Here is a 67123-nt window from a genome sequence, read left to right on the forward strand (position 1 = left end):
AGAATGCAATGTGGAATTATTAGAGGACTGAAATTGTACAACCAAGTCAAGCCAAGCTTTCCATCTCCCTTTAAATAAGCGCAAACTACATGGCTTCTTGGTATAACGGTGTATTGAAGTATTGATAGCTCTATTTCTACTTTCAAACGTTGGGCACGCGCGATGTTCCTACAACCCCTAGGATTTAAAACAGAATCTTCGAAATTTCATCCGCAAAACAAAATAAAAATGTTAGAAAACACGAACCAATATTAAAACAAATTCAATATATGTTTTGAATTATGTTTTTACAGCTCTTGATCATCTCCTAGAAAGTAATATCTAGTATATTTGAGGATTAAGAAAAGAAAGCTATGTGAAAAAAACGGATGTCCCCATCCAACGTTACATTTATAAAAAAACTGTTTTAACTCTTATGTATAGTGATCCTATTTCATATTCTCTGATCTTCTTGATTCTTGACAGGAACAACGACATGTGTCGGTTCTTTGTGGCGTTAAAGCCGTTATTTTACCAAATTTCATTTGACTCGACTGCATATTATAGTAGAAAATGAATAAAAATAGTAAGACAATAATAATATCTAACAAAAGTACAAATATTTGCCTCATGTGAGTTCAAATATTGCTGTATCAATAAACTCTTCTCTACACAGTCGTTTTCAAACGGAAGCCATTTTGTTCAAGTTGATATTTCATTTTTCAAAGCAGTTAAGGCGTATTTTTTCATAATTGATCAAAACAAAAGTTAGATATACAAAGAGTAAAAAATGCCAAGATTCTTTCCTTATTAACTACATATTTGGGTCTTAAAGGAATAAAATGCTTCCATACATTACAAAACGGTAGCCAATTTTTTCAAATGTCTAAAAACGTCTAAAATCCTAAAGACGCTAATTTCCGACGTTAATTAAATGTGCTAAAGTTTCAATTAAATGTTTATGATAATTAAAACAAATCGTGTTATGAAATTTGGAGAAAGATGTTAATGATTGCTGCCGAAAAAAAGATAGTACATGTTGCTAAAGACTCCGCCCGGGGAAATAGGTTCGACACAGGTTAAATTTTGTAATTTTTATTAATTGTATAGCTTTTAACGATTTATTTAAAAGAATTTGGAAATGGGGGAAAAAATCCCATTTTATAAAATAAATTGAAATTTATGTTACGGAAGTACTCCGAAATATATCATTTAAAGTCGTCACTTCAGTTAGGTGCAATCACCAATATCAAAACACTTAATACCAGTTCACGGAATGTTTTACTTCGCGATTTGTCCTGCTATTTCGTGATGAAAGTAATTCCTGTACTATCGAAGCCGGAATTTTTTGTCAATATAAACTTGTGCATGAAATGGAGGTAATTGAAAGACGAATCCCAAACAGCAACGAAAACCGTTTTATCGAATTAAAAAAAAAACCGGGATTATATTTTTGTTTGCCGTTTTCGCGGACGACCCAGGAGTAGATTACTATATTTTAAAATGTATATATCTGAAGATGACTTGGGAAATAATTCTCAAGCCAAGGTTCAAGTATTGAAGGGGTGTATTTCGACAACTTATGTGTCAGGGAAAATACAATTCTATTCAAATTTAACCAAGGGTAAACATGTTCGATTTACTGGCAGAGTGTCAGATATATTTGTATTGGGGATGAATTAAGATATAGAAATTGTACAATGACAGATGATATGCAACTTGAAAGTTCAACATCCTATGATAAAAAAAAATATGAAAACCGTATACATGTACTTCCGTCCCATCTTTCATTCCTACATTACTTGCGACAGTATTGCATTTTAAGTTGAAATAACTTAAAGGGTAAACATTATTATATCGATTTCCGCAACTCGAGGTATTTTTTTTATAAAATGACATCACAAAACGAACAGAACCAGAATCAACCAACAATATGAAAAAAACGAATAAAACTTGCAAAAATTAATCACAGTCAAAGACCCTCCTCGACGTCGCATTTTAAGTGTAACGTGTTGTAGGAATATCGTGCCCAACGTTTGAAAGTAGCATTAGAGCAATTGATACTTTAATTCACCTTTATTACAAGAAGCCATGTAGTATGCGCTTATTTTGAGGGAGTTGGGATGCTTAGCTGGCAAGTTAGGCTCGCATATTCTCATAGTATTATCTATCTAATCTGACGTTAATTGACCCCCAGGGGTACACATGTGCATTTCAGTAATAGGTAAAGGAATACATAAATAATTGGAGTTTATTGAATAACCTAGATTGTTTTTTATAAAATATATAAGTTTCTCACTGAAGGTATTCAAAGAAGGTATCCAAAGATTTTGCGACGATGCAAATATTAAACTTTACAATATAAATAAATATCTTTAACCAATGAATTCAAATAGCAAAAGCTATGCAATTAACAAATATATACGTATTAAGCTTCATTTAAATTATTTAACAATAAAATGAATTAAATATCGAATGTTTACCAAGGGACCTAATAATTGAATAATAACACTGTCTGCAACAAAGCATTTCGGGGACTCTCCCTCTGGTATCTTAAACTTTCCTCCCTCTTTTATAGCTGACTATGCGGGGGCTTTTCTAATTATTGGGGGCATTATGATGACGTATAGTTGTTAATATCTGTGTCATTTAGTCTCATGGCAATCATAATACATATTCTTTTATATATATAGCGATGTCGTTATTACGACATAGCGATGTCGTTATAACGACATAGTGATGTCGTTATTACGACATAGCGATGTCGAAATTACGACATAGCGATGTCGTTATAACGACATGTTATGTCGAAATTACGACATAGCGATGTCGTAATAACGACATGTTATGTCGAAATTACGACATGTTATGTCGTAATTACGACATAATTTTTTTTTTTGAATGGCCCTTATCGGCTTCCGTAGGAATCTGAGATATTGTTATGCTTTAACAATTCATGATAAAAATCAACATAAAAACTTGTGAACTATACTTTTTTGTCGATCATCTTCGTAACCTTGTTTGAATTGTTTTCATACAATATCTAAAAATGGACTTGTACCGACTCCAATACATGTATGTTGTCACAATAAACTGAAATGAAAAGCTGGCGGACTTTAAACCGGAGACATGTTTTTTTTTTTTTTTTTTTTTTTTTTTTTTTTTTTTTTTTTTTTTTTTTTTTTTAACAAATCATGACCTATATCCATTTCATTGCTTATCATGCCCCCCCCCCCCCCCCGTACTATTTTTAAAAGATAAAATCAATACATGAATTTCCTCAAACATCGCGGAATTTTGACATCCCACGAATGTAAAACAATTCAAACGAGAAAACTAACAGCCTTGTTTATATAAAAAGATAAACCAAAAAATATGTAACACATAAACAAACGACAACCACTGAATTACAGGCTCGTTACTTGGGTCAGACACATACATAAGTAATGTGGCGGGGTTAAACATGTTAGCGAGATCCCAACCCTCTCCTAACCTTGGACAGTGGTATAAAAGCGAATAAGAACGAACTATAAAAATCAGTTGAAAAAGGCTTAACTCATCAGATGGACAAAAATACAAGTGGACGTGGCTAGTTACTTATACATCCCGACACAAAAAGACACAATGAACAGATCTGACAGTACTCGCAATTATTTGACAGCTAGTTTAAATTAAAGCCACTAACAACTAATAAAAAAAAATCATGCATCTAAGACTAAGCTATCAATCCGTACACATCCAACATTCAATGAATTTAGTGTAAAGACGTCATAAACAGCCAGAGAAAAACATGACCTTGTGCAATGTCAAGTTGCATGTATCGACAGATTGTAGATCCTTGAATATGTATATGTATATACATATTAGTAATACTTAGTTAGCTTTTAATTTACTGATAACAAAATCAATATTTATACCAATAAAAACAATATTCAATAATCTAATAACAGTGTTGAATAGGTAACCTTTTAGAATAAGTTTATTTAAAGGAGCGACAAGTTTACATGGATCATTTCTAAATTTCCGGGCACGGTTAACAACATTTCCGTATAAATGAGAATGTGCTATCCCGTTTGAAACGAGTTTTCTACAACCAAACTTCAAAACCAAATCTTTATATCTATGGAAGAATTTAGTAAAGGTTTTAAGTAATTTATGGTAACGATATCCCTGGTTTAATAATTTACCAGTTATATCTAGATTGCGTTCGTTAAAATCATAAAACGTCACAACAGACACGGGCATAGCGAACGAGTTGTGAAACACCGTAATATGGTGCCAAAGGATTATCACCATCTAAAAATGGAAAATTAACAAAAGGAATCGAAAAATTGTCTCTTTTATCGTAATTTTTATCGTGGAGTTTCCCGTTTAAATAGAAATATCTAAATCCAGGTTATGAAGGGTTATGTCATTAGAAATTTATAATTCATGTCATTAGAAATTTATAATTCATGTCATTAGAAATTTATAATTCATGTCATTAGAAATTTATAATTCATGTCATTGGAAATTTATAATTCATGTCGTTAGAAATTTATAATTCATGTCATTAGAAATTTATAATTCATGTCATTAGAAATTTATAATTCATGTCATTAGAAATTTATAATTTAAAAAAAAGATCGAGTGTTTCTAAGTCTGTCAGTATTTTATGATTCAATCCGCAATGCACAGTCGGAAAGCTGACCCTGGTTTGACCCCATTTCTTAAAGCAACAATGGACGTCATGTGATTACCATACATGGGCATTTTTTTACCAAAAAAAGTAAAGCTCGTTTTTTGGAATTTGTAGTTTTTTGCATGATTTAAAACTAATTTCCTTTTAAGTGAACATTCTTGAGTATATAAGAAATATATTACTCAACTCAATTATGTATTAAACTCATGTTTTTTTCTCTCAAAATTGGTCTTCAAAGTCAAGGTGTTGACGAAAAAAATGGTCATAGAAAGTTAAAATCGTAATTTTCTATCTAAACTTCTCGGGAAGCTATGATGAATTTAAATTATGTTATGTAACATAACTTGGACTATGATATGTCAAATTTGTGCCAGTTGATATGCTAAGATACGCAAATGTGCCAGTTAGTTGTGTCGATATTTCTGACGAAGCGGGGCCGACGGTAATTCACGAGTTACGTCCCTTTGTTTGACACTATCAGGAACAAACAATTGTGTATCTAGCACCATATGCAGTTATTTACAAGAGAATATTATTAAAAATAATTTTATTAAATATATTTTGATACTGTAAACATGTGTCCAAAAAATAGAGAAACACATTTTATCACTTTTCAGAACTCAGTCCCAGAGCTTATATAATATTCATGTTTTGGTAAGTATTTTTACTACTGTAACAAAATTATTTTAACACAGAAATAAATGTCTACTCAATTTGTACAAGGGGTAGTCTAAATATTCATAAATAATGGATCAAGACAGTATTTAATAAAATGATAAAAAACAGGATTTCCTTTTCATTACTGACACTTGCAAGTTGGTTCTACCTTTTCATTTAAACCTAAAATTGATCTAGTTCAATAATAGCCTTTCAAGACGTCATTATTTATCCAGATGAGTGGAATAAATCATATATAATACCTATTTTTAAACAGGGAGACTTACTCGATCCAGCTAATTATAGGGGTATTTCCCTAATGAATTGTGTAAGTAAGATATTTAATTCTGTCATAAATAATAGGTTAATAATAATTTTTGAAAATAACATGAATCCATCACAGTTTGAATTCCGAAAGAATAATAGAACTTCAGATAGTTTGTTTATTTTAAACAGTTATTAATAAATATATAAATAATAAAAAATGGATGTTTTGTAGATTTGAAGAAGGCAATTGACTCAGTTTGGAGACTAGGCCTTCAATATAAACTGATCAAAACTGATAATATTAAACCTAAATTATATAAAGTGTTAAAAAATATATATGAATGCACCGAAGCTTCAGTAAAATATAAAGAAAACATATCTGAATCAGTATTTATAGATAGAGGCTTGAAACAGGGTGACAGCATCAGTCCTAATCTTTTTAATATTTATATAAATGATCTTCCTGAAATTTTTGATATTGACTGTAAACCAGTTAATCTCAATAACATTTCATTAAGTTGTCTTTTGTTTGCCGATGATTTACTTTTATTGTCTGAAAGTGCAGAGGGTTTACAGAAGTCATTAGAGAAATTAAGCAACTATTGTTAAAAATGGCAGTTGTCAATCAACATAAATAAAACTAAAGTGATAGTATTTCAACAATCAAAGCGCTGTAAGCACTGTAGGCAGTTAACCAAAAAACAAGGCAAACATAATTATGAGAGCTGTGGCAACGTTTTTTTTTAAGATTTAAAAGAACAAACATTAAACATTCATATATAATTGTACATTTATGTTCATTTAATGAATTAAACATTAAGGCAAATAATTCATATTTTATCAAGGTTTTCAATAGCAACGCACATGACCACGAATGGTCATGAGTCTTTAATGAGTCAGCAGTGGTACAAATTTGCAATGATTGCAGTTCTTCTACTTGATCGTAATTGTTCGTATTAGTTGACTGTTAGTAGTTCAAGTTGACTTTAGTACAAGCTTGTAAAAGTATGAATGGACTTGCTTCCCTGGAAAAAAAAACTACTACAGGGATCAATGGTGAGGTCTGACTGATAAATGTAAATGACTCCCACTTCACCCCAAGTCCATGATGTCTAAGTTTGTAATAAAATGACAGGTGTTATTGTCTAGCAAAGTTAGGTAGGGTGACCACAGGGACTTCCCCTATATTTCATTTTGGTCTGTTGTGGATACAACTTCCAGCTATTTTAACTAACCTATCAAAACTGAGAAGAAAAAAATACCCCTTGAAATTGCAGTAATATGTTTAACTTGAAAAACATTTAACATGCATTACCAACATTTATCACTGATAAAAAAAATTTAAACTGTTAGATAAACTGTTACCACTGTCACATTGTATTGGATTTTGACACTATAATTGATGTACAAAATATTTTCTGCTTTTTCATCTATTATATATATATATCTGAGACTACTTTGTTATAGTAGTCTCAGCATATATCTTTTGGTTTTCAATTCTAGTGTTTATATTTATTAACCATGCATAGATGTATTTTGTCACCTGTCTGCATTTTCTAGTTTAAAATAGCCAAAACCCGGGATTATCCTTATCCGCTTTCGGAATCCGATCCGATATTGTAATCTCGCGGTAGCCATTTTATTTTCAATGTCATGAATGTTGTTTTTGACAGAGAGTGAGATACGATTTTACTCGGATTTACACATTATTAATCGGCGATTTTCTGTATAAAGCTAGCGGTTGAACAAATTGAACATCGCTCTCATGAATGGTAATGATAAAAATAAGTTTGAGATCTTTTATTGATTTTTATTAAGAATTTTTGGTAAAAATGTTTGCAAAGTTTTTTTTTTTTTTTCAAGGTCCGTCGGGCATGTAGGGCGTAGCTAGTAACCAAGTAGAAAGTCCGACTGCAAAATTGGAAGGTCGCAGACCTCGGACCACCGCTAATTATTTGAATCCTTGCGTCCAAATTGAAAAGATACGAAATTGTCGTTTTCTGATTTCAAAATTGCCGCCAACAGCGTGATCAGTTGAACTTATATACTAGACTACTGACGTATACATACGTAGTTGACTACGTATTGACGACAAACAATATTCCTACGACTTTTGCAATTTGGGAAATCTTAACTACTTACCTTAAGAGATTTTCGGCGATTAAATAGTTCATACATTTGTTCTTTGACATCTTAGCCAAAAGCTTAGGGGAGAATAAACTACATAAGGATTTCTAATGTGCTCTACTTCCTATGTGCAACTTCAAACTTTTGGGAAAATCGACGATCATTTTAGGTGTTTCTGGTCATATTTTTTGTAATCCAGAATGAAAAGTATGAAAAAACTGTCCAATAAGTTATAAATAATATAGTAGCCAGCTAGATGATTACAATAATGGCACATATTTCAGCATTTATTGGGTAGCACACAACTCCAGGGTGCTCGCATGAGGCAGCTTAACTGCCTAAAAAAACCTACCATACACTAAAGCAGAGTTTACTTTGGATGGTTATAACTCCGACACTGCGACTTCTATCGAGAAGAAAGACGATATCTGCTGGATCGTTCACACACCCTGGAAAACAGAGTTAAGAGACATTGAACCTATAAAAATCGAGTACACGGAGATCAAATATCATTTTTGGTTCGGGAAGTTCCCATGGAGGACATTTGCAAATTTTAACTTGAGCAACAGATTTTAAATCAAAAGAAGCTAAATGTGGTTTCAAACGTATTCCTAACGGAGGAATTTTAGTTTCATGTTTTGCAAAAATATCTTCATAAATAGGATTAAAAACACAGCTGTAGGCAGGATTATCTTAATAGGCTTTTAGTTTGACAGCATATTGAAGTCCAAGCTTCAAACGTCTGCCAGAGAGTGAGTGCTCATCAGCCTCTACATACAGACTCTCAACTGGTGAGATTTTAAATGCGCCAAGACAGAGACGCAAACCTTGGTGATGCACAGCATCGAGAATCTGTATGTAGGACTTCCTTGCAAAGCCATACACTATAGAGCCATAATCTAGTTTAGATCTAACAAGAGATCTATATAAATTAAGTAAAATGTTGCGATCAGCACCCCATTCAGTGCTGCCGACAACTTTTAAAATATCTAAAGCTTTTGAACATCTCGATTTTAACATTTTGATATGGGGTAGAAAGGTTAACTTTTTATCGAAAATTAACCCAAGAAATTTGGTTTCATCAACCATTTTAATTGGGTTGCCGTACAAAGTGAGTTCTGGATCAAGATGCAATTTCCTTTTGTTACAAAAATGCATCCCGACCGTTTTTGACGTGGAAAATTTAAAACCATTTTCCGAGGCCCATTTTTCAATTCTTCCAAGACATAATTGTAGTTGTCTTTCTATGTTATTCATATTTTTGCCTCTGTAACATATTTAAAAATCATCAACGTACAATGAACCTTCAATATTATTTTTAAAAACTTCAACAAGGCTGTTGATTTTAAGACTAAATAATGTAACAGATAAAATACTGCCCTGAGGGACACCCATCTCTTGATCATACAGATCAGACATGGTCGAATTAACTCTAACATTAAATTGTCTGTTAGAGAGAAAATTAGAAATAAAATTAGGCATATTGCCTTTCAACCCCATATCAAATAGATCTTTTAAAATACCATATTTCCATGCAGTATCATAGGCCTTCTCAAGGCCGAAAAAGACCGACACCACATGTTCATTTTTCGCAAAACCATTACGGACAAATGATTCGAATCGAACAAGATGATAAAGAGTACTGCGGCCTTGTCGGAATCCACACTGGATATTGGCTAATAGCCCATTGAATTCCAGGAACCAAACAAGGCGATCGTTGACCATCCGTTCGAGTGTTTTACAGACACAACTGGTAAGAGCAATTGGTCGATAATTAATAGGATCCGTATGATCTTTAATTGGTTTTGGAATAGGCACGACGGTTGCAAGCTTCCAGATTGATGGTAAATCACCAGATTCCCAGATGTTATTCATGAGCTGCAAGAGAGCTTCTAGTGAGGAATCTGGCAAGTGTTTTAAGAGTTGGTAGTGAATATTTTCAGGCCCACAAGCTGTATCATGGGCTTTCGACAGAGATGTTTTAAGTTCTTCAAGAGAAAATAGTTTATTATAATTTTCACCATTTTTTGATTTAAAGTTTAATTTATTTTTTTATTTTTGTTTTTTTTACTTTTTTAAAGTCTTCTCTGTAGTTGTTACACGAAGAAGATTTCGCAAAAGTTTCACCAAGCTTGTTGGCAATATCCTTTTCAGATGTTAATAAATCATTTCCGTCTTTCAAATGTTTTACAGTGGCTTTAGAATTTTTACCTTTTATTTTATTTACCATATTCCAAACTTTTGTCATCGGAGTGCAAGATGTAATCCCCGAGACAAATTTTTTCCAGGATGTTCGTCGGGCTTGCCTACAAGTCCGCCGTGCTTTAGCGCGAAAAATACGGAAATTACTAAAGTTTTCCGTCGTTGGTTGTTGATTGAACCGTCTTTCAGATTTTTTACGGTCACCTATGGCTTGATCACAAGCGTCATCAAACCATGGTTTGCTGGGATGTTTCGGATTTGCCGAGGTCTTAGAAATAGTTCTGTCAGCAATTGACGTTAAAACTGTATTAAAAGTTAAAATTGGATCATGTACAGTCTCAAACATCTTTGACTGAAGTTCCGCTTGACAGAGATTCTCAAACAAGGACCAGTCCGCCTTGTCAAGTTTCCAACGTGGTACTCTCTGTTGGGCAGAAGTAAAAAGATGTTGAAGTACTATTGGAAAGTGATCACTTCCACATAGATCATCATGAACACGCCATGAATAATCCAGGAGCAGAGAGGGATCGCATATAGTGATATTAATAGAAGAATAAGACCCGTTTCCAGGATGAAGATACGTATTAGATCCATCATTAAAAATGCATAATCCTTCTTGGGAGACAAAGTCCTCAATGATCTTACTTTTGGCATTATGAGTCTTGCTACCCCATAATGGATTGTGAGCATTGAAGTCGCCCGTAAAATCTAGCAGGCCTCAAGTAATTTTACAGATAAATATTTTTCCAAATCTAGCCTTTCACAATTACAGAAAGCCACATGACTACAGTACAGATTAACCTGTGAACTCGGAAATAAATGGTGAGGGTAATTGATCAGTGAGGTTTTTGAGTTTTGCTTTATCTATAATTGAATTGGGTGGAATATATATCGAACATAATGTAATTGTTTTGTCTAATGATAAACGAATTGCAACTGCTTGCAGATCCGTTGTGAGTTGGACTGTGCTATGAATGACGTTGTCCTTCACAAAAATGGATGATCCGCCTGCAGCACGTTCATCTACCTTAGAAAATGTGCTATACATGTTGTATCCTTTTAAAGATACATTGTCACTTTCTTTTAGATGAGTTTCTTGAAGACAAAATGCAATAGGTAAAAAAGACTGAACTAGAAGTGTTAACTCGAGAAGATTTATTTTAAGACCTCGGCAATTCCATTGGATTATATTTGTCATTATTTAATAAAAGAAGGACGAATGTTATCGAGTTTGCCAGCATTCTTATTTCGCTCACCCTGAGATCGTGATCTTTCGGGTGGCGGAACACTTTCGGTTTCCATTTCAGTTTCGTCGACAAGTGTTGAAAATCTGTTGTGCGAGGGGAGTCGTCGATCTCCAGGACTACGCGCAGCTGGTGTTACTCCGCCTCGACCCCTACCCCGCGACCTCGAATCAGAAGACTTCTGAGAGGATGTATTTACTGGCTTCTTATGGACATCCTTCTTTTCTTGAGAACAAAGAGGAGATGGGGCTCTGGTAGACTTTGTACTGGACGAAGAAGATACCTTCTTGGATGTAGATGAAGGACGACTATTGTAGGTGGAAGAATCATCTATATCTCTGGGAAGATCCCAGACAGATTCACCGCTCCAACAAATATTTTTTTCTCATTTTTTTTTGGGTGATGATAGTGAGCTCTGTAGGGAAGATTGAATTGACTGAGTACTGGTTTTGGAAGATATTGGTTTTCTTGGAATTAATATTTTATCGGTAGGTTCTGTTTCAACAGGCAGCATTTTAAAATTATCCGCATCAATTGGCCAAGTCATGCGAGTTTGTGTATTCTTGTGACTGAATGAGCGGACAACTTTGCTGGCGTACGATGGTCTGTTTGAAACAAGGAGATCATTCGAAATAGAAGCTATAAGTTTAGCTTCTGGGTAACTAATGTTTCTTTCTGTTTAAATTTTAATAATATTTTTTTCTTTAAGGTAAACAGGGCAGTCCCTAGACGATGAAAAATGGGATTCACCACAGTTTACACATTTAGAAGATTCAGAGTGACAGTTTGTTCCCTCAGGTCCTTCGTCAGAACACTTGAAGCATCTCTACTTACCACGACATTGTTTGCTTCCATGACCAAACTTTTGACAAGTAAAGCATCGAATTGGGTTAGGAATAAACATGTCAACTCTGATTCCGAAGCAACCTAAAGTAATAGATGGAGGAGGAGTTGGAGTTCTAAAGGTCAAAAGATAAGTATTTAATTTGATTATATTTCCATTCTTTTTAATTTAAAATCTAATAACATCAGTTACACCTTGGCTTGAAAGTTCCTCACCGATTTCTTCCACGGTAAGGTCACCAAGGTATTGACTTCTGTCTCGAATGATCCCCTTAGAACTCTTCAACCTGTTATGAGGAGAGACAGAAACAGGAAAGTTTGATATTGTAGACATTGTAAGTAAATTTGTTGATTGACTTTTGTTGGAACATTCAACCAACAAATTGCCAGATCTCATTTTCGAAACTTTTTTAACAGTACCAGCAACGCTTTGAATTTGTTTTTGAATTACAAAGGGCGATATTTTTGAAATTAGTTTTTCTTCTGTTCCTTTTATTACAATAAATCTGGGCCAACTGTCATCTTCCCGACAGGGCTCTGAATCATCACATTTTCTTTTCTTATTTATTAAAGCTGATTTAGAGGGTTTGTTTTGTTGTGCCATATGAAAGGAGAAAGATTCACCATTCTTGTCATCCACCCACCTCGGAGTGCCTACAAGGGCGATGCTGTGTTTCCGTGGCGAACCGGGAGCAAGTTCTCATGCTGAAAACGAGCTCCAAATATAATGCAGCTGGTCGTCAAAATCAGCACCTAAGATCCACTACGGAAAGCACCAGATGTTCCAAGAATAGTATACTCAAGCAGAGCGTATCCATCAAGCGAAAAAGAAAGTGTACCACTTGATTGACCCATGAGCCATCGCCTTCTTCAATTATCCAAAATATAGATAGCTTAATTTAAAACACATGTGTATATTATGAAAATTGTTACAAGAAAGCTTATTGTTGAGGATTAACTGAAGGGCTCGACATGACCAGCCGATTGATTGAACCGGGTCCATCCGACCTCCCGTTTAGATGATATCGAAGCCAAAGCAGCTTGTTGAACTATAGTCTCGTCCGTCCGGGTATTTTCTGACCGTAAGGAGTCTGGCTATAGCCCACATCCACAAGGATCTCGTCAACCACCGACACGGGTAGCAACCCACGGCAAACGGGTTGGAGAGCCTATTTTATTTAAAACATCGGGCCCTCCGACCACGGCAAGGATAGCGATCCACCGGAGGGTACAGCAGAAGAAAGATAATGAACATCGCTTTTATAGTTTACTTAATATCGAAGTCACAAAGTGGTATTTGAAAAAATGATGTTTTAAATTCATAAAGGAAACAGTAAACAAATAGTTCGAATATTTATATCGGAAAAAGTAACGGTGTGTAAATCATAACAATTATTTTATTCATTTGAAAATCAAACTGTTGAATTTTTCCGCTGCGAGCAAATTTTTACTTTTGGTCGCATTTGAAATTCAATAAATCTTGCATTCTTGTTAAACGTTGGAAGTTGCACTGTGTAGTTTATACTCTTGTATTTTTTAATGCCACACAAATCCAAGACAGACAAAAAAATTGGTAGGTTTAAGAAATAATTAATACAAACTATACTTTAGTTTTAACATGAGTAGGCATTATATTCATGATTATTTTTGCCAGAGCGATATCAAAAAACTATTATAAAAAGTGTACTAGTTCAGTGAAAATGTACGTCATACTTAACTCCTAAACAAATAAATGAACAATAATTAATAATCATACAAGACTTCCAAAGGCCAGAGGCTCCTTACTTGGGATAGGAGTAACAAATATGTCCTGTATGATTTTGTAAAAAAAATGCATTTTTTAAAAATAGTCGAAAACAAAATTGTCTGTCCAATGGAAAGGTCGAGGCCAAAAAAAGATGAACGGTGCATTATAGAAACATAGGAGCTGGTTGCAAATAGTTGACGACAAGATCTATTTACAACTTGAGTATGGCCTAAAACTATTAACCTGAAATAAATATAGTTATAGCAATTCCCTTAATACGAAAGATCTACATGTTGTCTTTGGCTTGTTTTGCTCTTTGGTTGGGTTGTTGTCTCTATGACAATTCAATTCTTATTCTTTTCATAGATATAACTGCATTTAAATAAAGAATATGTGGTGTGAAAGAAAGCAAATAAGGATACCGCATGAAAATTGGAAAATGGTCCGCAATATTACTTTAGTCAACTCACCAAGTTGAATTAAAGACCTGGCGAATTTTATCCTTTTCAATGGATGTGATTTATGTTTAAAAATCATGGTTTGTTTGGACATTTAATTCAAGTCTTGGTTTTAAATTATTTGCAAGTAAGTTTAAAGTCATTTAAAACAAATAATCACTCACAGAAAGACGTCAAATCCATCACCAAAGAAAAAAAATGAATAGACGACTTATAACGCACAGAATATCACGTATGTGCTCGGACCTTAAGAGTTTTTGGACCATACGCGTATGGTCCGGAACATATTTTATTTGCGATCTCAAAATGTACGAAGTCGTCCATTTCTATGTAAATTGGTTCGATTTGAATATAAATAAGATGAATGCGTTTTTGTTGCCAAGTGTTTTTCACAAGTATAGTAGCAGTATAGCAGGACAGTTTTACCAATAAAAAACCGTAAATGCATGCAACTTTCACAAGGTTTAGTCTAAATAGCTTTCTTACTATCCAATAACTTTCAAGTACGAAAAAGACAGGGCAGAAGTATATTTTGTCTATATGTTATGTATTTGCACAACTTTTGAAAGTGGATTATGCATTGCGTTCTAAAATAAATGTTTATACCAGATAAAAGTTAAAAGATGACATTATTCGACAATCGCAATTTTTAAATCGCTTTGACGTCCGAAAAAGATAATCAATCAACACATGCATTGCAACTTTTAAAGCCAGTAAGTCTTTTTTTTTCAAAACACAAATTCCTGATTAGTATTTCGAATTATTTTATTTAGGCGTAGAGAACCTTTGGTGACCCCCACAGTTTAAATGTCTATACGTCGTGAGTAATGGGCGTTATAGACGAGCGTTCACCGAATCTGTCCTAGTCAATGGGATATTCAAGTGCGCCAATCAATGTCCACAGCCACACTGTTATGAATTCGATTCTATGCAATTATAATGAAAGATAAATGATTTAAGTCAGTGCTAATGTGCTGTAGTAAAAGTATAACGGATTATTTCTTTAATTGATTTTTGAATTTCACATTTGGAATGGTGAAATAAACTCATCATAGATACCAGGGGCCGGTAACAAGAAATTTTATGAAGACCGATCGTAAGTATTGAATTAAGGGGAAGATAAGATCGTTCTAAGAACACCCAAAGAGTGTAAATCAAAGCTCCCTCAGGTTGTTCGTAGATCGCTCTTATTTCTCCCTTAAGTTGCATCGTAATAGTTTTCAATTTACGAGTTCTTAATAATTTTCTGGTGTCTCCGTTTTTGGTTCCTCTCAAATAAATTAGAACCATCTTGAATGAATCATAGTAACGTTTTGAATTTTCCTCGGAGTTAAGTAATTTTGTGATTTTATTTTTTGAAAGAAGGCTTTTAAAATGTGAAAAAAATATTGTTTAAAGTGACAAAATATAAGAAGATGTGTTATGCGTGCCAATGAGACAACTCTCCATCTATATTACAAATTATAAAAGTAAACCATTCTAGTAGTTATTTGACCGAAATGAACGGTAGGATAGAAAAATAAGCCTACGTCATTTGAGACTCGTCATTTATACTCGATTCAAATCCCACCATTTGCCTGGTGAATATAAGGCCCTCAAAAGGATTGTCCTGAGACAAGCATATTTTTATCAAAATAATAATGTTCTTTAAGCAGTTAAAATAATTTCATGTTTTAAGCGGTGCACATTTTTAAATTAAATTTTACTTTTATCAAAAAAGGGCCGGAATCATATGCAGGTATGTCAAAAACAGAAACCACTGCAAAAAAAAATATCCAGTTTTAGCTACTTCACTTGACATGTTTGAAATGGTTTAATCTGACAGAGCTAATAGCAATAAATTAAAGGTTTTGGGTAATCGTCAAACCGGCAGCAACCAAACAATTGGAATAAATAACCGTAATCGTGTCAGCTTCAAAGACTTCGAGGGTTCGCTTTGTCATTTTCAACGACTTCTAGCGGTCACAATACAATCTTAAACGTTATCTAACGGTTGTCTTATTATATTCAACAGTCTCCAGCGGTTGTCGAATTCCTTCTACAGCATCTCTTAATTGCATAATACCATCATCAATGTCCCTTTACAATATTTAATGACATCAAGAGGTAACTTTCCAATTTTTAACGACATCTTGAGGTCGCTATATACTGTTATGCGACATCACAAGACCAGCAACGGTCAACACTATGCCAAATAGTAGTCTTTTTAATTGTTAGTGTCATGATTATAAAATTGTCGTTTGAGAAACAAAATATGTAAGTCTTTTTTGTACTGTACTCCTAAACTTTAGTTGCTGTCAATGTTTATCCAAGAGTGTTGCTATAAACAATAGTTCGTCAAGATGACATTTCGTTTTCACAATCTTTCCGTACCCCCTACAGTCATTAAGATTATTAAAAAATGTTCATTTGTTAAATTAAAAATTCATTTAACGTTTTTATTCTTTTAAATTATCAAATTATCAATTTCAGCTATAAATGCATAATAACAGAAAAAATGTGTTGTCGATTACTGGTATTTGCTCAAAAGTTAGCGGACTCATGTATATTTCACTTTGTGAAATTTGTGCGCCTCAAAAGGTAAAAACTAAAAACAACACGTTATATGCGTCCAAAAGTGTTTTTTTTTCCTTTAGATTTACCTTCATAAGGAACGCTAAAAGCAAATCGTTTGAATACAAAGTATTTATAAAAACCGAAACAATTGAAGAGCTACTAGTATATGATCGAAATAACTTAATAGAAACCAATCTTAGGCCAACTCTGTCTGGGGGAGTTGAAACTTAAGTTAGTTCTTTTTAATTTCAAAATCAATTATAGACAGAATTGTTTTAAAGCATGTCAGTATCAAAGTACTGAACACTGAGCTGATGATACACTGATGATACACTTGGGAACTGATAGGCCATCAGAAGGGTTATCCAACAATTAACAGTATTGCAGACACTTTCCATTCAGTGTGGATAGAAACAAAATGTACAATAAGTATTTTCCCGCTGTTGATAATTAGAAAATCCGTTTTGAATATGCAGTAAAAAAAACCACTTAAGATTAAGGCAATCGTTTGAACTTCACACGAATACGTCGGCAGGTAAATGTCTCCAGCTAATTCAGAAACAGTATAAAAAAGACACGGTAGGGAATAAATACATAGATCGTTCACTATTGTAGAAAGACGACCCTTATAAACCAGTTGTTGTTGGGCTTTAATTTTTAAATTTAATAATTTTTCATTTTTAACCCCTTTTCAACAAAGTCAGAAATCAGTCTCATAGTGCTTATCTTGTCCGCCATTACTGTATTTGTTTTTGAGGTTCCCGTAAAGTTTTGATTTAACAACAGAAAATATCTCCCACCACAAAGTAAAAGTGATTGTTGTATAATGTCAAACGTTCAAGTTTTGCAAATCCTCAATTTGTGCAGACCCCCAAATAGCGAAAAGGTCTATTGTCATGGTATAGACATTCAGATTTGGTAGAACTTATTGTCGAACATGTATTGCGGAAGACAAGCCTATAAAACTGCAACATATTACGTTCTGTATTTATCATTGTATCAATTTCTGTATTGTAGTATACGCATTATCATATAATTACATGTGTAAAGATATACTTATTGGTGTATTTTTTGTTGTTTAGTTTATTTGTATTAAGTTTTGGTTTCATCGAGGCATGTAACATTCAGCACTTAATCTTCTTAACGATAACTTAATTATTGTTTGCTTTAAGATAAATGAAAACACAATTACACGATTATTGAAAACATTACAAACTGCACAACTGTCAATGTTTGTCAATCTGGACACGTAAGATTGATAACATGATACGTCTAAATCAACAAATATGTTCTTTTAAATTGTTTTGTCAACTTTGTTATAACTCAAAATGTATGAAACAATGGTTTTAAACGGTGAGAAACAGGATTTTTGAATGTTATTTTTCTAATAATAATTTTAAATCAACAGAATAGAGGTTTCTCCTCAAGCGACCGAAATGTAGCCGATCAATCTGACAAACTCATTGATTTAAACTTAGTTGTCTTCCTTTTCACATTATTCCATTAAATGTATTGGTTGATTTGGTTACAGCGTTGATCTAAAGGCCGTTTTTGAGACATTACGCATCGGTCTGAGACCATGTTTAAAGTTGAATGTATTGAGAAAAAGTTAAACAATTTAAATTCAAAGCATACGCTCTCAACCGTCTGTTTAAAAAGAAAAAGGACATTATCAATCAACTCATCATAGATACCAGGACTAAATTTAGTATACACGCCAGACACGCGTTTCGTCTATATATATATATATATAAAGGAAACCAAATTAAGTAAACCAAAATTGAAGCATGGAAACATGTATTTCAATAATAACCTTTGATTCTGAACCCATCAATAATCTTATTGTACGTAACCCTTAAAAAACTGCGGTTATACTGTTTTACCTCTGTCTGTCCATCCGTCCATCCACCGAAAGTTACGTCACATTTTTTAATAGGAACAACATTACAAGGATTTCTGAAATTTGGTTTCAGAGTATATATAAGTCAGTTATACCGTGTGATGCATTGTTTAAATTCATTCATCAACAGCTTCCTGTTAACCCAAACACTTGTATCATTTTACACATGACATCGGAGTTGAAAATATTTGTCTTAATCTTCTCAGAAATTGCATTACAAGGACGTATGAAATTTGATATCAGGATTCATTTTGGTCTCTTACTCACGGTTTCTGTTGAAAGTGAAGATGAAAGAGAGAACCAACTTTAATAAGAAAAAGTGCACAGAAATAAAAGTTGTACAATGTTTCAAATTGTATGATTCATTCTTCGAAACCTTATTAAAATCATTGCCCTTCATCGACGATATGGATGTTTTGGCAATACTCCTTATGAACATTTATCATGTTTAGATATATTATAAAAAGGCAGGAAGCTTAAACAGCAAAAATTAAATATAAAAATGGAATCAATTTTACTCGAATAGGGTGTGTCAGATGCACATAAAAGGCTACCATCACCGTAATGTATGCATACTGTTTCATCTTTTGAAGTGTTTCACATTCATCATGTCGGAGAATTTCGTGGCTCACTACGCGGTATCGTTTTTGTTCATTTTCGAAGGTCGTACTGTGACCTGTAGTAAAACTTCTTTTGCATTTGGCTCATAGGCAATCTTACAACATCTAATTTTGTTTCATCCATTGCACATTTCAAAAGTAACATCAACATGATAAAATTAAAATTGTCAAAGCCAAAACAATCACGAAGTCGGCAATAATGTCAGCTTAGCATAATGGCAAAAGTAACTGACAAAATGACATGACAAAAACAATTGTGACTTGTGCGTTAGAAAGAGGAAATAATATTATCTTTCATGTGAACCAGAATTGCCATTGCGAGCAACAACGGATGTCGCCGCAAATTGCAAATAATCGGCAGCCAACTTGATAAACGGCAGCCAATTTGAAATTTTTGAACATTGATTGCACATACATGCATTTAAACACATCATTCTGTTAATTTGCAAGAGGTTATCGTATTTTGAAAGTTTTTTCATTTTCCTTTTGTCATAAACGGCCATTTTTAACATTCCGAAGATGAATGGCAGATCTTCACCTTAAAAGTAATATTTTCATAATGATTCATTCAAATTGGATGACTATCCGTTTTGAATTGTCCTTGGAGTTCAGTCTTTCTCTGATTTCACTTTATTTTTTACATTCTTTCTTTTTCTATGACAATGTTGGCCATCTAAGAAATGGCAACTCCCAATTGCACATCTGCACATGGAAGTTAACATACAATTTTATGAAATAGGCATAATCGTGTGAAATAATAATACTTATTATAAATAACAAAAGAATAAAACATAACAATATATAACCCGACCTCCGTGACATAGCAAATTACGTTTGACAAAAATCCTTAAGTTAAGATTATCAATAAACATGAACAAACCTTCGTTTAAACTTAATTACAATTATATCAATATAAAGTCGTTACAGTACAGTGATCGTCAATGCATTTATATAATGATAAAAGGAAATATTCATTGAAAGCAAATCATATTTCTGAATCGCACATCAAATGTTTTGATTGATTTTTTTGGTGCGATGATTGAAATCATTTCATCTTTTTTTAAATACATGTTTGAACATAAGTTCTCCTGTATATGAAAATAACCATTTTAAAAAAGCATTGAGAATGGAAACGATGAATCTGAAAACAAAAAAAGAGAACAATGTTACCAAGGTGCAGAAAACAGCACAATGACTTTAAAGTGTTATCATCGCAGCGAGAATTCGAGGACGTGATGGTGGTCTTAAGTTTACCCCTCAACAATGATGTGACCTTGTTAAGAGACTATGACGCAACGCTAAACTCCAAAACATATCTGTGTGAATGTACTAAAACTAAAAAAAAAAACAGAACTACCCTACTTCATATCATTATTTTCGTATTGAGAGTTTGAGTGACGAAAGGTTTAGCATTCTGTAGCGACAACCTTATGACAAGCTTTTTTTAGTTATTTAATATTTACAAACGCAGTCTATAAGTTAGTCCGAACAACTCACAATTATGTCAAAATAGTAAAAGGGATGCTTTTGTTTTGGATTTTGTTCTTTGATAAAGGCATTTAGTTTATAAGAAATAACTCTTTGTATCAGGGGGCACGAAAACAGAACATCAATCCTTTTCTGGATTAATAAAATAAAATAACAGATTATACAACTTTAAATAAAGTTTTGAATTTTGATACATAATTATATTAAATATGCTATCAGTTTAAATCGTGTACTATTCAATAGAAGAACTGCAATAAAAGGTGGATGCCGCATGCAATCTCAGGGTATCGTGTTAGTTTTTAAAACGTTCGACCATGGTGTTATAAGTTTTTATATTATACTATAGAATTATAACTTTCCCAAACCATTGATAACTATTCACCAATGATGAAAGAGTAATCGTAGAAGAAACATACATGATTGTCTATATTTTCACATTACGTCAATCCCTTCATCGTTCACAAGACCAGTCTGCGTTTGTAAAATGTACAAATACACAGCTACGCCCAGTTAGTTTATTGCGTCTTATATAATGTTCGTGATTGTGTGGAATGTGTCACGCTTTTTACACGTTATAGCACCCTTGTTCATGATGGTTGTACTTGAATATTGGTAAGATAAAATGCCGGTCCTCTTATTCTATCCTCTACTTCAGGTGGTTTCAACATTTCCTGCCATTTATCACAACATATCAAATTTTTGAACGTACCTTATCGATTTTTATTGTTGAATTTGTTCTTGTCTAGAATATATATATGAGACAATTTCAGCAAATAACAATCGATAAGACAGCGATGTTTCTATTCGGCTTTTTAATGTACATATCATGTTAAAAAAAGGAAGAAAATATGAATAGCAAAAAATGACTTTACAGTTCACCTACAGTTCGACCCAATAATTTTCCGGAAATATATCACCGCTTTTTTCCTCTTATACTTCAATAATATTTGCTTTTCGTTAATGTAAAACAGTCAGTAAATACAATACATTTCTATTTGACTTAAGATCAACTAAAATAAAAGTTACACTGTATTAACAAGCCTTTAGCCATGAGGACAAGATTACAGGCAAAATACATTACCACTGCGTGATATTAACTATTGAACCAGTGTGTACTGTATATTTTACAACTGTTGGTTGACTTTATTTATTGACATCGTGTTTTAATTAAGTAAAAGTCATTGCATTGATGAATAATTATGGTAAAAAAAAATAACATTAAATGAGATTTGATAATAAATGTTTAAATCAAACCATAGTTTTCGATTTCACTATAACAATTTTATTAACAGGATTCAATTATTTTTTTTTACTTTATTATTTCAAATAAATGAGCTAGTATTGAACCATTGATTCTAAATCAGGAATTTAGTTTAAAAGATTATTTTTCATTGTTTTTATTTTTTATTTTCATTTATTCTACCGTTATCAATCGTCACTTAAACATGAATAAAGGGACACATAGACTAAACGTCAACGAAACATCAACAAAAAGAAGACATAACTAAACGACAGTTAGAGGCAAACATGTATAATATTTAAAAAATTTAAAGTAGATTAAAAATTGTCGGAGGACTGTCATCAACTTCATATTTTATATCTGGAAATAATAAGGATTTCTTCATTGTTAATGTCTCACATATCAATGTTACTTCTTTATGTCTAGCTTATGAAATGATAATGATAAACAGGTAGAAAGATCAACTCTAAAGCTTTAAATATATAGAAATGTGTTGCTTGATTTTCAGCAATGACGATCATTTTCTATATTTATCAAAAGGGAGGCGAAAATCAGCAACAAAAAAAGTAACAAATTGAATGAAAAAAAAATACAAGAACAATGTATATTTATTAATGTAAATTACAGAATAGGCAACCAGAAGTTAAAATCAGTTGTAATGTGAAGGCTCGGCCTTCGTGCATTTTATAAAATAACCTTCAATAGGCCAGGTACATACGAGACCAACCGAACCAGAAATTTATGATATAATTTAAGTTTACTCTTTTCAAAGAGTGTAGTCATTGAGATCACTGTTATTTAGTACCGTTAATTTTATTTACTACCACTGGGTCGATGCCTCTGCTGGTGGACTATTAGTCCCCGAGGGTATCACCAGCCCAGTAGCCAGTACTTCGGTACTGGCATGAAAATTCGGATTTTTTGTGTTATTAAAATTTGCTGTTACAAAATGATAGAAATTATTAGAAAATTAAGGAATGTATCTCCCTCGTGCAAAGCTCTGATTTCTTTCATGGATTTGGCTATACTTTTTGGACCTTTTGGATTATAGCTCTTCATCTTTTATATAAGCTTTGGATTTCAAATATTTTGGCCACGAGCATCACTGAAGAGACATGTATTGTCGAAATGCGTATCTGGTGCAAGAAAATTAGTACCGTTAATTATATTTACTACCACTGGGTCGATGCCTCTGCTGGTGGACTATTAGTCCCCAAGGGTATCACCAGCCCAGTAGCCAGTACTTCGGTACTGGCATGAAAATACGGATTTTTTGTGTTATTAAAATTTGCTGTTACAAAATGATAGAAATTATTATAAATTAAGGAATGTATCTCCCTCGTGCAAAGCTCAGATTTCTTTCATGGATTTGGCTGTACTTTTTGGACCTTTTGGATTATAGCTCTTCATCTTTTATATAAGCTTTGGATTTCAAATATTTTAGCCACGAGCATCACTGAAGAGACATGTATTGTCGAAATGCGCATCTGGTGCAAGAAAATTAGTACCGTTAATTTTATTTACTACCACTGGGTCGATGCCTCTGCTGGTGGACTATTAGTCCCCGAGGGTATCACCAGCCCAGTAGCCAGTACTTCGGTACTGGCATGATAATACGGATTTTTTGTGTTATTAAAATTTGCTGTTACAAAATGATAGAAATTATTATAAATTAAGGAATGTATCTCCCTCGTGCAAAGCTCTGATTTCTTTCATGGATTTGGCTATACTTTTTGGACCTTTTGGATTATAGCTCTTCATCTTTTATATAAGCTTTGGATTTCAAATATTTTGGCCACGAGCATCACTGAAGAGACATGTAATGTCGAAATGCGCATCTGGTGCAAGAAAATTAGTACCGTTAATTATATTTACTACCACTGGGTCGATGCCTCTGCTAGTGGACTATTAGTCCCCGAGGGTATCACCAGCCCAGTAGCCAGTACTTCGGTACTGGCATGAAAATACGGATTTTTTGTGTTATTAAAATTTGCTGTTACAAAATGATAGAAATTATTATAAATTAAGGAATGTATCTCCCTCGTGCAAAGCTCTGATTTCTTTCATGGATTTGGCTATACTTTTTGGACCTTTTGGATTATAGCTCTTCATCTTTTATATAAGCTTTGGATTTCAAATATTTTGGCCACGAGCATCACTGAAGAGACATGTATTGTCGAAATGCGCATCTGGTGCAAGAAAATTAGTACCGTTAATCTTTTTTTATTTAGGAACTTTCAGTATTTTTGTGATTTTACTTTTTATTTGTACTGGTTTGGTATAGTCAATATTTTTGACTGTCGATTTAAATTAATGAGATATGTAATTGTACTTCTTAACTGGACTATTTGAATATCAGATCTTAAGATCACTCAATTGTAGTAACTTATTCAAGAAATTGATTGTTCCCCCGTCTTGTTCATGGTCAATGATCTAGTATATGTTATTCTCGTAAAGCTTATGGCGGTAATCTGTCCTTGTCAGGAAACTTGTGACATGTTAACATATTTGGTTATCAGCCATTAATTATGAAACAAGGATATTAGGATTATGACTACAACATAATTTATGCCCTGATGATCTATAACTTTATAAGAAAAAATCTTGATAACAGAAATCATGAAATGAATGTGAAACTTTACATTATTAACATTTTTTAAATTTTCTGAAAAATAAAAATCGTTTTCTAATAGATAAAATATTACAATAATCCTTTATCTAACTATTTGGCCATCACATATAACCGATATTATCAAGATGCTTGATTTCTTGATTGACAACATATTTGTTACGTTCGGAGGACGTGTTTTTCAACAGACTGTCGGCATCCCAATGGGAACAAACTGTGCCCCTCTACTTGCTGACTTGTTTCTTTATTATTATGAGGCTGACTTCATGCAGGAACTTCTTAGGAAGAAAGATAAGAAGTTAGCAATATCCTTTAACTCTACTTTCCGCTATATATAGATGACGTTCTTTCACTAAACAATTCAAAATTTGGTGACTATGTGGATCGCATCTATCCCATCGAATTGGAGATAAAGGATACTACAGATACAGTTAAGTCGGCTTCATATCCATCTAGAAATTGACAATGAGGGTCGGTTGAAGACAAAACTTTACAACAAAAGATATGATTTCAGCTTTCCAATTGTGAACTTTCCATTTCTAAGTAGCAACATTCCAGCAGCACCTGCATACGGGGTATATATCTCCCAATTGATACGATATTCCCGTGCTTGCATTTCCTATCATGATTTTCTTGATAGAGGGTTACTGCTCACAAGGAAGCTATTAAACCAAGAGTTCCAAATGGTGAAGTTGAAATCATCCCTTCGTAAATTTTACGGACGCCATCACGAGTTGGTTGACCGTTATGGAATAACCGTTTCACAAATGATATCGGATATGTTCCTTACGTCGTAACTACAATCCCCTTCCCTTTCATGAATTTGACCTACCGAATTAGACTATTTACCGGATTTGTAATCACATAAGCAACACGACCGGTGCCGCATGTGGAGCAGGATCTGCTTACCCTTCCGGAGCACCTGAGATCACCCCTAGTTTTTGGTGGGGTTCGTGTTGTTTATTCTTTAGTTTTCTATGTTGTGTCATGTGTCCTATTGTTTTTCTGTTTGTCTTTTTCATTTTTAGCCATGGCGTTGTCAGTTTGTTTTAGATTTACGAGTTTGACTGTCCCTTTGGTATCTTTCGTCCCTCTTTTATTACCACTGGGTCGATGTCTCTGCTGGTGGACATTTTGTCCCCGAGGACATCATCCGCCCAGTAGCAAAACTACAATTGCATGAACTTACGAAGAACTAACAGGAAACTGGCTCGGACGTCGGCCAGTATAAAAAGGTCCGAAACAGACGTCACCATGGACACGGTGTCGTCTGATATGGCAGGTGTCCCCTCATCACCAGACATGACAAATAACCCAAACACGACTCATTCAGATCATCGTCCTAGTGACAACAATATTACACATATACAGCCTTGTTCAGTTCTCCTTAAAGACATTTTGGTTGTTGATGACACAGTACAACACTGTCGCATTTCAAAATGTGAGACCAAAGGCTGCAAAACTTGTGCTATTTTAATTACAGATGCTGAATTCACTAGCAATTTGACCAAGAAGTCATATTTTACCAGAAGTTACGATGATCTGAATTGTAAATCGATAAATGTCGTCTACGGATTAGAGTGCAACCTTTGCGGCTTAGTATACGTCGGTGAAACGAAAGGAAGGCTAAACAAACGTATGTGCGGTCATAGATCAGACATTAACCTCAATGCTAACGACATTCTATACCAGCATTTCAATCACCCCGATCATTCCATCGTTTCTATGACAGGTCGAATTATTGAAAAAATATACCATAGCTCGAACAATCCTAATCTTTCAACGACTCTCCGTAGACAAACAGAAGACTACTGGATTAGACAATTGGGAACTGCAACACCGTATGGCTGCAATGACAAAATTGATGGTATAGGTATTCTATCTAGTCCTTCGTGTAACTCGGTGAATGTGATGAATATTTTCAACTCGACTCCTCGACGTAGACGTAGTCATGGCCATCGTCATTATACATCACCCTCTCTGCATGATGTCTCTATTAATGACTTGCTGCCATGCATACAAAAACCGTTAGGTATTCATCACATTCGCACGAAACTTTATTCATTACCCCTTTCAAAACTTCATTCTCTGGTCAATTTATATTTGGAATCCACTGTTACAAACCCTCATTCAGACCAATACAAACTACAAGCTATAATTTCGGATATTGCTAGTCACAGACTTTTCAAGCCAGTTCGCATTGGAAAAAATGAAAAAGAGAAAAGATCTTTTCTAAATCTTTCCTTTGCCAGCAAAGGTCTCGATGGCGTCAACCTAAGCAATATCCTTCATCATAAATTAGTTCAATCGAAAATACCTCCTTATTTCAAAGACCAGTCTGTACCAATAATTTCTTATACCTATACCAAACCTATTGCAACTAAAATTTTCAATTACAAACGCGTTTTGCAGGATCTCGATATTGACGACTTCTAGTCTAAACCTCATGATTGCACTTGTGCTAGTTCCTAATTCACATATAATCCTGCTGGCCACGTTATTACCGGTGACCTTAACATTGTTAATAACACTTTTCTACGAAACGTGTTATCGAAAGGTCCGAAATATCGTGAGCCTAAATCAATCAATTGGAAACACAACTTTAAAATTTTGATGGATTCAGTCGAGGATTATGCCAGGCAATGGGCTAAGCGCGAGATGGAAGACGTAGACACTCTATCCGAATGGATTAAGGCAGTGAGGTCGTTAATACAAATCAGAATTAAGAAACTGAATGGGTCCATCAATGCCCATGCTACGTCAATCTTCAAAGATCCAAATGTTGCTAAACACCTATTTGACCTCCATGATGAATATGTTGTTGTCCCCGCAGACAAAGCCCCAAATAACGTCTTTTTTATCTGTAAAATTCATTACATTAATTGCTTGATAAACGAATTAGGTATAGACAATTCACTTGGAAACCCAACATATACCCTCACGACACTTACCAAAGAGGAAATCCTGGATAATCATAGGTCTGTTCTTTGTTCCTTTGGTATTTCAACAAAAGATGAAGAACTGGATCTTCCATCACTGTATTGGATACCTAAACTACATAAGTGTCCTTACAAACAACGGTATATTGCTGGGTCTTCCAAGTGCTCCACGAAACCCCTTTCTAAATTATTAACATTCATTTCATCAGCAATCAAAGACGGGCTTCAAAGTTATTGTGAAACTGCCTATTCTAGAGGTGGCGTGAATCAGATGTGGATACTTAAAAATTCCAAAGATCTTTTAGAGTACATACAATCTAACTCTCTTTCATCTTGTAACAGTATTAAAACATTTGACTTTTCTACTCTTTACACAAGTATTCCACATTCCAAACTAAAAGACAAATTAAAAGAGTTGGTATTACTTTGCTTCATAAGAAAGAATGGCCAACGTAGATATAAGTATGTTGTCTTAGGGAGGGATAAATCATACTTTGTAAAGAATCATTCTGATTCAAACAAAAAATTCTCTGAAACCGATATTATCAAGATGCTTGATTTCTTGATTGACAACATATTTGTTACGTTCGGAGGACGTGTTTTTCAACAGACTGTCGGCATCCCAATGGGAACAAACTGTGCCCCTCTACTTGCCAATTTGTTACGCAAGATACCAAAGGGACAGTCAAACTCATAATCTAATACAAACTGACAACGCCATGGCTAAAAATAAAAAAGACAAACAGAAAAACAATAGTACACATGACACAACATAGAAAACTAAAGAATAAACAACACTAACCTCACCAAAACTAGGGGTGATCTCAGGTGCTCCGGAAAGGTTAGCAGATCCTGCTCCACATGTGGCACCCGTCGTGTTGCTTTTGTAATTACAAATCCGGTAAACAGTATAATTCGGTAGGTCACATTCATGAAAGGGAAGGGGATTGTAGTTACGACGTAAGGAACATATCCGATATCATTTGTGAAACGGTTATTCCATAACGGTCAACCAACTCGTGATGGCGTCCGTAAAATTTACAAAGGGATGATTTCAACTTCACCATTTGGAACTATTGGTTTAATAGATTCCTAGTGAGCAGTAACCCTCTATCAAGAAAATCATGATAGGAAATGCAAGCACGGGAATATCGTATCAATTGGGAGATATATACCCCGTATCCAGGTGCTGCTGGAATGTTGCTACTTAGAAATGGAAAGTTCACAATTGGAAAGCTGAAATCATCTCTTTTGTCGTAAAGTTTTGTTTTCAACCGACCCTCATTGTCAATTTCTAGATGTAAGTCAAGATATGAAGCCGACTTAACTGTATCTGTAGTATCCTTAATCTCTAGTTCGATGGGATAGATGCGTTACACATAGTCACCAAATTTTGAATTGTTTAGTGAAAGAACATCATCTATATAGCGGAAAGTAGAGTTAAAGGATATTGCTAACTTCTTTTCTTTCTTCCTAAGAATTTCCTGCATGAAGTCAACCTCATAATAATAAAGAAACAAGTCGGCAAGTAGAGGGGCACAGTTTGTACCCATTGGAATGTCGACAGTCTGTCGAAAAACACGTTCTCCGAATGTAACAGTGGTCAATCAAGAACTCAAACATCTTGATAACATAAGATTTTTTGTTTGAATCAGAGTGATTCTTGACAAAGTAGGATTTATCGCTCCCTAAGGCAAAATACTTGTATCTACGTTGGTCATTCTTTTTTATGAAGCAAAGTTATACCAACTCTTTCAATTTGTCTATTAGTTTGGAATGTGGAATACTTGTGTAAAGAGTAGAAAAGTCAAATGTTTTAGTACTGTTACAAGATGAAAGAGAGTTAGATTGTATGTACTCTTTTGAATTTTGAAGTATCCACATCTGATTCACGCAAGCTCTAGAATAGGCAGTTTCACAATAATTTTCAAGCCCGTCTTTATTGCTGATAAAATATATGTTAATGATTAAGAAAGAGGTTTCGTGGAATAGATAAGACAATTTCAAAGTTAATATGACTATATACTCCAAACTAATTTACAAGAGATAAAGTCATCATTGACGAAGAATTCACCTCTCAATTCATTCATATTTTAGAAACCTAACGTTGCTTTTTTATTGTTGCGTTTACTTAAATTACAGTTAGTTTTATTGGAAATATTTGATTAAGAAGTTATCTAAAATGAATTACAAGTAACCCACAAAATGTACATCACTGCAATATGACTTTGAATAAATAAAGTCATCGTCGATATCAGGATTGACATTTAATGTTTGAGCAAGACGCGCGTCCAGTCTACAAAAAAAACCTCATCAGTGACGCTCGAATAAAAAAAATAAAAGAGCATTGAAAAACAATAATTCCTAATAATGTGCCAAAACCAGTTAAGGTCATATATTCCTGAGTTGAAAAAGGCCTTAGTTTATAATTATGACCATATCAATGATCCAGTAGCAACATATTTTATATATTACAGGCGAAAATACAATAATCATACAAATATAGTTTAACAAACGATTCTCACTTTAATAAGCCTTTTGAAAAGTAAGTAGCCTAATGGTTTTTATTCCATAAAAAAGGGATTATCAACTTATGATCCGAGAGAGACATTCAAACGGTCTACAACGGAAATTCAGCCCATGAATAGGATACATGAACCATTTATAATCACCTTATTTTAAACAATTGAATATTTATTTTGATCAATGTAGCTTCCCTTCAATTTCAAATTTCGTTTCCGGTTTTGCTAATATGTTTAAATTTTGGCTTTATTCAATTTGTAACTCGGCCAACGCTTTCTATATACTTTTTCAGCAATTTTTATCTAAACTTCATATTTTATCAAATAATTCTTTACAATTAAATTCTCTCTATATATAGAACTGAAAGGTTTGAAATAAATTCAAAATACGTAAAATGTTGAATAATAATTTTCACTCACTTTAAACATTCACGAATAACAATTAATGTAAAATGTTAGTTCGTGTTTTAATTGGTTATCTAATGTAAATGTTTAATCGGTTTTCAATTTCATAGACTTTTTAAAGCAATATAGGAAGTTTGCAGGCGTGTTCATCACGAACTTTATTTAGAAAATACGATAACAAATTAAACAGTATAAGCCATTATTGTGGAACACATTAGAAGTGAAATATTGTACATTTTCTATAATGTTTTACACTGCAAAAGAATATGACTTGGTACTATGATAGACTTTAAAATGAGAAATTATTTACAGTTGTGTTTAGTCATATTTCACATTAAATTATTACATGCAGTAAATATAAATAAGCGAATATTCCCCTTATATATAAAGAATGGCGTCAGATTGGATTATCCTTATCATTCTGAACAAATTGGACAATATAATTTAGTATTATGTGGATTATTGTGTACAAATGATGTGCAATGTATAGCTTCAAGTCTTTCACGTGCAGACTTTACTTGCAAATTGCACAAAAATGTTATTTCGTCAGAAGTTATTGACAGTGACGCAACGCTTGTTTATCAAAATGAAGGTTAGTACTTTACGTCTATGGAAAATGGATTTGTAATTGTATAACAATACAAGGCTAAAATAACTCATATAAAAACTCAAATGAAGATAGTCGGTACAGAAAAACAAAACCGGGTACAATACACAATGTCCAATCAAATTATATCAGAAAAAATAATTTCATGCTTCCGAAATAATTTTCTGGGTTGATCTTTATCAGAACAGCTCATATCGAATATTTGAAATGCAAGGATATACGAGAACCTGTCAGTTTAACCCTAATTGAAATGCCTCATCTTTTTAATTCATATCATGTATTTCTTAGAATGTTTTCAACGGAAATGAAAATAATATTTAAATAACGCCAATGGATATTCAATGAGGTTATATTATTAAACGTAAATTATTGATAAATTTCTTATTTAATCAAATCACATATATATGTGTCTATTTATAAAGCAAAAGATTTAAAGAATTCCTGCTATTATATTTTTTTTTGGCTTGGTAAAAATTTTGATAACATATATACACTTTGTTGCGACTTATTCATTCTAGTTGCATGGAATAAAATTGAGAATGGAAATGGGGAATGTGTCAAAGAGACAACAACCCGACCAAATAAAACACAACAGCAGAAGGTCACCAACAGGTCTTCAATGAAGCGAGAAATTCCCGCACCCGGAGGCGTCCTTCAGCTGGCCCCTTAACAAATATATACTAGTTCAGTGATAATGAACGCCATACTAATTTCTAAATTGTACACAAGAAACTAATATAAAAATAATACAAGACTAACAAAGTCTTTATTGTTTGTTTTGTTTATCGAATCAGTAATTAAAACGATTTGAAACACGAGTGAAAAGATTTCGTTTTTAATTCTACAATGTCATAAATTTTAGAATGGAAATTATGTTTACAAATTCAATTCTTTGACATTCCGGGGAATTGTGTTTCAACACTGTTCGCGACAATGATGTGTGGAGTCTGGCCTAATTACTGAGATAAACCGACAGTTGATAACAAAGTGGATGACGCTTTGCTTTTGACTTCTTTTCCTGGTTAATTTTATGTTATTTAATCAGTCGTTGAATGGTAGTTTCAAGTATGGTTTTAATTGTACTGTATATGTCTTCTGAATTTGAGTTGGATTGGTTTTTTATTCTATGATAATTGATATTGGTTTTTATATGAGGTTTATTTCTCCACAAGTCTGGCTGCTATAGAGGATGAAATCAAAACAGTAGCGTTCTTTTTAGGAGTTGAAAGGGGATTCCCTGATCGGAATAATTGGAAGCGGATTTCGTTTACACAACACTACCTTATTTTTTTCTGCAGATCGGCATAACTTGTAATGTGTTATTTATTTTAAAATACTCGGTTTTATAGCTGTAGGAAGATGTGGTACGAGTGCCAATGAGACAACTCTCAATCCAAATAACAATTCATAAAAGTAAGCTAAGTTGCTATTACAGTGGACTGTTTTGTTATTCCAGTCACCGGTACAACAAGAGGAGAGCTAAAAATTGATAACACTTATTTTTGTTATAACACTGAAAATTATCTGAGTATTTACAACTTTTGTGTTTTCGTTTTCGTACAGCCCAAGACAACTGAAAAACGATTTACACTAAACTGCGCTTTCATTTTTACCGTGACAACTAGAAGAGGTTGCGAATTACCAACATTAGCTTAGTTCTGCTTCTTTTAATGCACATAGTTTTATTCACGAACATTGCCAGTTGTTGACCTTTGAAGTCTACTTTATCTTTTACGATTTGGGGTTTTATTAAAAAGAATATTTGGTATAGCCAATGACACAACTATCTACTAGAGACCAAATGACACAGAAACCAAAACTAAAGATCGACGTACGGCCTACAACAATGCACAATGGCCATACGACATATTTAGCTATAAAAGGCCCATACATGACAAATGTAACACAATTCAAACGAGAAAACTAACGGCCTAACTAACGTACAAAAAATGAACGAAAAACAAATTTGTAAAATATCAACAAATAACAACCACGGAATTACCTGCTCCTGACTTGGGACAGATACATGCATACAGTTTGTGTCAGGGTTAAACATGTTAGCTGGACCCCAACTCTCCCAAAACCTTGGACAGTGGTGTAACAGTAAGACATAAGAACGAACTATAAAAATCAGTTGAAAAAGACTCAAATCATTAGATGGAAACAAATAGAAATACATCTAAAATAAACTCAGGATGGAAGTGGCCGGGGACTTGTATATCCCAACAACAAAAATACAATGAGGACTGATCTGAGAGTACTTGCAGTTACTGACAGCTATTTCAAAGCCACTTACAACTATTTATGAAAAAAAAGCATGCATCTAAAACTTAATCATCAATCAGTACACATTTAACATCCAATTAATTTGGTATAGAGACGTCATAAGCAGACAGAGAAAAACATGATCTTTAGCAATGCCAAGATAACAAAAACCAATCCTTATAGAACTTCCGTTACAATCTTCACATCGCATATGTTCAAGCTAACATGGTTGGAATGTTTTCAAATATATGATAGCATACTGGACTCAAATAATGCAACACGCAAACAATAATCAAATTTAGAAAAATGTATGATCAGAATGGCGTATAGTTTTTCTTATATGAAGTGAATAATGTTAACAATGTCTTTCTAATATTCGTTAAAATTAAAACTTCTTTTATCTTCCGTTGTGCTAAATATGAACAAAATAAATCGTATCAATCAAAAAGTTGTGTGCAACAAAAGAACACATTTTACCACAATTGAAGTTCTTATGAAATCATTGACGACAACGATATCAGAGAGTTTTTATAAAATATTTTTTCCCCGTAGTTATAATTATTCCGAATTATAAGATAGTTAATTCAGAAACTATTTTACATTAATTAGAATTTACATGTCATTAGGAGGGACTTTTTGTTATGAATTCCCCCCCCCCAAAAAAAAACAGTTCCGTAGTTTTGTTGTTTTTCTTTTTACTGTTCAAGTTAATGACATGATTTGTATCAATATCTAGTGGTATAATATAATCTTATTTCCGAAAGTGCATCAGTGGAGATACCTTGAAGTCAGTACCAATTGTTTAATTAAACTCCTTTATTCAATAAGTCGAACTTTTTCTATTGAATTTTAAATGTCCCGGAAAGATTATCTTTTAGATAGAAATAAAATTGGCTTGTCACATCAATCAAATTATGCACTTCACCATTCGAAAACCCAAATGTTGATCGATAAGTCATGATATTGTTTTGAATAACTTGCGTGCTTTCTGTATATATGTTGTTGTTAATTGAACAATATGTTAACATCCGTGATCGTTATTAAAACCATTTTAGTATTAAACATTTGCTTACTCAAAATAGACATCTTCTAATATGACGTCCTTATTACGCTTTGTAAACAAAGCCGTGTTCTAATGAGCATAAAAAATATGTTTGACACATGCGCACGAGCTAACTGTGTATATAAACGTTATTTCCATCGTTATCCTTTAAAATGTATACATTTAAGTAGCTAGCATAAACTTTTATTATATATTTTTATAAAACAACATATATTTCCCCTGCTCGTGGTTTTTAAACTTATCAAATATGAATTGTAATGCACAGACTTCTCGGGAAGGAAACGGGAAAAGCCAAACGTTTTTTTTCGGTATTTTCTTACGCTTCGACCTATACAAATAGTGCATTTGTCCTATTAGAATCGAAATAATTCCTTCATGTCATGCTCTATGATCATTTTAACATGGGTAGGCATTATATTTGACCACATTTTACACCTCGCTAACGCTCAGTGTAAAATATTGACAAATATAATGCCTACTCATGTTAAAATGAGCATAGAGCATGACATGAAGGAATTATTTCTTAAGTAGATAAGAGGATAAAATGCATCTGTACTTGAATTGTTCATCCGGATGTGTATAATACATTTTGATAGAAAGCGAAATGGCAGAATAAAATCATATGGTTTGTCCATTAGAATAAAAACAAATACAAAGTATTATGTTTTTATAATATTTATTGAATAACTGCTTCCATCTAGTCAATCGTCTATTACCGTCCTTCTTAACTCATGTTGTATTTATTCAATTTTTCGTCTCTGTCTTTCTTTTTTTTTTATCATTTTCATTTCTTATCTTACAATGTTATTCACAGCAATACTTAATCCTTGCCGATAATCGATTTCAAAGTTTACGCTGAAACCTAATGAATGACTACATTTAAAAAAAAAGTAGTATGTTATTATAATATTTATTGAATAAATCCTTCCATCTAGTTAAGTTTCCATTCGCGTCCTTCTAAGCTCATGTTGTATTTATTAAATTTTTTCGTCATTATCTTTTTTTTTTTTTTTTATCATTTTTCATTTGTTATATAAAAAGGGAACTCACAACGATTATTAACCCTGCCCGCCAGTCGATTTAAAAGATAACGGTGAAGCCTGACGGAAGACTACGTTTAAAAAAAATCAACAAAAAACAAGCCCCCAAGGATGACTTGGGAATATAAGTGTGGTCACTTGGTCTTCTTCCGACCGGCAGTAAAACGCTTGCCAAATCGTTTGGTTGTGCGGGATGTATCAAGTTTGCAGCCACGTCCGGTCACAATGATGACGTTAAATTCCATGCCTCAAGTAAAGAGAGTGCCACTCTTTTTTAATTCCTATTCAATTTACCATCATTTTCCAATGGCAGCTCAAATTTCTCCGACTAACATCCTGGATGGACTCTTTTATTACTACCTACCTATTGTATTTATTGTTAACTTGTTCTCGTCCCAAACATGCATGAAATATTTGCCACTGGACGTTTAACATCCAACAATAAATCAATCAATAAGAAAACAATGATGTGAAAACCTGTCATAGAACGACTAAAATAATCATATTCGTATACCATCTAATAATCAATTAAATATTGTACCCTCAACTCGCGTTAATTGAAACTGTGTAGGCTTATTTATTCATTTTTAAAGGGCAAATAAATAATGTTCAGCTTCTTTTGTATATATGTAAGTTATAACATGCTGTATATCATAGTCGTACAATCTATTCAACAGGACCTCATATCGGCATTTCAGTTTTCTGTTAATTATAATTTGTAAGCAATTGGCCATTTATGCAATGTAGTATTTCCTTCTTTTACAAGACTATGTCATTATGAACTTCGTGAACATGTTAGTTAACGTGCCATACTATTTATAGTAGTGCGTTGGCCTTCAATACATTTAAATCACTGCTTGAAGCTATGCATTTTTCCTATCCCAGATTAGTTCAAATACATTTAAACGAACAAAATAAGAAATTATTACATTCACTATTTTATTGACCAAAGCATGTGTTAGATGTTATCCCTTATAACTTTTACTTTGGTCCGTTTTTTATGCGTTCATTATAATTGCATAGATGCACTAACAGTGAAGCTTCAATTTATACATTGTTGCGTGTTTGTTGTATTATCTACATATATATATATACAACAAAAAATTTGCGAACGCAAATTTACAAATCTGACATTGTTGGGTGATGTTTAGACGAGTTGTATATACATAATGCACACAGCCATGTATCACCATCATTGATGGTGATCCGATGGATGAATCTGTTGTAGAGTTGTCACTGACTCAGACGTACTTATATATTTATACTGACATTTAACTCTGTTGCATAAGCAATACGACGGGTGCCGCATGTGGATCAGATTCTGCTTACCCTTCCGGAGCACCAGAGATCACTCCTAGTTTTTGGTGGGGTTCGTGTTGTTTATTCTTTGGTTTTCTGTGTTGTGTCATGTGTGCTATTGTTTTTCTGTTTGTCTTTTTTCATTTTTGGCCATGGCGTTGTCAGTTTGTTTTAGATTTGTAAGTTTGACTGTCCCTTTGGTATCTTTCGTCCCTCTTTTGCAACGTTTAAACGTGCTGAAGTAACATCATTATTTTATGTTTTAAACGTTATAACTCAATAATGACATGTTTCACCGCCTATAATCTTTGTTGACCAGAAAAGTCGTCTGATGATGTCCTTTTTTCTGATTGTGATATTTATTAAGAGTACGGATATACAGTGTGGGGGATACGTGTATAGCAGGGGATGCTTATCCTGTCGAAACAATTTTGCATGTTGATAAGGAAGTCATGCGACTCTCTCAGTTTTTTTTGTATAAATATTCAATTCTTATATGGGGGACATCCAGTTGCGCCAAAATTAGAATTTTGCGCCACAACATATTTTAACCTATACCAATCTGATCTATTTGTACCAGCTTATATTACTATCAAAGGAAAATCACATATAATCAATATTGGAACATTATCATGTTTTGCGAACCGTTCCAGATTATTCAAGGTATTCGTTGTTATTCTGTGGTTAACATGGTGTAATGCACTATAACACTATAATACTATTATTTATTAATTTCTCTGTTTCGAGTGTTGTTACATTTATTTGAACTGTATTGCTGTCATGTGATTTTTTCATTTTAGTTATATATTCAATATTGCCATAACGGGTTTTGCTAGCCACAAAATCAGAATCAACCAACCATTTTTGTTAAAATGTCCTGTACCAAGTTAGAATTATGGCAGTTGTGAACAATAGTTCGTTTCTATGTGTGTTGTATTGTCGACAGTTTTTTGTTGCATTTCAATGTTTTTGAGACTGTCATTAAAGTGAGAGGGTTAGCGCTATAGAACCAGGTTTAATCCACCATTTTCTACATTTGAAAATGCCTGTACCAAGTCAGGAATATGACAGTTCTTTTTATTCGTTTTTGATGCGTTTGTTATTTGATTTTGCCATGTGATTATGTACTTTCCGAATAGATTTTCCTCTAAGTTCAGTATTTGTTGTTGTGTTGTTGTTTTCCTCTTACAGTTAATGAGTTTCCCTCAGTTTTAGTTTGAAATCAGGATTCATTCATTCAGCACGATAGGAGATCACAAAGGTCAATCAAAACTCATAAGTGGTAAATACACCACAGTTTAGAAAAACGCAACACTCAATGATACACACTGCAATTCCCAAAGATACGTTTAACCTACTCTATTTGTCAAACTTTTCGTAATTATAGTTACACAGAAGAAAGGGGACAATTAAGGTAGAAAATTTTTAATAACCGAGTCATCTTAGGCAATGACATTTCATAACTATCAATTATGTTAAATGCGTTCATTAATCTCGAAGTTATAACTGCAGTGTTGTCATTAAGAACCTTTCAGTCAACCTTTTGTTGGCAAGCAATATATACTCATTTTAAGGTACATCAACTTCTAGAATAGTACCACATAATAAGTAAATTAATTTTATCTCGTTTGGTGAAAACCCATGTTTACAATGTAATTGAACTGTCAATGTTCAGTTGTAAGTCAAAAAATGATCTAGACCCTTATGATTATCTGCGGTATTCTCTATTTTAAGTTTTAAGTTCATGTTCAATTGGAGAGGGACAATAAAGTCAACTTGGATGTACTGTAGAGCTTTTTCACTGCAAAAATAAAGTTGAAATGAGGTCTATGATATAAAATGGAGTCTCACTTCTTTTTGCAATTGAAATATTAAATATTGTTTGACATTTGATAATAGACATATCCATGTGTGTGATACAAAATGTCATTTTTTTTAATTTTTTTTTTATTTGGTTGATTAATGTTAACTCCACTGCATATCCATTAATACAGAAACCAAAAGAATCTAATCAATGCTTAAAAGCATGATTATTTCACAAATGGATTAGTAATAGTTAAGATAGAATAATCGGAAACCATCCGATCTATTTAGAATAAATATCGACTCATTACCTTCTTTTTCTCATTAAGCAAAATGAAAACATGTTTCAGCTCATTCTCTTCATGAACTTGCACGTTTACATTTTTAGACGAAAATATTCTCAAATAAAACTTGACATATAGCTCTTTTGTTGTCTCGATTTTATACAAATTTAGCTTTCAAATATTCCGCTTAGAGCGTTCGGAAGAAGTGTACTTCAGAAAAGCGCCTCGGAAATTTGTAACGATTTCTTTTCAAAGACACAAATATCTGTTTGTTAGGTCGGGCTTATAGACCTTTATAAGTTTCTTCTTCATATATTTTACATCGCGTTGATAAATCATACCCACTTATAATTTTACAATTCAATATTTTATTTTTTTGATTTTTCTTAACATAAAATAACATTATAACTAGCTGAGTTCAAGACATTATTTATTCATTTTCTATATAAAAACCTGCTAAATGTCTTCAAATCATGTTTCAGCGATACAAACAACTACAGTGACAAATATGCCGACCACTACAGAAACATTTACGACAACAGAAATGGTAACTGAAATGATTACTACTACAGTTAAACCAACAACTGCTGAAACTGTTGTATCTTGGCCAGGTGGAACATACAGTTTAATGAAACCTGCTGTTGGATGTCCAGGTAATGACATCACGTGGTTGGAAGGCAACAGGTACCATGACACTGAAGATGACCAACGTTACAATGGCTATGTTGTCTCTACAAGCATGAGAGGTAATTTCCATTTAGGTTATTTTTATTCAAATAGAGCGGCTATAGCAGCAGTGTAGATTTTACTTTATTAGTTTTTTTCAGACGACTGGTTTGGTCGTTGGATATAGATTAAAGGTTTGAGCTTCTTATTCAAAGGTCAAAACATATATTTTAATATGTATATGCCCAGAACTTCTTGGAGTTTAAACTTGTTCTAAAAATCTGTACTTTCACTTTGAGCCTTCCTCATCATTCAATATTCGCCTATATCATATGTTTTTATACTAGTAATATACCCAAGGTATGTTTTTCTGGTATGAAATATAAAGGTCATATATGGGAATCAGTTAGTAAACAAAATAAAATATCTTTGAATTTTATATATCACCCAAAAGAGATGTTGCTTGTGAAACAGCTGTACCCTATATAGCGCAGAGAATGTTGCCAGTCATTTCTTTTCATTGTTAAAACTGTTGTAACCAAAATTTACTTTCCGGTTTTCTTTTTTTTATTATACTGTAGGGCTGATGTTGCATCAATTAAAACCCAATATCGTATTTGATTTGTTTAAAGAAAAATGTAAAATGCCTATTAACAGACAAAAACCGATAATTTTTTAATGGATATTTTAAATAATCTTATCATAGCAAAGATTTTTGTTCTAGCGGGGTTAGAACTCACAACCTCAGTGTTCACTGGCTAGTGATTGCAGGAGTAACTACGTACACCACTCGGCCACTGAAGCCCCTTTGATGTTATTAACAATGCCCATATTAATCTAAATACAAATATTTTCAGTCATTTTATTTGTTTGTCTTTTAAAAGAATAATGAGTCTTTCATTGAAGAGAAAATGTGTCACCAGTACGCACATTAGGTGCAGTTATATTATTATTTTAATGTTTTTACCGTAAACGATAGGCTGTGGTTTCCCGTTTGAATTAAAGTTTACAAACGTTTCATATTTACATGGATTAGGAATAACCCCACCCCCCCCCCCCCCCAACAACAAGAAAAAAATCACTGGACAACCAAAGTCACTGTGAAATATAAAACTTACAAATATGATCTACAATATTAATGTTAACAACTGCAAAACTGTATTTGAAACGTTATCGATTCAATGAAATGAAAGTTGTATTTTACGAAACCAACTTTTTTTAAACAAATATTTTCGATATCCAATTGCCAAATAATTGAAAATTAATGATTACAGACATAATGCTATATAATGCAATTAGTCTGACATTGATTTTCTCGTAAAACAAATCTAAAATGAAATTAAGCAATGTATAACATTGTTACATTTGATTCCAAACATTTCAAATAACATTAATTTATTTATAGCAAACATGAATTATATTTGAGATTTAAACAATTATACAAATCAAATAAAATTTTCAATGCAAAATAGCTAATGTTGATCGAAATTTTCAACTCTAAAGCATTTTTATAAAGATATATCCAAGAAGGCGAATCATGCATAGAACAATTAGTATGTTTCACTTTGATTTTAACAACAATGTTTTCTACTTTTTAAATAACAACATTGCATACAACTCTTGAGCTTTTCGCACGAAAGCAAAAACGGAAGTCACATTCCTGTCAAATGTCAGTACCAGACTGATTTGTAGTTGAGATTTGAATGATAATAGTTTGTTCATTGATATCAAAGTCTATTTTGTATGAAGCTTAAAGCAAAAGTCTAACGTTAAATAATGTAATGTATTACTTTTATAATTCGGAACACAACAAGCTGTATAAATATGCATGGTATGTAGTAGGTGAACATTGAATACTTGCAGGCTTAATATTTTATATATATGGATCAAAAGTATAAAGAAATACTTTGGTATTAATTGAATATAAATGTAAAATTCAAAGCTGAATGCACTTGGTTACATTTTATTATCATATAAAACTCTCGACCTTATTGCTATGATATTTGAGTACTATAAGTTTTTTCTGGTTCAAAGACTGACATATTGCATTTCCTTGTAAAACGTTCAACTGTGTCACTAACCTCAAGTATCGTTTCCGTTTCAAGTGAAACAGTTCAAACATCAATTTGGTTGCACAGTATCATAATTAAGCAAAGCAATTACAGTTTTTACTGCACAGTCGAGTTAGACATACATTCACTATGAAATGTCTTGTTCTTAATCGACGGTGGATTAGTAGGTTGGTATCAAAGCCTTTTTTTTTCGTTTTTACATATATATATATGGTAGAGTAATTTTGGTGTAGTATAGTTTTATTCTGAAAGTTTTGAATCAGGTTGAGTTGGCTGGAACATTATGCTCCTATGAGTATTATTTGTACGACATTTGTTTTATACAATATGTACAAGATATGTATGGAATTAAAACAAACACTTTCAACGATGAGTAATTAAAGCGAAATTGTAGTATTGTATTGTTCGATATTTTCAATGACGAATGGAAAACCCAATGCGCAGCATGGGTTCTTGAGTTTATTTAAAAGCAAAATATTTAAAACATGTAAATTATTTTTGTATAATTCTATAAAATAAATCTTAGGGCGTGTTATATGACTGTCAATGAGACATTTGTTCATCAAATACTACATTAGGCAAACAGCAAACATAAAATAATTACTCAGTAGGTTGCACTTCTGTAACAGTGACTTGACTGTTAGTGTTGTTCTCCACCAATTGCAACTCATTCAAAATTTTGACCAAATTGCAATTTGTTTCATTAAACCAATTTGTTCAACTGGTCAAAAATTTTAACAAATCGTTAAGTTAAAATGTGAAAGTGCAAGGTGATAAAATAAAACATACTTACATTGACTTACAATCCTATAAGACTTTAACTCCACTGTATTGATGTAGTTACTAAATCTGTCTATCAATCAGTATAGTTATAGTATAGCCATTACCATACTAAAGGTCAACTGTTTTATTTTGAATTGCTATAAAAATGTCCAAACTAAGCTTTTATATAGTTTTTCTTTTGAAAAGGATTTTATATTTATAAGAATATAAGAACTAATATTCTAGTTCCTTTGCATTACAAAACAAACGGCTCTGAGGAATATTTATCATGTTCTATATACCTTCAATTTTTTTAAAGTTTAAACAGTTACTGCAATTCTGTACTACCATTCCCGTTACTTTGTGGATTCATATTTTAATTTGGCCGCTATCTATGTGTATTTCAACTGTTAAAATTTATAGGGAGTGTCAACTTAAAAAAGACGAATGATAACAAAATATGACACCGTTCAAATGACAAAAAACATCAAAGTGTTTTATACTAACACAATAAAAGTAACACAATCAACTGACCACAACAACTGGCTAATTCCTGAAGTCTTTCGATTGGGCGATCACGATCAAGTTTATTATTTACTTGTTGCTATGTTTTTTATTGATGCACTTTGTGGGTTTGTTTAAAGTTATTGTTGATTCATTTATAAGGTTTGATAAATATAGCATATAGTTATGCTGTCTGAGTGCTGAGAATTATTAACTTATATACACTCGAGCTCATTTGTTTGCTGTAAATGATATGCATTAATAGACTAGGAATAAAGCATGTTTTCATTTCCTGTGCATTCTACCTTTAGTGCACATTTCTATGTTTATTTTCTTATAAAATAATTAACTTTCAGAATGCAAAGGAATAAATCAGAAATCATATTAGAAAAATAAGTACACTAACCCGTAAACACTTCCTCGCGCATTTAAATGTTCTTGAACTAAGTTTCCTAGTTGATAAAAAGTAGAAATTAATTGAATACATTTGTTAAAAGATGTTTCAAAGTACTACATTTATATTTTCATAAATTTAAAAGATAGTTTTCCGCAATTAAACCTTCGTTATTAACGTATGAGCCCATCAAACAGATATCTCTTGCTGTTAAAGTGTCTGTTACCAAGTCAGGAATATAACAATTGTAGGCCATTCGTTTGTGTGAACTTTTCATTTTGCCATTTAATTATGAACTTTTCGTTTTGAATTCCTCGGAGGAGTCTTTTTGTGATTTTACGTTTTACAAGATAAAATTGCATAGAAATAAGGTCCTGCTCCGGATATAAGTCATAAAACTTCCTAGTAAAATTCTTTTTTTTTTATTATTTATTATTGACTGATTTTTACCTGATTATAAGCGTATAAATTCGAAACTTGAAGATTTATTTGCCTTTAGCAAACGACCACTGTAAACTTTCAACTGCTGGCTTATATAAAGTCCTTCCATTGCGTATACTTCACATATACACCATTCCAATGTTCACCATACACCGTTACATGTACATAATCCTTTCGTCCACTAAGTTGTCCCGTTGTAATCAAATCATTTCTAACAAATTATTACAGTTTGTTCTTATGTTTTCTGTTTCACCAGGTGTCCGCAAATATTGGAAGTAAAGTGCATTTAATAGAGTACTATATGGTTTGGTTTTTTCTCATAGCTGAAGGCCATGTAGTTACATAAAATCGTTCATTTTTTTTGTCAATTTGGTGTCTACGATTTTTTTAACAGTTTTGGGACTATCAACTACGTTTCAAGTGTTTAAGATGTGTTTCCATTTTTATCCCACATTTTGCTTATTTCATACATTGTCGATTCAATGAAATACAAATTGTATATTAAGTAATCAATTGTTATTAAACAAATTTTTGGAGACAATTTAATGCGAAATAGATGAAACTTTTTCAGCACAAACATTAGGCTATATAATGCAATTAGTTTATCATTGATGTAACAGTAAAAAAAACTAAAATGAAATAAAGCACTGTACTTAGTTGTTTTACATGATTAAGAACAATAACATTTGATTATTTATAACTAAATAGATTTATGTTTGACAAACTTTCAAATCAAAAAACATTTCCAACGCAAAATGTTGGTCGAAACTTTTAACTGTGGAGCAATGATTTCTTTTTTAAAAATAACAACATTTCATACAACTCTCAGTGAGGTTTTCATAGGAAAGCAAAAAAGGAAGTATCTTACCTTCCTGTAAAATAGCAGTACCAGACGGATATGTAGTTTAGGTTTGATTTATAATAGTTTGTTCTTGACATCAAATATAAAACAGAAGAGGTGGTATGATTGCCAATGAGACAACTATCCACAAAAGACCAAAATGACACAGACATTAACAACTATAGGTCACCGTACGGCCTTCGACAATGAGCAAAGTCTATACGGCATAGTCAGCTATAAAGGGCCCCGATAAAACAATGTAAAACAATTCAAACGAAAATACTAACGGCCTTATTATGTAAAAAATGAACGAAAAACAAATATGTAAAACATTAACAAACAACAACCACTGAATTACAGGCTCCTGACTTGGGACAGGCACATACATAAATAATGTGGCGGGGTTAAACATTTAAGCGGGATCCCAACCCTACCCCTAACTTGCGACAGTGGTATAACAGTACAATATAAATAGAACTATAATCAAAGTCAATTTTGTATGAAGCTTGAGGCGAAAGTCTCAATATCTGCAAAAAGCATTTTGAACTAGACTTAATAATCATTTATCTTAGAATGTATACGACACTTGTTATAATACGAACAACAACAAGCTGTATACATATGCTTGCCATGTTAAAGGCGAAAATTGGATAATTGCAGGCTTAATATCTTAAATATCGACCAACCATATAATAGGAATAAATCTATTATAATTGAATAAAAATGTTTAATTCAAAGATGAATGAATATGGTTACGTTTCATTGTCATTCAAACTCTCGATCCAATTGCTTTAATACTTATGGGAAACATCGCAAGCATTAAGAGGAATATATCATTCCATGTTCAAAGTCTCTGATCGATTTAATTGGTTCTGTATATCTTTATATCATTGGAGTATAATTTGACGACATTTATTCAAACAAACTTTTATTAATATATTATTAATAAATGCATGTAACAAAAAACAACAAACACTTTCAAGAATTAAAAAAGTTTAAATGATATTGTAATAGTGCACCCTTCTATGTGTATTATCATATGACATAAGTAGCTAATAGAAAGCAAGGGAAGCGAATCAGACATCATATTGGATGAAAAAGTACACTGACCCATTCAATACTTCTCCAAGCGTCTACATATACTTGAATTGGGTGTCCTAGTTGATGAAAAATATAGCAATTAATTGAATAAATGTGTTAAAAGGTGTTTCAAGATACTTGAGTTATATTTCTATAATATTACATGTTAGTTTTCCTCCATTACACCTTAATAATCAACGTGTTAGCTCATTAAGTAAATAGCCTTGCAGTTGAAGTGTCTATAACCAAGTCAAGGAATATGACAGTTGTTGTACATTCGTTTCATTTATTATTTATTATTTACTTGTTACAAGTTTATTCTTGATAAATGCACTTCGACGAATTTGTTGAACGTTTTTTGCTGATTCATTTATCAGGTTTGAGGAATAAAGCATCTAGTCATGTTGTTTAAATGATAGGAACTATTAACTAATATGACCTCGTTTGTCTGCAGTAAATGATATGGATTAGTATAATCGGGATAAAGCATGTTTTCATTTCCTGTACATTCTACTATTAGTGCACATTGATATGTGTATTCTCTTATGAAATAATTAACTTTCAGAAAGAAAAGGAATAAATCAGATATCATATTGGATGAACAAGTGCACTTACCTGTTCAACACTGTCTCGAACGTCTACATGTACTTAAATTAAGTTGTCTAGGTGATGAAAAGTAGCAATTGATTGAATAAATGTGGTAAAAAAAGGTGTTTCAAAATGCTTTATTTCTATTTGTATACAATTTAATGATGATTTTCCTCAATTACACCTACAATATCAACGTGTGATCTCATTAAACAAATATCTCTTGCTGTTGAAAAGCCTATTACAAAGTCACGAATATGACGGTTGCTGTCCATTCGTTTCATGTAATTGAGTTTTGATTTTGCCATTTGATTATGGTCTTTTCGTTTTGAAATTTTCTTTGGTTTCATTATTTTTGTAATTGTACTTTTTAAAAGATAAGCGTGCTTAGATAACATCAGCTGCTCCGGATTTTAAGGATAGTACAATCTTCTTCCTAGTATAATTGGTTTGTTTTATTTCTGATCTAACTTTCTTGTTGTATTAACTGATTTTCCCCTGATTATGAGCGTATAAATTCTAAACTTGGAAGATTTATTTGCCTTAAGCAAATAACCATTTTGGACTTTCAACTCCTGATCAATATAAAGTCCTTCCATTGCGTATATTTCACATATACACCATTGTACCGTACACCATACACCGTTACATGTACATAATCTCTTCTTCCAATAAGTTGTCCCGTTGTAATCAAATCATTTCCCACTAATTGTTAGTTTGTTCTTAGGTTTTCCTGTTTTACCAGTGTCCGCGGATATTGGATGTAAAGTGCATTTTATAGTTTACTATATGGTTGGGTTTTTCTCACAGCGGAAGACCATGTAGTTACATGAAATCGTTCATATGTTTGTCATTTTGGTGTCGACGAATGTTTTTTTTACAGTTTTGGATACTATCCACTAAATTTCAAGTGTTAAAGTTGTGTTTCGATCTATATCCCACATTTTGTTTATTTCATACATTATTGATTCAATAAAATGAAAATAGTATTTTAAGTAATCAATTGTTATCAGAGATGTTTTTGCGACGATTTAATGCGAAATAAATGAAACTTTTTCAGCACAAATATTATGCTATATAATGCAATTAGTTTATCATTGATTTAATAGTTAAAAAACACTAAAATGAAATAAAGCAATGTATTAAGTTGTTAAACATAATTCAGAACAATAACATTTAATTACTTATATCAAACTAAATTTATGTTTGAGGTTTTGATTAACTTTCAAATCAAATAAATTTTCCAACGCAAAATGTTGCTCGAAACTTTTTAACTGTGTAGTATTTAAAAGTCGATATATACATATTTGGGGATGCGAATCAAGCTAAGAACAAACAGTGCGTTTTACTTGGATTTCATTAACAATGTTTTTTACTTTAAAAATAACAACATTTCATTTCTTAGTGAGCTTGTCATACGAAAGCAAAAAATGAAGTCGCACAGCTTCCTGTAAAATTGAAGTACCAGACTGATCTGTAGTTGAGATTTGATGACTAATAGTTTGTTTATTGATATCAATGTCGATTTTGTGTGAAGCTTGAGGCAAAAGTCTCAATATTTGCCAAAGGTTTTTTAATTTATAGATTTAATTATCATTTTTCATAGAATGTATAACGACACTTGTTATAATTCGGACAACAAAAAGCTGCATACCTATGTGTTATGTTAAAGGTGAACATTGGATAATTGCATGGATTTATGAGCTTTAAACAGCGGTATACTACTGTTGTCTTTATTTAAATATTGATCAACCATATAAAAGAATAAATTTATCATAATTAAATAAAAAATCTAAATTCCGAGCTGAATGCACATAGTTACATTTCATTGTCATTCAAACTCTCGACCAAATTGCTTTAGTACTTAAGGGAAACATCGGAAGCATTGAGAGGGATATACCATTACAGGTTCAAAGTCTCGGGTTGAGTTAATTGGTTCTTTATGTCTTTATATTCCTACGAGTATAAATTGCACGATATTTGTTCAAACAAACTTTAATTGATATATTATTAATTAATGCATGTAACGAAAAAACAACAAGTACGTTCAACGTTAAAAAAAATCAAATGACATTGTTAAAGTACAATATATGTATTTTTTTATATTTGTAATGACGAATGAAAAATAAAATGCGCAGCAGGGGTTCTTGAATTTAAACTGTCTCATATTTGTTATCATTTGGCCTATTTCAAGAAAATACAGTAACATGTACATCATGAAGTTTAGTGTATAATAAAATAATTCCAGGAGTTATCAAGTTGTTGTGGTCGGTTGTTTAATTTTTTTCTTTTATTATGTTAGTATTTACACTACGATGGTGTTTTTTTATTATTATTATTATGTTAGTATTTACACTACGATGGTGTTTTGTTTTTTCTTCTTTTATGTTAGTATTTACACTACGATGGTGTTTTGTTTTTTCTTTAATTATGTTAGTATTTACACTTCGATGGTGTTTTTTTTCTTTTATTATGTCAGTATTAACACTACGATGGTGTTTTGTTTTTTAACACAAAACCCGGAAGTCGACCAGCTTCCTGTACACGTGCAGTACTAGACTGAACTGTAGTTAAGATTTGATTGATAATAGTTTGTATATTGATATCTAAGTCTATTTGTATAAATCTTTTGGTTAAAGTCTCAATATCTGCCAAAGCATTTTGAATTAGTATATTTGATTAGCATTTATCATTGAACGTAGCAAGACAAATCTTATAATTCGGACCACAAAAAGCTTTATACATATGCGTGGTATGTTGAAGGTGAACATTGAATATTTGCAGGCTAAATATCTCATATATTGATCAAACATATAAAGGAATAATTATCTTATAATTGAATAAAAGTGTAAAATTCAACGCTGAATGCACATGGTTACATTTCAGTATAATTAAAACTCTTGACCCAATTATAAAAGTACTTGAGGGAAACATTACAAGAGGGATATATCATTCCAGGGTCAAAGTCTAAGGTCGATTTCATTGGTACTTTATATTTTTATATTCCTAGGAGTATAACTGGTACGACATTTGTTCAAACATGAACATTAATATATTTAATATATAATACATGTACTGAACAAAAATAAGCACTTTTACCGATATAAAAACATTTAAGGTGGTACCTAACACTTTCACTAAAATTAATTTGGCTCGTTTAATTTTCATAAAATTTTGTCAAAGTATTTACTTTAACACTTTAACAAAAATATTTAAAGTTTTAAAAATTTTGAACCAACCGTTTTGTCAGAAAAATTACACTGGTTATATAGCAATTTGACAAACACCAATTTTGATCATTGAGAAGCTTAATATTCCTTTTACAACACAACGTAATTAAAACGTTTAGCTGACTTTACAGAGTTATCTCCCTGTAGTGTTAGGTACCACCTTAAACGAAATTGTAATTGTACAATATCTGTATTTTTTATATTTTTAATGACGAATAAAAAATAAAATGAGCAGCAGGGGTTCTTGAATTTTTTTGTGAGAAAATAGTTATCAAAGGTACTCGGATTATAATTTAGTACGCCAGACGCTCGTTTCGTCTACATAAGTGACGATCATATCAAAATAGTTATCAAAGGTACTAGGATTATAATTTAGTACGCCAGACGCTCGTTTCGTCTACATAAGTGACGATCATATCAAAATAGTTATCAAAGGTACTAGGATTATAATTTAGTACGCCAGACGCTCGTTTCGTCTACATAAGTGACGATCATATCAAAATAGTTATAAAGCCAAACAAGTAAATAGTTGAAGAGCATTGAGGATCCAAAATTCCAAAACATTTGTATTATTGTATTAAATAAAAGTAAGGATATTTGTTCCTCAAATATGGCATAAAGCAAGGAGCAAACATAAAAATAATTAGGTTGCACGTCTGTTAATAAAGACACTGCAATTTCCTTTTTACCACTGTGTCAGTTTAACTATGAAGTTTCGTAAAAAATCATATCCTATAATAGAAAGTTAATAGGGCTCACAAAACATACGGCTATGCGGCAAATTTTTAACAGTTATATGCCATATAGTTAAAACTTATACTAAAATTGTGTACTATCATGGCCTCTACTTTGGGTCTTCCTAATTTTTCATTTTGCATGCTATCCATATGTTTTTACACTGGCAAATTCATACGGTGTATCAGCTGTATTTACAAGATTCAACCTTTAATCAGCTTAACAACAATAGCCAAATCATAACAACATATGATACAGTTTAACAGACAATAATACCTACAGCGTAGTGTTGATACCAATACAATAAAAGAAAAAAATAAGTTATTTGTTTAAGGGGCACTAGGCGTCAAATTCATGGTCACCGATTTGACTCAAATTCTCATATTTGATTTATAACAATGTAAAACATTTATCCAAACTACCAAAAGTCCAAAAGAAACAGTTTACAGAGCATGGGTGAGAGAATATGTGGGTTAGTTTCGTGTGAGTTTTAGTCCAGACGCCATCTAATTAACTATCGATTTGAACTCAGATGACTATATAAGCGATGTAAACATAAATAAAGATATGAATAGATTGAACCAACACGTGCAATTGGATTTTTATAGGTCTGTTTGATTTTATTTTATAGATTAAACATATATGTTTCTCGTTGTTTTTAATCGTATAAGAATAATTTTATAAGGATCGAATAAGTAATCAAATGGTTACCGTAGTTTCACTTTTATTGTTGACATTCTTTTTCTTTACAAATAACCAGTACACGTACAACGCATGCGTTGTTTGTCTCTAGCTAGGGGTTTAACTGAAGTTCACATGAATATGGATTTATTGAGGTCGACTGATTCACTTGCAAGTGAATAGCAATGTTTTTTCACTTAATTTGACAAAATTGAACTTTTTTGGCTGCTAAAAGCGGATTGTTACAGTATTTCACTATTTCACTTCCATTATTGATTTAACAAAAACAATCTTACTTTAGATTTTTTATATATCTCGTAGCTAGTAAGTGCCCTTTTAAGACTCAGTTAACTTAGTTATTTACTTCTAACTGATACATTCATAAATGCTCTTTGACGGATTTTTTAAACTGTTGATTAAGTTATCATGTGTGTTAAATAAAGCATATGGTCATGCTGTTTCATTGCTTAGAACTGTTAACTTATATGAACTCGTTTTCTTACTGTAAATGGGATGGATTAATATAAACGGAATAGAGCATGTTTTCATTTGCTGTGCATACTACCATTGGTGCACTTTTCTACGTGTATTATCATATGAAATAAGAAGTTAACAGAAAACAAGGGAAGCGAATCAGACATCATATTCGATGAAACGTACATTGACCCGTTCAACCTTTCCTCAAGCGTCTAAATGTACATGAATTGAGTGTCCTAGTTGATGAAAAATACAGTAACTAATTGAATTAATGTGTTAAAAGGTGTTTCAAGATACTTGAGTTATATTTCTATAATATTACATGTTAGTTTTCCTCAATTACACCTTAATTATCTATGTCTTACTTAATCAAGTAAATAGCTCTTGCAGTTGAAGTGTCTATAACCAAGTCAAGGAATATGACAGTTGTTGTACATTCGTTTGATTTATTATTTATTATTTACTTGTTACAGGTGTATTCTTGATAAAGGCACTTCGACGAATTTGTTGAACGTTTTTTGCTAATTCATTTATCAGGTTTGATGAATAAAGCATCTAGTCATGTTGTTTAAATGATAGGAACTATTATCTTATATGACCTCGTTTGCTTGCAGTAAATGATATGGATTTGTATAATTGGAATAAAGCATGTTTTCATTTCCTGTACATTCTACCATTAGTGCACGTTGCTATGTGTATTCTCTTATAAAATAAATAACTTTCAGAAAGAAAAGGAATAAGTCAGACATACTATTTAATGAACAAGTACATTTACCTGTTCAACATGTTCTTGAACGTCTACATGTACTTAAATTAAGTTGTCTAGGTTAAGAAAAGTAACTTAGTTGACTAAATGTGTTAAAAAGGTGTTTTATAGTACTCAATTTATATTTTATAAAATTTAATGATAGTTTTCCTCAAAATAACTTTCAGTATCAACGTGAGAGCTCAAACAAAAATCTTGCTGTTGACGTGTATATTACCAAGTCTAATATAACATTGATGGCCATTCGTTTGATTTGTGTAAACTTTTGATTTTACCATAATATTATGAATTTTCCGTTTTGAATTTTCCTCGCAGTTTAGTATTTTTTGTTATTTTACTATTTACAAGATAAATATTCATAGAAATCGTCAACTGCTCCGGATTTAATGGATGAAACAATCTACTCCCTAATTTAAAACTTTTGTATTTATTATTGACTGATTTATACCTTATTATGAGCGTAAAAAATTCGGAACTTGACATTTATTTGCCTCAAGCAAACAAACGTTGTAGGCTTTCACAAGCTGGTCAATAAATACAGTCCTTACACCTAACTGCGGTCGAGCTTAGCGGAAGGTCTTGCGACATAATCAGTCAAACAAACGTTATTAGATTAACTCTCGAAGGAACGAACGTTTTCATTGGTCAGTTCAAACCTTTGACCTCAGAACTGCGAAAATAGAACACACGTACTATAACGTTGAATGGACTGATTAATATTCACGTAGCTGGTCAAGGTCGTTTAAAGCTTCCATCGTCGTATTCGTATACATGATTCCAATCACAATTATAGCTTTTATAAATGTGCATGTGAAATTCATAAGTTTTTTAATTTTCTGCAGTAGGCAGTAAAGTTTAAACTTTAAAATCTTAACAGTTTTCACATCTAAATATTTGATTAAAATGTCTCCTCTAGATCAAGGGACGACATCAAAAGTTCAATGTAGGATAAAAAATTCAATTCACATTCGTTTTTCATTGACTCCCCCTAAGCTGCTTATCTTTTCATTTACTCAATGGACCCGATGAATAAGCGTTGTACTTGAAAAATGAAACCTTACTTTACTACAAACACTTTTCATCTTCTTTGCTAAGTTTTATGTATTCGACATAGGATAGTTATTTTTTTTATCTGATTCCGTTTACTTGAGAAAAAAAATCCCGAAATAGTAAGTAAATTTATAACATGTAACCAACCATCCTTTTTTAAGAAAAAACCGAGATGGCCAATCATGGCACAGGGGATGATTTAATGTAGTTTATAAACTCCAACGATATACTACATTAGGTTTTGCTATTCTCGGTTGAGAAACGAACGTGAATTATACATTGTATATTGTAAATATGTATAGACCGTTAGTTTTCTCGTTTGGATGGTTTTACACAAGTAATTTTGGGGCCCTTTAGTTTATAACTTGTTGTTCAGTGTGAGCAAAGGCTCAGTGTTGAAGGCCGTACATTGACCTATGATGGTTTACTTTTATAAATTGTTATTTGGATGGGGAGTTGTCTCATTGGCACTCACACCACATCTTCCTATATCTATGTAAATAGAAACAAACAGTTTTTAAAAACGTGTTTATTCATTAAATCCATTAAATGTATCGATAAAGAGGTGAGTTTCTTCTTGTACATGCATTTAGTCATCCTTAATTTCTTGATAATTTTTTTATCAGTTTATCGTACCTGTTTCGTTTTGTATTTTATTTTTAATACGAATACATACTACATATACTTTAGCAGATAGTTCAACAATGTTATGCAGCTCTATTCTTACAGTATAAAATTTAAATATAAATGTTCATCCATTCAAAAAACAGTACATTTATATTTAAAAAAAGAAGATGTGGTATGATTGCCAATGAGACAATTCTCCACAAGAAACCAAAATGACACAGAAATTAACAACTATAGGTCACCGTACGGCTTTCAATAACGAGCAAAGCCCATACCACTAGTCAGCTATTAAAGGCCCCGAATTCAAAGAATTGTTCCTTATAAACTACGATTTCTCACAAGTATCAATTTATTATTTAGTTCCACACATACAAAAGAAATAATCTTCGCCGATGTAACATTTCAATTTATTACAACAACCTGCCTTCACTAAATTCATTCAGGTGCATCAATGTTACGATTAGAGTTATTGTGTTTCTATCTTTGGGGGACCATTTCCTCCGTTTATGGTACGCTTATAGCTACATTTGTGTACTGTGTGTATGTTTAATAGCATGAAAATTATAAAAAAAGGAATGTCAGTGCAACCCCTCATTAATTATTGTAATGGATCAGTATTATGAGATACTTATAAGTGACTACGAACTTGTTAGCATTATAACCTATCGTCAGTATGAAAGAAATTAAAAGTGGTTCATATATTCATCCGTATAAAAGCAGCACGTGTATTTTATTCTCGAGATTTTTATTTTATCCTTATATTTCTCTTCATGCCGGGTACAAAATAATTGAGTAACTGCATGCATAAATAACTTAGAATATTACTTAAACCAAAATATCAGTATAACATTTCGACCCAGTAATTGAAGTTAACAAAATATTTATTTAATTATTTTGACCAAAGGTTTGTAAACTATACAAATCATTTTTTTTACGTTCGTAGTAACAAAGTAAATTCCATTGTCGGTCACCTGCGTCTATTCACGTGCAAACTGACTACATTGTTGTTTTATTTAAATCTTTCGGCCAATGACATGAGACGTAACATGTTGTTTGTTTGTGATACGCCAGAATGTTATCAATGAACTATCAAACGCTAAAGTTAACTGCATTTAAGTATAAATGGTGTATACTTTACACATACACTATTACACCGTTACACGTGCATGAATCCTCCTTCAACTGATGTTTTCCCTTTTGAATAAAATCCTTTTCAAATAATTGTCACAGGTTTTTTTCTAATTGTGTGCTCTTTAACCACTGTCCACGGATAGAGGAAGCTAGGTGTCTTTTATAGTTTACAATACGGTGTGGGTTTAGCTAATAGTAGAAGGCCTTGTTGTTACAATAGTTATCAAAGGTACCAGGATTATAATTTAGTACGCCAGACGCGCGTTTCGTCTACATAAGACTCATTGTTCATATTTTGTAATTTGGTCATTACGAATGTTTATTTAATTCGCATTTATGCCAAATATCATATATCCTCACTGACTTATTAAGCATCCGCACTGAGAAGCATAATGCATAATTATATTGAACTTTTGCGTATTTTTTAGTTGATCAGGACCAATATAGTAACATAAGAGTATATTTCTGCACCAAATCTTCAACATCTGGAAGTGAGAGTGACTGGCCTGCTGGGAATTATTGTATCATGAAATACAACACATGTCCAACAGGTAAGCATATGAAATACATTTATCAATATAGTAGACACGTATAACTTACAAAACTAAAAAGGATATGAAATTCAAGTTGCATTACAAGAAAAAGTATCAGCTGAATACATTTATAAAAAGATATCTGAACGTTTCAAGTACCTGGCAAAGTTAATAAGTTTGCCTGTTCATTACGTTGTCACATTTTCCCGAAAAATTGTCATCAGTTTTCTACACTTCGGTGAGTATGTTTTTACAGACATTTGTAGATAAGTCATCAGTTCGACGTTACTTGTATGTACTATTAGTTATCTTGGTGTAATCAGGGGTGTACAGAATTTTCAATAACGGTGTAAAATTCCGTACACGCCTGATTACACCAGGATAACGGATTTATTTTTACTGATTTAGAAACCAGAATGTTAAATTGTAAAAATGGTAATGAAAAATTTCCAGTGTAATATTTTTCAATGTCCATGTTGCTGCACATTGTCAAATACTTGTTTACTTTATTTTTGGAAAAAAAATCAGAATTTTTTTGTGTTCTTTTGAGTTTACAAAAAAACAAAATATTTAAAAAATTACAAAATGTTATTCATCCAGGGTGGGGTGTTATTTACACCGGGGTAGTTAACCAATCAGATTGCAGTATTTTTGCTGAATAAGAAATAATGTTATTTGTCTTTTGGTTTTTTTTTTCTTTTTAAGCCATGGCGTTGTTAGTTTATATTTGATCTATAAGTTTGACTGTCCCTCTGATATCTTTCATGAATTATATAAATGCTCAACCCGTCGGAAGTTTTACAATCATGATTTATTTGACTGTAAAGATATACCTGTATCACAGCTGACAATGGAATTGAAACCACCTATATTTTCTCGGCTCGTCTTAAGATTTTTATGACCCATTTACGGGCATTATGTTTTCTGGTCTGTGCTTCCATTCGTCCGTTCGTTCGTCTGTAGGTCTGTTCGTCCGTTAGTTCGTTCGTTTGTTCGTCCGTCCAACTTCAGGTAATAGTTTTTCGTCGAGATAATTTTTTGATAAAGTTGAAGTCCAATCAACTTAAAACTTAGTACACTTGTTCCTTATGATATGATATGTCTACTTGTATTGCCAAATTAAAGATTTTCCCCCATTTTCACGGTCCGTTGAACATAGAAAATTATAGTGCGGATGAGGCATCCGCGTACTAGGGACACATTATTGTTTTATATCCTTTAGATATTCTCTGTCCTTTTAGTTTCAGATTTATTATAATATAATGCTGAATTTATTTTTATCTAAATTGTATAAGTAGATATAATAAGATGTGTTTTGGGTGCCTTTGAGACAACTATCTTTCCAAGTCGCAATTTGTAAAAGTAAACCATTATAGTCATCATTCGTTAATATGACAGGCAAACTATTGTGTAACAGGAGAAAAAATAGCAGGTGGTAGAAAAGTCTCAACATTCCTGGTTGACAAAACCAATTTAACGGCATGGACTTAATTGCCAGGAAATCTATACAAAATAAAGTATATTCATTTATTTTTAGACGAAACAACAAAAATAAGAAACCAATATGTTATTGATTTTATGCGTCGTAAGCGCTTTTCTGAATGTACCTTCTTAATGAACGCATTACGCCGGATAATTGAAAGACAAAGATATACGAAAACAGAATTAAAGAGATACTTGACCAATAGGCTCATACATATAGCAAAAATAAACTGACAGGTTCCTTGATATCTTCCTACGAATTATAGTAATTTAGTACCCTGACCATTTCGTACCCTCTTTTTTGTTCCCTAGCAAAAACCGTTTCGTAGCCTAACCAGTTTTTTGTTCGTACCTCATGGAATAATAACATGTATACCATATTGTAGCTGGAAGCTTCGTTCGAGTCTAATAGAATGTCTATATGTATAACTTTTCGTACTTCATTAGAGATTTCCATGTATGCCATTTCGTGCCTCATGATAATTTTACAAAACATGTAATTCCGTACCTCAATGAATATTTCCATGAGTTTCATTCATTTGCTATTTCGAACCTCATGGAAGATTTATATGTCTACCATTTTGTACCTCATGACATGTGTGTATGTATACTATTCAGTGCCTGTTACTGTTAATAACTTTAAAAAAAGACAGTTGCAGATTACTTTTTCTCTTTGTTGGTTAATTAGCCTCATATTTCTGGAGATTAACAATAAATTAAGGATAAATACTGCAAACAAACAAAGTGTAATTACAATTATTAAAGAGTCAATGGCTTCGAAATGACAGATGTACAAAATGGTCAAGGTACGAAACTTGCTTCCTTTCCTACTTGCAAAGAAAAAATCTACAAATTGTAGTATGTTATTTAATTTTTTTACAGAATCGTAGCTAGCTAGATTTTCAACAGTTGTTATTCGTTAAGTTTAACAACAAAACAATTACAAAAACTGCAATACATGAGTTCTTTAATATCTTTATAAGGATGCAGTATTTATAAAATAAATAGTCTTAACCATTGTATAAAGAAGATCACTATTTTTTAGGCTTTACGGAGGGTTCAATAACATGGGACGATGAAGACAACAATGCCAATCAGAAAACGGGGACGTTACCCTCGGGAATTTATAATACAGACACTATTATATACTACTGTTGTAGGTAAATATGCAAATGCATGCTAACTAGCTTTTAATTAACTGCGAGTACGCTCAGATCTGTTTCTAGTGTATGTATGTTGTTGGGATGTACAAGTACCCGCCCACGTTCACTTCAATTTTCGTCCATTTGATGAGTTAAGCCTTTTTTAACTGGTTTTGATAGTTTGTTCTTATGTTGTACTGTTATGCCACTGTCCCAGGCTGGGGAGGGTTGGGATCCCGCTAACAGGTTTAACCTCGCCACATTATGTATGTATGTGCCTGTCCCAATTCAGGAGCCTGTAATTCAGTGGTTGTAGTTTGTTTATGTGTTACTTATTTTTTTTTTTTTTCATTTTTTTTATAAAAATAAGGCCGTTAGTTTTCTCGTTTGAATTGTTTTACATTGTCTTATCGGGGCCTTTTATATCTGACTTAGCAATATGCTTTGCTTATTTGTTTAGCCGTACGGTGAACTATAGTTGTTAATTTCTGTGTCATTTTGGTCTCTATGTGCAGAGTTGTCTCATTGGCAATCATACCACATCTTCTTTTTTATATCTTATTTACTTTTGTTTTAAATAAAGATAAAAACACGAAAAACAAACACATTATTATACTGTCCATTGCATTTTCTTTTTTGATCTGTATTTGAACATTCTGTGTTCCCGTTTTCATGGTCCACTGATCAAAGCTTAAAAAGAAAATATAGAAATCTCAACCATCTAGATAAACTCTGCATCCTGTTCATCTGTCTCGGAATGTTCAGTGATTATTTTTATTTGTCTTTTACAACATTTTGTGTTGATGAAGTGAATTATCTTTTTCGTTTACTTCTTACTTTCCGTGACTCTAAGTATTACGCAAAATCTTATCGTTTCACACAGTTTTAAGACGGTTCTTCATGAATTCTATTTGAAATACAATGGTCGATATTGATGTGTACGATGATATAATTCAGGAGATAAGATATTTTAAGTTTGCTTCTAATAATTATGAATATTGTTCTTTGCGCTATTATTTAGTATTGTTTTAAGTTTACAAAAGATTAGGTTGACGGCAATGCAGAGATTATATAGCTGATTGCCTTTTTATCTATGAGTTACGACCTTCTAAATGTTTTGTTATTTCACTGATTAAAATTGGCATACAACTTAGTCATTTTATTACCAAAACTAAATATGTTAATTTCACCCAATGTGAATTGCCTTCCGCAAGACAGAAGCATCGGCGGTGGTTTAATTTCTATTTAATTCATCATGTATATGTTTATGTTGATAAAAGTCTTAAAACGATTAAGCAAAAACAACCTCGGGATATAAACGAAAACCAAGGAATGATTTATCACTGGAATTATTGCAACGTTTGTTTTGTTTATGAAGAATAACATACAAAAATGTTGTACACATTTAAAACAAAAATGTGTATCATTATTTCAAAGTTATTTCGAATTAACTAAAAATAAATCAATCATTCCTTAAAATCTAATTCTCAATTCCTTTTTTAGAAAATAGTTATGAAGAAAAATGTTAATGACGTCGTATATGAGCTGATAGATACAAAAAAACATAAAAAATTTAATCTTTAAAGAATTCAATTTAATAGCAGATGTTTGCTATCTTTTAAAATTGATGAGAAACTTATTGAGGTCTTATTGTTATGAAAATTATACATAATACCGACTAATCTATGTACATTGTAAGTATTTGAAATATTTTCTGAATTTATAAAGCAATAATTACTTGACACCAAACATATTTACATGAATTATTTGACATCGATTTCATTTTTTTTTTTAAATATAGCAATTTTATTTTTAATCATCTTTTTTGTATTTGTTTTCAAGAAATGATGGTAGCGATGTCTTAGAAGTTAAACTACCCACAGGAAATCCATTTTACCTTTTACGGTATACTGGTTCGTGTCAGAAGGTAAAATCCATGTCTGTATCTGAAGAAACCATCATGTGGGCCTGTCAGGCAGGAGGGGTTAAATCTGTTGCGACTATAAAACCATATGAAGATGGCGCTGCTCAATTTATCAGACTTCATTATTGTTATTATAATTAGTGTTGTTGTTGTTAAAACTGGCGTCTAAAGGTACAATGTACATAACGAAATGGCAGAGACATTCGAAAAGAAACATGTAATATAAACATAGCTGTAAAAATGAGTTTTGTTATAAGTAATATATAAAAACAATGTTCAATATAACCATAGTTGTTTGGTATTGTTTATAAAAGCGTTCAATATGTAGAATATTTGTTTTAGCTATTTCAATCTTTATAAATTAAAGATTATTTACCTTAGCAACAAATTTCATAACTTAACACAGTAGTTGTCGTAAGAATAGATAATGAAAATAAATGGATTTTTGTATTCCCTTCAACCTTCAATGTGTTTCCATCAAATGCTTTATTTTAGTAACCTCACGAATTGTCCTAAATGAAATTAATCATACAGTTGAAATTTTAGTATATGAGGGTTCAAACCAACTATGAACATTCTTAATCTTTTATTTTATGATAATAAAGATAATGATATATTATTGTTATAAGTATTATTATTTGTTTTTATTTATACAGCAAAACGCTCCAAGGAGCATTACAATCTCAGATTGAATTAAAGTGTACAAAAAATTGTGGTAATTTTTTTCTTATTGAACTATTTAAAATTACAATTCATGACAATTAAAACAAACACTCTATAGGCAAAGAGAGACAACAAACACAGTATATATTCCCAAAGATAATGAGTGAGTGGACGAAAACAGTGCTGACTAGGCGGTATGGGCTTTACTCACTGTTGAAGGCCGTACGATGACCTATAGTTGGCAATGTCTGTGTCATTTTGGTCTTTTGTGGATAGTTGTCTCATTTGAAATCATACCAATCTTCTTTTTTATATGTTGTATTATTGGAAGAAAACTGGTGCTCCTTATGTTTATAACGTAATTTTGCTCATGTAGTCTTTATAAAACTATCTGTCAAGTTTATCATTATTTATCAATAAATGGACCTTTACTTGACATCAACGATACACATTTTGATTGGTCATTTAGAATTTTGAAATAAGTAAATTTAGAGGAAAAATATAAAATGAAATTGAACTGAACTTTTCAGTTTAAAGTGGTTGTATTTTAAGAAGAAAATAAATTTCATCTTGAACAATGTCATTATTACATAATTTACAATATATTTTGTCTGGGTCCCTTTTTTCCAAGTTCATTGGCACTGACTCTAAATTTGGTTAATTCAATTATTGTTTTATAGAGCTAATTGTATTCAGATTTTAATACACCATGCGATAGGAGATTATGATAGTTATTGATGAATTGGAGGTTTACATATGCAAAGTTATAATCCTCCTGTTTTTCAAAGTTTCTAGGTTGAAGTGTCGTCCGTCTGTATTAAAATATTAGAAAAGATCAAGGTATTTTGCCAACCTCCTGGCTTTAATCCCATACGTCAGTTAGTAAGTAAATACATTTATTTAAAGGCGACAGATATGTACACGATAACAGACAACATTCATAATGTTAATTCAAATACTTAAAAAAATTAATAAAAAAGCATATTTTTGATTTCTGAACGTCCGTGCTCCATGCGGAAAACACATCTTAGGTCATTGAAGGTGGAAACCACCAATCGCTGACATTTCATGAAATGCTACTAACCTATAAAAGCCTTTTAACTACTTCATTTGACATATTTGAAATGATTGTTTTATTGATCCTTACACATTTATAGCAACAGTTTGGTTTGAAGGTAACTTCATAACAACAGTAACCAAACAATACAAATATATAATCCAAACACTAGAGGTCATAATACCTACAACTTAAGTCTGCAGGAGTTAACTTTGTCATTTTCAACGACATCTACAGATTATTATGCCATCTTCAACGATACATGAATGTTGCCATACATCTTCAACTACACCTAGAAGTTGACATACCACATTCAACGACTAATAGAGGTCGGAAATCATCTGCAACGACATTTTTTGTCACAATATCATCTCTACCGTTCTGTAGATGTCGTCATAATCCGTCTATGACATTTCAAGAGTTTGCCTTGTAGTATTCAACGAAATTAAGAGGTAACTATGCCATACAATTTTCTGCTACAGTACAAGGTCATCATGGCACGTTTAATGAGTACTTTTCTATGGCAAATTTAAAGTCTAGTATTTTTTGTCAGAAACGATCTAGACAATGCCTTATATATTATATTTGTTAGTAATTGTAATGATAATAAAATAGTCGTGTGGGAAACAAAACCTGTAAGTCTTGTTTGTATTTAGTTGTTGTCAATGTATATTAAACAGTAATACTTATTTACATTTTTAGTCAATATTACATTTAGTCTTGTTATTTAGACTATCGTTCAAAAACCATCAATATGGTTAAAACATGTTCATTTGCTAAATACAGATCAAGTTTAAGTTTCGTTCCGCTCCGCTAATTTTTGACGAAATAATGGGCTTTGGACTTTGATAATTTGTTGAAAATAACAAATATACAGACTTTTTTTCTAAACGCTTTCGCGAAAAAGACGGCAGGTGTCCCCTCATCACCAGACATGACAAATATCCCAAACACGACTCATTCAGTCCTAGTGACAACAGCAATATTACACATATACAGCCTTGTTCAGTTCTCCTTAAAGAGATTTTGTTTTTTTATGACACAGTACAACACTGTCGCATTTCAAAATGTGAGACCAAAGGCTGCAAAACTTGTGCTATTTTAATTAAAGATGCTGAATTCACTAGCACTTTGACCAATAAGTCATATTTTACTAGAAGTTACGATGATCTGAATTGTAAATCGATAAAAGTCGTCTACGGATTAGAGTGCAACCTTTGCGGATTGGTATACGTCGGTGAAACGAAAGGAAGGTTAAACAAACGTATGTGCGGTCATATATCAGACATTAACCTCAATGCTAACGACATTCTATACCAGCATTTCAATCAGCCCGATCATTCCATCGTTTCTATGACAGTTCGAATTATCGAAAAGATATACCATAGCTCTAACAATCCTAATCTTTCAACGACTCTCCGTAGACAACAAGAAGACTACTGGATTAGACAATTGGGAACTGCAACACCGTATGACTGCAATGACAAAATTGATGGTATAGGTATTCTATCTAGTCCTTCGTGTAACTCGGCGAATGTGATGAATATTTTCAACTCGACTCCTCGACGTAGACGTAGTCATGGTCATCGTCATTATACATCACCCTCTCTGCATGATGTCTCTATTAATGACTTGCTGCCATGCATACAAAACCCGTTAGGTATTCATCACATTCGCACGAAACTTTATTCATTACCCCTTTCAAAACTTCATTCTCTGTTCAATTTATGTTTGGAATCCACTGTTACAAACCCTCATTCAAACCAATACAAACTACAAGCTATAATTTCGGATATTGCAATTCACAGACTTTTCAAGCCAGTTCGCATTCGAAAAGACGAAAAAGAGAAAAGATCTTTTCTAAATCTTTCCTTTGCCAACAAAGGTCTCGATGGCGTCAACCTAGGCAATATCCTTCAATATAAATTAGTTCAATCGAAAATACCTCCTTATTTCAAAGACCAGTCTGTACCAATAATTTCTTATACCTATACCAAACCTATTGCAACTAAAATTTTCAATTACAAACACGTTTTGCAGGATATCGATATTGACGACTTCAAGTCTAAACCTCCTGATTGCACTTGTGCTAGTTCCCAATTCACATATAATCCTGCTGGCCACGTTATTACCGGTGACCTTAACATTGGAAATACAACTTTAAAATTTTGATGGATTCAGTCGAGGATTATGCCAGGCAATGGGCTAAGCGCGAGAAGGAAGCCGTAGACACTCTATCCGAATGGATAAAGGCAGTGAGGTCGTTAATACAAATCAGAATTAAGAAACTGAATGGGTCCATCAATGCCCAAAATGTCTTCAAAGACCAAAATGTTGCTAAACACCTATCCGACCTCCATGATAAATATGTTGTTGTCCCCGCAGACAAAGCCCCAAATAACATTGTTTTTGTCTGTTAAAGTCATTACATTAATTGCTTGATAAACGAATTAGGTATAGACAATTCACTTGGAAACTCAACATATACCCTCACGACACTTACCAAAGAGGAAATCCTGGATAATCATAGGTCTGTTCTTTGTTCCTTTGGTATTTCAACCAAAGATGAAGAACTGGATCTTCCATCACTGTATTGGATACCTAAACTACATAAGTGTCCTTACAAACAACGGTATATTGCTGGTTCTTCCAAGTGCTCCCCTTTCTAAATTATTAACATCTATTTTATCAGCAATCAAAGACGGGCTTCAAAGTTATTGTGAAACTGCCTATTCTAGAAGTGGCGTGAATCAGATGTGAATACTTAAACATTCCAAAGATCTTTTAGAGTACATACAGTCTAACTCTCTTTCATCTTGTAACAGTATTAAAACATTTGACTTTTCTACTCTTTACACAAGTATTCCACATTTCAAACTAAAAGACAAATTAAAAGAGTTTGTATTACTTTGCTTCATAAAAAAGAATGGCTAACGTAGATACAAGTATCTTGTCGTAGGGAGGGATAAATCCTACTTTGTAAAGAATCACTCTGATTCAAACAAAAAATTCTCTGAAACCGATATTATCAAGATGCTTGATTTCTTGATTGACAACATATTTGTTACGTTCGGAGGACGTGTTTTTCAACAGACTGTCGGTATCCCAATGGGAACAAACTGTGCGCCTCTACTTGCTGACTTGTTTCTTTATTATTATGAGGCTGACTTCATGCAGGAACTTCTTAGAAAGAAAGATTTGAAGTTAGCAATATCCTTTAACTCTACTTTTGATGCTATATAGATGACGTTCTTTCACTAAACAATTCAAAATTTGGTGACTATGTAGATCGCATCTTTCCCCTCGATTTGGAGATAAAGGATACTACAGATACAGTTAAGTCGGCTTCATATCTTAACTTACATCTAGAAATTGACAATGAGGGTCGGTTGAAGACAAAACTTTACGACAAAAGAGATGATTTCAGCTTTCCAATTGTGAACTTTCCATTTCTAAGTAGCAACATTCCAGCAGCACCTGCATACGGGGTATATATCTCCCAATTGATACGATATTCCCGTGCTTGCATTTCCTATCATGATTTTCTTGATAAAAGGGTTACTGCTCACAAGGAAGCTATTAAACCAAGAGTTCCAAATGGTGAAGTTGAAATCATCCCTTCGTAAATTTTACGGACGCCATCACGAGTTGGTTGACCGTTATGGAATAACCGTTTCACAAATGATATCGGATATGTTCCTTACGTCGTAACTACAATCCCCTTCCCTTTCATGAATTTGACCTACCGAATTATACTATTTACCGGATTTGTAATCACATAAGCAACACGACGGATGCCGCATGTGGAGCAGGATCTGCTTACCCTTCCGGAGCACCTGAGATCACCCCTAGTTTTTGTGGGGTTCTTGTTGTTTATTCTTTACTTTTCTATGTTGTGTCATGTGTACTATTGTTTTTCTGTTTGTCTTTTTCATTTTTAGCCATGGCGTTGTCAGTTTGTTTTAGATTTATGAGTTTGGCTGTCCCTTTGGTATCTTTCGTCCCTCTTTTCAGATATTGGGATGATTTTTGGCATGTGAGTTATTCATGATGAGTTATAGATCAAGTATAAGTTTCGTTCCGATCCGCTATGTTTTGCCAAAATTAAGGCTTTACAATTTTAAAAATTGTTGAAAATCACAGTTGTACGATTTTTTTCTCTATAAGTATCCAGATTATGAGCTGATTTTTTTTTATATTTGAGACTACCAACATGTTAATGTCCACATGTGTTATTGAAATTGCAGATTTTTCAACTTTTTGATATGGGCCTTTCGTGTCGCTTTGACACATCTAGTTGTTATATATCGTCTACATATACAAAATAAAAACCAATTGTAGAAAAATGCGCTGTCTATACTGGTACATGTATCGGCCTTAATGTTAGCAATACATGTCTGCAAATTGTGATTTAAAGGTAAATAAAAGTTATTGCAGAAACTTTCCATTAACTGTGGATACAATACAATATGAAGTTTCCTGATGTTTCCGTGAATACTTTTTTGTTATACAGTAATATCATAAATAAGCGTAACTTCACAATGCTAATCCGACAGGGTTAATGTCTCAAGCTAATTCAGGCATATTAAAAAATTAAACTTTAGGGATAATAGGTACAATCGGTAAATTCACACCTGAGCAAACGATTTCTTGAGATATCGTACCGGTAAACCAAAAAGTGATGGCTTCTATAGTGAACTTTATCCAAACCCTTACGGAGGGACCTTTTGCGTTTTGAGTACGTCCGGTGTAATGTGATTATGCAATGTATGCATGCAGCATGAATCAATATAAGTAAACGTCTTATTAAGGGACGTATATGACAACTGCGAAGTTGTAAGCTAAACTAAAACTGACATTGTCACATTTGTCTTAGTTGTCAGTTTAAATTCTCTATTGCGTGTCAAGAAATATAGTTAATATGCAAACTTTCGCGTTTTAGTTATACTCTAATGCCCGCGTCCCACTGTCCCGATTTTTAAATACGATGGACACCCGAATGCGAAAATTGGAGGTTCGTACGAAGTTGTTCCCGATCTCGTTAAAATACCAAAAAAGTGACCGCAGCAAGTACGATGAATAACAAAGTCTATACGATGGTGCCGAAATTGTATACGATGGCAAAAGATGGACATACGAAGGTTAACCGAAGACGGGTATTTAAGCTTCATATCTCAGCCGAAGCCTACACGATGAATTGCGATGATGGCGCAATGGCCATACGATGTCTGAAAGACGTCGTGTACAGCTTACGATGCATTTAAACTATATGCCGAAGGCATCACGCGTTTTAAATTGTTTCATCAATATTGAATATATATTATATTGTACATTTCATTTCTGGTTTAACCACATTACGAAAGACCGTTGGCTTGAAGGGTAAAACTTGACTCTGAGTCTCTGCATATAATT

General features: G+C 32.6%; 1 protein-coding gene across 1 annotated transcript; it reads left to right on the plus strand.

The window, feature by feature from the left end:
* Window positions 1-30717: 30717 nt before the first annotated feature.
* On the plus strand, window positions 30718-60610 carry LOC134686350 (uncharacterized). Its single transcript, XM_063546026.1, has 5 exons — window positions 30718-31096; window positions 39348-39611; window positions 55339-55461; window positions 57971-58085; window positions 59910-60610. The coding sequence occupies exons 1-5, from the start codon at window positions 30784-30786 to the stop codon at window positions 60130-60132; spliced, it is 1038 nt and encodes a 345-aa protein (XP_063402096.1). The 5' UTR covers window positions 30718-30783; the 3' UTR covers window positions 60133-60610.
* Window positions 60611-67123: the final 6513 nt, after the last annotated feature.

This window comes from Mytilus trossulus, chromosome 10 (genome assembly GCF_036588685.1).
Source record: "Mytilus trossulus isolate FHL-02 chromosome 10, PNRI_Mtr1.1.1.hap1, whole genome shotgun sequence".
Taxonomy (NCBI): domain Eukaryota; kingdom Metazoa; phylum Mollusca; class Bivalvia; order Mytilida; family Mytilidae; genus Mytilus; species Mytilus trossulus.

Bases quoted from the DNA above. Each gene is read 5' to 3' on its own strand.
- LOC134686350 (XM_063546026.1), top strand. From the start codon at position 30,784: ATGATAGACTTTAAAATGAGAAATTATTTACAGTTGTGTTTAGTCATA. The intron at 31,097-39,347 runs GTTAGTACTTTA...ATCATGTTTCAG, and splicing joins GCTTGTTTATCAAAATGAAG to CGATACAAACAACTACAGTG. The intron at 58,086-59,909 runs GTAAATATGCAA...TTTGTTTTCAAG, and splicing joins ATTATATACTACTGTTGTAG to AAATGATGGTAGCGATGTCT.